At 37.3% G+C, this 72089-nt stretch overlaps 2 protein-coding genes across 2 annotated transcripts; one reads left to right on the plus strand and one right to left on the minus strand.

Moving 5' to 3' along the window:
* Positions 1-2475: 2475 nt before the first annotated feature.
* On the minus strand, positions 2476-3027 carry LOC145064271 (uncharacterized). The gene has a single exon (XM_079011751.1). It carries the CDS (start codon positions 3025-3027, stop codon positions 2476-2478), a length of 552 nt encoding a protein of 183 aa, XP_078867877.1.
* A 25497-nt stretch (positions 3028-28524) lies between these two features.
* On the plus strand, positions 28525-29131 carry LOC145064273 (uncharacterized). Its single transcript, XM_079011752.1, has 2 exons — positions 28525-28834; positions 28899-29131. The coding sequence occupies exons 1-2, from the start codon at positions 28525-28527 to the stop codon at positions 29129-29131; spliced, it is 543 nt and encodes a 180-aa protein (XP_078867878.1).
* Positions 29132-72089: the final 42958 nt, after the last annotated feature.

Genomic DNA, 72089 nt, shown 5'->3' on the forward strand with positions numbered 1-72089 from the left:
ATCAAATATTTCACAAACTTGAATGCTATTTTGGGGCATCTAATTTTGTGATGAAATGTTTCCCGATCTTTTGCATGAATCACATTCTTTGACAAATTTTGTAGCATCTTTAAAGATAGTAGGCCAATAAAAACCCGAATCAAAAACTTTCTTGGACGTATATTGCACTCCATGATGTCCTCCGGTGGGCCAGCTATGACAATGCTTCAAGATTTCCCGACTTTCTTTCCCTGACACACATCTTCTTATCATACCATCAGCACAACTACGAAAGAGGTATGACTCATCCCAAAAGTAATACTTAATTTATGAAAAGAACTTCTTCTTTTGTTGGCGGGTCAATTCTTTTGGGATGTATTCACTAGCTAAATAGTTAGCTATATTTGCAAACCATGGAATCTCTCCTGTTATAAACAATAAATATTGTTCGGGAAATTCATCTCCAATCTTGTTTTCTTCTAACTCTTCCAAGTGCGGGTTTTCCAATCTTGATAGATGATCGGCAGCCACGTTTTCCATCCCCTTCTTATCTCGTATTTCAATGTCAAATTCTTGTAGCAGCAACACCCGACGAATCAACCTTGGCTTAGCATCTTGTTTAGCAAAAAGATACTTAAGGGCAGAATGGTCGGTAAAAACTATGGTTTTTGACAAAACCAAATATGAGCAAAATTTATCAAATGCAAAACCACTGCTAGTAGCTCGTTTTCTGTAGTAGTGTAGTTCTCTTGTGTTGGGTTCAGGGTCTTACTTGCATAGTAGATCGGCTGAAAATGCTTGTCAATTCTTTGTCCCAAAACAGCTCCCACCACAAAGTCACTAGCATCACACATAAAAAGGAAGACTCCAATTTGGAGCTACCATAATAGGTGTGGTAGTCAACTTTTCCTTCAACAAATGAAATGCATCAAGACATTCTTTAGAAAAGTTGAATGGGGCATCTTTCAAAAGAAGTTGAGTCAAGGGCCTTGTGATCTTCGAAAAGTCTTTAATGAAGTGCCTATAAAACCCCGCATGGCCTAAAAAGCTCCTTACCCCCTTGACATTTGTTGGAGGTGGTAATTTGGCTATAGTGTCCACCTTCGCTCTATCCACCTCTATCCCCATCCTCGAGACCTTGTGTCCTAGCACAATTCCTTCTTTCACCATAAAATGAAACTTCTCCCAATTAAGGACAAGGTTGGTCTTCTCACATCTTGCTAACATTAGATCCAAGTTGGACAAACAATCTTCAAAAGAGGACCCAAAAACCGAAAAGTTATCCATGAAAACCTCCATAAACTTCTCGATCATATTGTGGAAAATGGCCATCATACACCTTTGGAAAGTAGCCGATGCATTGCATAACCCAAAAGGCATGCGTCTATATGCAAATGTTCCACTCGGGCATGTAAAAGTAGTCTTCTCTTGATCTTGTGGGTCGATTGGAATTTAAAAATACCCCAAAAAACCATCGAGAAAGCAATAATATAGATGCCCAGACAGCCTCTCAAGCATTTGATCAATAAATGGCAATGGAAAATGATCCTTGCATGTGGCATCATTTAGTTTCCTATAGTCGATGCAAACATGCCACCCGGTAACCGTTCTTGTTGGAATTAATTCGTTATTTTCATTTGCTACCACCTTCATTCCTCCTTTCTTCGGTACCACCTGCACCAGACTCACCCACGGGCTATCGGAAATTGAGTATATAATCCCAGCATCTAATAGTTTCACCGCCTCCTTTTTTCACAACTTCTTGCATGTTCGGGTTTAGTCTTCTTTGGCATTGAACTACAGGTTTAGCCCCATCTTCTAAGTTAATTTTATGAGAGCAATAAGCTGGACTAATTCCCTTGATGTCGGTTATCTTCCATTCCATAACACCTTGCCTCTTCTTTAGTACCCCCACAAGACTTTCTTTCTCATGTTTGGCCAAATCAGCAACTATAATTACAAGTTTTTGTTGACCGTCTTCAAGAAATACATACTCTAAGTGATATGGTAGTGCTTTCAACTCAGTTTTCGTGTTCTGGATATTGCACACGTCGAGTCCAATGAGGGGACTCGTTGAGTCCTGCGCAAATTTCGCGACTGATCGGGATTCCTTGGATGGACTCGTCGAGTAGGGCGAGTCTAATCGGCGAGTAGACTGTTCAATACTTTTGGTCAGCTCATTATAATCAGCTTCCTCAAGCAGTCTCTCTATTTCTAGTAGGTCTCTTTCAGCATCGAATTCTTTATCAAAGGTGATGGTGGACTTGCTTGGTTCTTCATTATTCCATTCCTCCATTAATTCTTCCAACATATCAATCGAAAATGTTGTGTCATCACTATTCCTTGCGTGCTTCATGGCTTGATCAACCGCAAAAGTGACTGATTCATCCCCCACCCATAGAGTAAGTTTGGAATCTCGCATGTCAACTATAACACTTGCGGTGTTAAGGAAAGGTCTTCCAAGAATGATCGGGACTTGAGGATCCGCTTCCGTGTCTAAAACTCCACGGGAAATACGAACTTATCAACCTTCACTAATAGATCTTCGCATATTCCCCTTGGGAATGTAACCGTTTTATTTGCTAGGTGAATTGCCATTCGAATTGGCCTCGGCTCTGGGAGATCTAATTTCTTGAAAAATAAGTATGGCATGAGATTTACACTTACCCCTGAATCAGCCAATGCATAGATGGTAGCTAGATTTCCGAATTGACAAGGTAAGGTTAAGCTTCCTGGATCACCCTTCTTCTTCTGTAGTTTGTTCAAAATGGGAACTGGAGAATTCTCATTTAGAACCACTTTGTTCACTTCTTCCATCTTCTTTCTGTTAGTTAGAAGCTCCTTGAGAAATTTGGCGTATTTTGGCATTTGTGCAACCGCTTCTATGAATGGTGTATTGATTTGAAGAGCCTTTATGTGTTCTAGTAACTTTTGGTATTCCTCTTCATTCTTTTCTTGTCTAGCTCGAGCTGGATATGGTAGTGGAGGCTGATATGACTTAATAGGAGACTTAATTTTCTGATCAGGTGTCAGACTAGTCGAGTCCATATCTTGGACTCGGCGAGTAGTGTCTGGGTTCAGCTAGGTCTGATTTTGGTTCTGCTCTTCTGCCTCCTCCTCTTGTACCAGCTTCAGATCTTCGTTCTGAATAGGGGCCAGAGGAGTAATTATCTTCCCACTCCTAGTTGTTACAATATTTATATGTGCGCCTCATGGATTGTTTTCGGTATTACTAAGAAGTTCTCCTGGTGCTCTTTGATTTATTTGTTGGGCAAGTTTCCCCAACTGCTTCTCAATGTTATGAATATATGCTTGCTGATTCCTTAACATTGTTCTTGTATCTTGTATTGCAGCATCATGGTCATTGTGTCTTTTCTCGGATGCAGCTACAAATTTAGTGAGCATTTCTTCCAAATTTGGTTTCTTTTCTTGTACCGGCTCCTCCTTTTGGTAAAAACCCCTTGCCTTTTGTGTATACTTCTCCTCCTTCACCTTCTTGTACTCATCATAAGGAAGCCATTCTTTCTTAGGTTTTTGCCAATCGTCATCAAATCTTTGACCACTAGAATAGCATACTTGCACTTTCTTATTCCCGTTCTCGTCCAAATCACAATCTCTAGTAAGATGAGGTCCATTGCAATTATCACATCCTACCTGAATAACATGGATTGTTTGATCCATTTTATCCATCCTCCTATCCATGCTTTTCAACATTGCCATAACTGCGACAAATCTTCTGAAGCTGCATAAGCTGATCCCTTTGTCACATCATTCTTTGGGTTGTGGTATTCTCTAGAATGCTTAGAGAATTCCTCAATTAGTTGCTTTATCACCAGGGGTGCCTTCTTTTTGAGCGGTCCTTGCGAGTCAAGTAATTGCCTTGTTGTCACGTTTACTCCATCATAAAAAATGGAGGCTTCTTGCTGACTACTAAGATCATGTCGTGGGCAATTCCGTAGTAAGCATTTGTACCTCACCCACGCCTCATAAAGTGATTCTCCAGCTTGTTGCTCAAAATTAGCTATAGATTTCTTCAACTTGGATATCTTTGATGGCGGGAAAAATTGATCAATAAACTCTTCTTTCATTTTAGCCCATGTGGTGATGGATCCCGGAGGGAGTGATTTTAGCCAATCTTTTGCAGCGCCTTTAAACGTGATCGGTAACATACGAAGCAAAACGGTGTCGCGGGCCACATTAGGAAAGTTAAAGTAATCGGCTATGTCATTGACCTCTTCTATGTGCTTGTACACGTCTTCATGATCTTTTCCATAGAATGAAATTTCTTTAAGTTGGGCGAGTATGTGGCCTTTACGTTCGAAAGTGGCTGTTGCAGGAATCACGGGTTGCACTAGTCCTGGGCCGGTATCGTCACGTATCCTCTTCTTCCATTCTCCCATGGGGACTTCATCAATGTTAGCCATGGGGTTAGCTAATTCGCCTTCAAAGTCGCTTTCTTCCTCAGTTTCAGATTCTCCCCTTTCGGTTTCGTACTCGGTGTCCTCCTTTTTCGGGTCTTCGTCCGCCACTGAAGAGAAGCTGGATTCTCCTACTTTCTTGCCCTTTTTCTTACTAAAGACAACTTTTAGATTCTTCAAAGGTGAGTTCTTTGAAGATGCAGATTCTCCAACAGTTTTGCCTTTATTCTTCCTTAAAGTAGCTTCCAGGTCTTCAAGTGGTCGAATTAAAGGTGTATTGCCTCCTCTGGTTATAAACACTCTGCAATTAAAGCAAGAAAAACGCGTAAAAAGAACAAAAAAACGAAACATGAAGAAACTAAAAACGAAACTGGAAATCAACACTGAACTCGCCGAGTAGGTTCGACTACACTCGGCGAGTACACTGCCTAGAAGCCTAAAAACAATTAAAAACAAATAAGAACAAATAAATACTAAAACTTAACCTAATTACTGAATTACTAAAAAAAATAACTTTGTGCAAGATAAACTCACACAAAGGATCGATAAAACTAGAAATTAGATTTAATTTTTGAACCGTCCCCGACAACGGCACCAAAAACTTGATGTGTGTAAAACCAACTCGTTTTATTCCTACTCTAAAAATATAAATTTAACACACAAAGGCAGTGAACCTGTCTTTTAGTGCTATAGTTGAATAAGTAGGGTGTCGAACTCGAGGAACGAAAATTAACCTAATAACTAATTTTAACCAACAAGTAATAAAAGTAAAAGAGTTTTCTCTAGTTTTACAAGACTAGAAACTTGGACACACTAACTAACACGCAATTAACTAATCAACTAAAACCAAGTAAAAATTCACCAAATTTAATAAAAGGTTTCTGCTTAGCTTCAACTCATTCACTCCTATGGTTAATTTTATGGCAAAGCAATAGATTAATTATTATTGGTTATTGACTAAAGTGATTAGATTCGCATTCGCTATTACCAATCCTTAGAAGATCAATTAATTTAAACAGTGATCAAGTGTTTAAGCTAATTAATTTCCTAGTTTAATTATTCGGATTAAATAAGACTTGTAATTGGTTAATCAAATTACTAATTCAATTAGCTTCTTGTTGTTGGATTATTAACAAGCTCACATATTAATTTACCCATTATCTAATTAGTCCTAGTTTCATGTTCACTAATCCTAGGCACATAACAAAGTGTTCACATAAATCATATGAGGTAAACAATTAAAAGATGTTCATGCAGCCTAATTGCCTTCCTATTAACAGAGAATAGTTGTGGTTAATGCATAAGGATCTTTAACAAGCTTAGTTTAACAAAATCACCAATAAACAATTAATCAAACCATACAATTAATCCATAGGAGTAAAATTGTCTTCCCTAAACAGAAACTAGTAAATTTAGCTCATGATTACAGTAGTCTTAAAGCTAAAAACGAAGGTAATCAACTCAAACATTGTTCAATTCAAAGATAAAGTGGAAAATTAAACCTAAGTTGCCTTGAATCTTCTAAGAATGAGAGATTAGGGTTCTTCTCATGTTCTTCAGGTCTCCAAGGGTCTCCTTAGTCGCAAAGTATCTTCCAAAAAAGCCAGAAAAAATAATGGATTCGGAATTTGACCTCTATTTATAAGATCCTCAAAACAGGGGCAACTCGTCAAGTAGATACCCAACTCACCGAGTTTCGTTGTAAAATATGTGTACGGCAAGGACTCTACGTATTGCTTCGCGAACATTTGTGGAAAATCTTCGAGTAGACGCTTGGACTCGCCGAGTAGCTTCAGGTTTGTACTTCTTTCTTCATTCTCCAGCTTCTAATTGCTTCTCCTTCCCCCTTTTTGTTTCCGAGCATGACTTCTGGACTGAAAATACAATTTAAACATTTTTAAGTACCTTTTGTCCATAATATGCAAATAATTAGCTAATAATTGATAAAAATCTATACTAAATATATGGCTAAATATGCACATATCATGCTTCTTTCTTTGTGCTTTGTGGGACTCTTGATGATGTGAGCTAACTATTAAGTGAATATGTTAAGTCATATGCTGCATTGGTTAAAAAATCTCAGAGTGATTGATTTGGGCCTACTACGCAACTCTCGTTTGAGTCTAACCATTATAGGGATAAGTCTTTTAGTTAAAGGATTATCTAAGCTTTGTGGCATGTTATTGTATTCATGAAGTAGTTAACCGACATTAGTGTGAGTTCTTCATTAGCTTATGGCAGGGTGGGGTCGGGGACCTAGGAGATCCTAGGAAGTGTTTAGTGGGTTTGGGTGCGCTGTTTAGCGGGTATTTGAAGTACCATTTTGTGAAGGTAACATATAAGATTTGGGATGATTCTTAAGGAAAGTATGGATAAGTGTGGAAAGTAGTATTAGGCACATACTAATGAAAGCACAAGATTCGTACTAGAATCAGGGAAATACATGGGAAATCTATGAAGCCTGTGGGATGAGGATTCTTTGGGCATGTTATGATTATTGTTTTGTTGCTTTTCAGAATGGTGATGAGCATTCGTGGATGAGGATCTGGTTCAGGTGCAGGCTCTGGTGCTGAGCCAATTGATGAGGGGATGTATGATTTCTTCATGTCACCCACCAACATAATTATATATTAGCCTCATAGGGATTTTGGGAGGAATGCCAGGGTTCTGAGTTCACGTTGGATTGAGGAGATGGAGGATCTTTTCCACACCAGTCCCTATCACATAGGAGCCAAGGTTTGGTTTGCTTTGGACCTCTTGCATCATGCACCAAGGAGTTGTTGGGAATTGATTGTGCAATCTATTACGCTTATTGAGTTGGATTCTATGTCATGGGATGAGTTTGTGACCCGGTTTGGGGCAGAGTTTGCACCAGCTATCGTGGTGCAGCCGTTGGTGAGGGAGTTTCAGTACCTTTTCCAGTCTACCGAGACTATGGCAGAGATCACTACCAAGTTTCGAGAGAGGGGAATGTTGGTTCCACAATATGTTGCGGACGAGGATATGAAGAAAGTGAGGTGTCTTGTCATGTTGAGGGATTACAATAGAGATTTTGTGAGCTTGTCATGGTGTAAGAACTTGAATGATTTGATTGATAGAGCCCGGTAATGGGAGATTGATTTGGAGCATCTCGGGAATAGGAGGTCAGACCAGTTTCAAACCTTAGTAGGCCAAACGAAGAGGACCAGGGCCCAGGATTCGCAACTAGGAGAACATATTATGCCAAGTGTGGGAGGACTGATGCGGGGAGCTATCATGAGAAGGGAATGGGTTGATTCAGTTGTGGTCAGACTTGTCATTTCAGCAGGGATTGTCCTCGAGACTCGATTTTGATGTGTTTTTACTGCAATCAGGTAGGCCATAAGAAGGCCTACTATCCGAGATTGATGATTAGAGCCGTGAGGGCACTTACTCTAGTTACATTGGGAATCACTGATGAACGTAAGGCATGGCGGAGGATCCTACAGTCAGGAGTCGAGCATTGCAGTTGCAAGCACGGGAGACCAGAGTTCCATCAAATGCTATCACGGGTATGTTCCATATTTGTTTTCTTTGTGCCTTATTATATATATATATATATATATATATATATATATATATATATGTCGTTGGATCATACGTTTGTATGTGCAAGACATTATTTTTAGTTTAGTTTCTCTATGATTGCCTGAATAATATTATCGAGGGTCGTCATATGCCATTTTGCTTACCGAGAGTCGTACACAAATGGTATCCAAATGAGCTGGTATAGTACTTCAATGTGGGAAACATATATCAGCGACAGGGCAAGCCTTGAGTGGAGGAGGACTGAGTGTTCTGCTTGGAGAGCCAACATTTGGTTTTATATTTGGTGGTTCAAAAAGAATTTTGAGGAAGCTACTGAACGTTTTTGAGCATTCTAACACTCCTAAGGTGTATATGGAACCCTAGAAACTTTGGATCTATGTTTTACTAAGATACATGCAAATTTGATTTTCCAAGGTTCTTAACCTAACTAGCATGGTATGGGGAACTTTGAAACATAAAAGCTAGTAGAAGAACATACCTTTTTTTTTGCTTGGATTCCTTGAGAACCTTGTGAGCCTAGCACCTCAAGTGTAATGCCTCAAATGTCTCACACAACACAACAACTCTTGGAATAACCTTGAGAGAAGTTCACTATCACTCAAAATCGACTAGCCCTCTTTTTCTTCACTTAGTAGTGCCGATTTGCTAGTCATGGGGTCCTTTTATAGTTGTGTCACAAGTAGGGTTACAACATGTAAACCCTAATTGACATGGCTTTCCATATTCCATGATCTATGGGTTTGTAACCTCCATGGAGCACCCTATGGGTTTTAGCCCAATTCATATAAACCATGGATCATTAGCCCACTATACAAGAATAGATGATTTACACAATCAAACCCATATATTTAATTAGTCTCCTTTTTGATCACTTAATTAATTCCAAATTAATTCTTGATCAATACTAATTAAATAATATTATTAATACATTAGAACTTATAATATATTAATAATCCTTAAGTGTGCTTTCTCTCATTTAGTTTATCCAAGTGTTGCAATACAATGCAACCCAAGTGGACCAAGCCAACTGGGTCAAGTATATTCCAGAAATAGTTATGAACTTAGACAGCTAATCCAATAGTCTCCCACTTGGATAAGTCTAATAACCATATATGCAAGAATAACTTCAGGAACCGATCAGCAATCATTGCTCTTTCAAGGTCTCGCAGAACTGAGATGATGATGATACGCCATTTAAGATAAGTGATCATATAATCCTCTGTTCTAGATATTAGTCGGAAAAATACATGGAACAATGTCTTACTTATTGTCCATCGGTTTGTTTCCCGATTTTCGGTTTGTTTGACATAGAACTTAATCGAACACATCAATTTAGTTCTGACCGGGACCAGTACGTAGGTCACAACAAAATCATCGAGGGGCCCATATATCACTTCTAATCCAAGAAGGAACAAATAAACTTTGACTCATATGCTTGTTCTACTATGTGTTGAATCATACACAAAGGCACTTTTTATAACATCGAGTTACCAATGCATTTTCGTACAATCAATGTATAACTAACTCATAGTCAACAATTCATATCTCTAGGTTTAAAGACTTATATGATATTACTATCTCACGATCACTCGAGATAAATTCCATGAAGTGATACAAGTGAGCGTGGGTTGAATCTAACACTCAGAACTTATGAGCACTCATGCGTGTTGTAGCAACTCTTGTTATGTCTAATACCTTAGACATCTACAAGCCAACTCATGACAGTATTGATTCATATCTACTTCCAACATATGACTGACTATGGAGAATTTGAATAATATGATATACCACAACATAATTATTCTGGAAGTCAAAAGATGCAAAATGAAATGATAGTAAACGTTTGACAGAAGATGGAAACATTTATACTTATAAAGAAACAACCACTTTTATTTATCATCAAATGTCAATTACACTTTACACATTTCAAAAGCTATCTAATTTCTAAAACTAATATCATCCTTCAGCCCGATGCGCCTTGCATGCTGGAGATGCTTAACCCTACCCAGTCCCTTCATGAGGGGATCTACTGGGTTCTCGTCCGATGATACCCTCTTTTCCACGAGGAGTCCTTCTTCTATTCGATGTTTGATGAAATTAATGGTGTTTCCGTTGATGTGTCTAGATCTTCCGTGATCCCTTGGTTCCTTGGCTATGGGAACTGCACTTTCACTATTACAGAAAATCTCCATAGGATCCTTTATAGCTGGTACAACTCCAAGGTCTCCAATGAAGTTCTTTAGCCATATAGCCTCCTTTGCTGCCTCGCTTGCCACTATATACTCTGATTCACAAGTTAAATCAGCCACTGTCTCCTACTTGGAACTTTTCCATGTAATTGCTCCTCCGTTTAAGGTAAAGACCCAGCCTAACTGAGAGCAGAATTACTATACCCTACTACTCTCAAGTCATCACTCCCACCGAGGGTAAGGACCCAGTCCTAAGTCCTCTGCAAGTACTTGAGAATGTTCTTTACCGCAGTCCAGTGAGCCTTGCCAGGGTTCCCCTGATATTTGCTGACTATTCTCAAAGCAAAGGCCACATCAGGACGAGTACAAGTCATAACATACATGATCGAGCCTACAACGGAAGCATACGATATTCGACTCATCTCATCTATCACAGCCTCTATACTCGGGCTCTGGTTCTTACTCAATATGGCGTTACTCTGGATCGGTAACTCTCCTTTCTTAGAATTCTGCAATGTCAACCTATTCAACACCTTATCCAAGTAGGTACTCTGACTAAGTCTAATTAGTCTCTTACTCCTGTCTCTCAAAATCCTTATCCCTAGGATATAGGCAGCTTCTCCAAGGTCCTTCATAGTGAAACACTTCCCAAGCCAAGACTTCACTTCCTACATAGTTGGGATGTCATTTCCTATGAGTAGTATGTCATCCACATACAATACCAAAAAGCTAACTATACTCCCACTAGCCTTGACATCTACACAAGATTCATCTTCGCTCCTCGAAAAGCCAAACTCTTTGACTTTCTCATTGAAACAAAGATTTCATCTGCGAGATGTTTGTTTCAATCCATAGATGGATTTCTCAAGCTTACACACTCTATTAGGGTTCTCTGCGCTGACAAAACCCTATGGCTGACTCATGTAAACATCCTCAGCCAACTTTCCATTAAGGAAAGTGGTTTTGACATCTATTTGCCATATTTCATAGTCATGAAATGCAACAATGGATAGCATAACCCTAATAGACTTAATCTTCGCTACTGGTGAAAAGGTCTCATCATAATCAACTCCCGGAGTTTGAGAAAAGCCCTTTGCAACTAGTCGCGCCTTATAAGTGTGTACATTACCATCCATTTTGGTCTTCTTCTTGAAAATCCATTTGCACCCGACTGTCTTACGACCTGGTACATTGTCAACCAAGTTCCAAACTTGATTGTCATACATGGACCGTATCTTGCTGTCCACAACCTCTTTCCATTTGGCAACCTCAGGGCCTGCCATGGCTACCGTGTAGCTGTTAGGTTCATCCAAACTTACCATTGTATTATCAATGATAAGTGTATCGCCTTCCGCAGTAATATAGAAACCATAGTAATGCTTAGGTGCATTCCTAACTCTCATGGAATGCCTCAGAGGTACGGACTTGTCAGTCGGATCAACAGTAGTTGCCTCCTCAGGTTGATTGCTAGGGTTTTAGGTTCCTTCACCACTTGACTCTTGAATTTCTTCAAGGTCAATTTACCTCCCACTGTTTCATTAGTTTATGAACTCTCTCTCTCTCTCTCTCTCAAGACTCCTTTCCTTGCTACAAAGACCACATTATCACTAGGTCTGTAGAAGAGGTAACCAAATGATTTCTGTGGGTAGCCGATGAAAATACACCTCTCACTTTGAGGTTCGAGCTTATCGTGAGTCTCGCGCCTCACGAAAGCCTCACAACCCCAAATCTTGATGTGGTCTAAATTGGGAACTTTTCCAATCCACATCTCGTGAGGTGTTTTGGCAACCTTCTTGGTAGGGACTAGATTAAGGATATGGGCGGCAGTCTTTAAGGCATACCCCCAGAATGAGATTGGTAACGAAGCTCGACTCATCATGGAATGAACCATATCCAACAAGGTTCGATTACGCCTCTCAGCCACACCATTAAGTTGTGGTGTCCTGGGAGGTGTCAATTTTAAGACAATCCCACATTCCTAAAGATAGTCAAGGAACTCTGTACTAAGATACTCATCACCTCGATCGGATCGAAGCATCTTAATGTTCCTACCCAACTGATTCTCTACTTCCTGTTTAAACTCCTAGAACTTTTCAAAGGTTTCTGACTTATGCTTGATTAAGTAGACATATCCATATCTACTAAAATCACCAGTAAAAGTCACATAGAAGCGGTTAGCATCCCTTGTGGCGGTTCTGAAGGGTCCACATACATCAGTATGTATGAGATCCAACAAACCCTCACCCCTAACATAAGAACTAGTGAAGGGTGACTTTGTCATTTTCGTAAGCAAACAAGATTCACTACTATCATCCGACTTTAGGTCAACTGACTCTAAGACTCCATCCTTTTGGAGTTGGCCTATGCGTTTCTTGCTTACATGTCCAAGACGACAATGCCATAATGATGCTTTATCCAAGTTAGTGGAAGAATCAATACACAACACATTATTTCCTAGGTTATCAACAACTGACATAGTTTCATACACACCATCACAAGGTAATGCTTTAAAATAAAGAACATTATTAAAGAAAGCATTAATACCACCACATTCATTATCAAACGAAATGGTAAACCCTTGTTTGTACAAACCATGAAAGGAAACAATATTTCTCGCCATTTCAGACAAGTAACAATATTTATTCAAATCTAATGTTAACCCACTACTTAGCAACAAAGAGTAAACTCCAATCTTGGTGACAGGTGAAGCTTTCCTATTCCCCATGATCAAGTTTATCTTCCCATGCTCCGCATTCTCACTTCTTCTTAGTCCCTGCAAATCAGAACGTATGTGAATACCATAACCTGTATCAAGGACCGAAGAATTAGAATGGGGTGAGTTATTAGACAATATAGTGTAAATACCTGCATGGTTGGGTTTGACTTTCCCATGCTTAACATCTTGTAGGTACTTTGGGCAGTTTCACTTCTAGTGCGACTTTTCATGGCAATAGAAGCATTCAACCTCTTTAGGGTTAGCAGAAGAAGTGACAGAACCTCTTTTGGTTCCACTTGAAGAGAAGTCATCAAGGGACTTTCCGTTGGTACCCTTCGAAGGTCTCTTCCTCTTCTTCCCTTTACATTGACCGATTTCCAAGAGAGGGGTCGCGGTAGGAGTAGGAGTGGTAACAACCGATTTACCTTTAAGACCACTTTTGGAGGTCTTCAAAAGTCCTTGAAGTTTGATGAGTGTAACTTCCTCCTTGTTCATGTGGTATGTCATTCAAAATTGATCATAACACAAAGGTAAGGAGGGTAAAATGATGTCAATTGCCAACTCCTCGGGGAAGTTCACATTCAATTTTAGCAAACGGTCCACATACCTTTGCATTTTCTGCATGTGGCCTATGTTGGGGTTCACCATCCTTCATTCGGGTTGTTATTACGGAGGAGATGAATTCATATCGCTCTTGACGAGCACTCTAATGGTAGCGGTCCATCAAGTCTTGGTGCATCTCAAAAGGGTAGAAGTCCTCATAGGACTTTTGGAGCTCGACTGTCATCGTGGCCAACATGATACATGCCACTTTGGTGGCATCTCTCTCATGAGTCCGGAATTCAGCGATCTCCTCAGGAGTAGTAGACAACTCATCAAGTTCCCTAAGCTCCTTGTCGAGGACATATTCCTTGTCCTCGTAACGAGTGACCATCCTGATGTTCCGGATCCAATCTATAAAGTTGGAACCATTGAAGATGACTCTCCCACAAAGGTTCATGAGAGAGAAGGAGCCGGTAGGGTTTGATCCAGAAGCAACATTGTTGGAAGACATTTGAAAAAGAAGAAAGACAAGTTTAGATTAGATATAAAGATAGTCCTTAATAAGACACCCAAATGTAATATTAAGGCTAGGACCCAATACAATATTTTATAACTTAGAAGAGGGATGCCGTAATCCAAGCTATAAAATTTTTGAAGGTAGGTGAATGACGATTCACCAATTTCCGCCATGAAAAACAAAAAAAAATTATTAGGTTTTAATTGGTTTTGAAACTCCTAGATTATCTTGAGATTCATTCACTACAAGAATAACGCGATTTTGCTACGGAAGGAATCCGTTGCGAAAAGCTGAAATTCCGTTGCAAAAGATGAATAGCGACGAAATTTGCAACGACCTATTTCCATCCCTAAAAACGCTGTAGCGAGGAGTTTGCAACGGAAACAATAATTCTGTCGCAATTGTGACAACGGAATGAAATCCGTGGTAGATGGTATTCCGTCGTGTATTCCGTAGTAGGTTTCCATCACAAATTCCGTGGTAGTTCTGCCGTCACAAATTCCGTTGTAGTTAATACCTAGCAAAATTCGTGGTGATGAATCCCTAGCAAAATCCGTGATGATGAATCCCTAGCTAAATCCGTGGTGATGAATCCCTAGCTAAATCCGTTTGATGATCTCCTAGCAAATTCCGTGGTGATGAATCCCTAAAAATTTTAGTGGTGTATATATCATATACCAGATTCAATATGGACCGATTGATAATTGATTTATAAATTATATCAAAATAATTTTATAGTAATATATGAAAAACAAAAAAAAAACAACAAACTCATAACCATTATATCATAAAATAACAAAATAATTATTTATTACATGGAAAAAAGAAAGTTGCTACTCTAAAATACATAATCTTCAATAAACATATATCAACCTACTACTCTTGTTGTTTTGTAAGGACATTAATAAGATCCAATGTCGTTTGAAGTTGTTTTTCAAGGTGCCCGACCCTTGCTTTGTTTTTTCTTCTTGTTGGGCATTCATCATTTCTTTAAGCTCGTCGTTTTGCTGTTTTTGTTTAGCAACAAGCTCCCTCATTTCTTCTATTTCATCATTTTTTTCCGGAATGTAAGATACATCCGTTTTACCATTCCTATTGGGAACCGCCTTTGCAAAAGAGCCTAATCCATAAATTCTTCCTTTTTTTTTTATCATGACCACCACCAACAACATAAAATAGCTTGTCCTCCTCAAATTCAACACCTTCAACTTCCAACTCTTCCCGTTTTTCTGTATAGGCCGCCTACAAAATAAAAATATTATAAGTTAAAAGATATCAAATTTAGGAATGATATTATGGAGTAGCTACAATATAAAAATTAATTTAAACTGAAATGAATATTACATGAATTTGTCTATCTTTTTCATTTGTGAAAGTGACTCCATAATTATTCTTAGTGTGTGCATATAGGAACAATTCACTATGTCCTAATTTCCTCTTCTACATAAATACCATATAAAAAGTCAAATATACAGATAAACATATGCAATCATTGATACGATATACCATTTAAAAAATTACCAAATCAGAAGCTATCTTCAGATGACATGCGGATCCAACGTTATGTGTGGGTTTTGCTACTCCATCAGCCACACCGTTACGCCTATTCTTCTTGTTCTGCTCAGATTTTAGCTTGTATTCTTCTGTATTCCATTTTAATTGCTAGGAGTTCCAGACTTCTTGTGGAATATGAGCTGGTTTAAAGCCGTGTTTGTTTCTTTTTGGGCTCCTCATGTTGAAGAGATATTAACCATAACTTTGTGCCGCATTCCTTGGCCAAGCTTGCCTCACCAGCGAGTCTATTATCTCATCCCAACAACATTTTCTCTACACATTAACAATATAAACATAAGTTGAAGTGTAAATTTTTATCAAACAACAATTTATGACTTATAGTTACCTGAAACTCCTCCCAATATAATTCGTGCATTTCTTTGCTTACTTGTGCCCAAGCGTACCCTTATGGATCTACTTTTTGTTTAAAGGACTGACTAATAGCGTGTGCACAAGGGCTTGGTGGCATTAGCCTGCAAGTAATCATGTGATGTGTTAAGTTATGAATTTTTATGTAGGTGTAACCAAAATTTACTACATAAAAAAAAGTTGTAATTAAGATTTGAATTGGTAACTCATGTATTTTTCCAAACATGAACATTAAAACGTCCATCTGGCCCATAATCTTCAGAGGAATTGTTTTCACCTTCTACACTTTCCACTATAGATCCATTCATGGGTGGTTGTGTTGGTGATGGGGTAGATTCTGGGATAGGTGTTGTTGATGGGGTATATTCTGGGGTAGGTGTTGGGATAGATGTATATGTTGAGGATGTGGTAGTTCCTTTACTTAAGGAGGGTGTGGTAGTTATTGTAGTTGTGAAGGATGGTAGTGTAGATGCAGGTTTTGAGGTTGTGGTAGTAGATATAGGTGTTGATGATGTGGTAGTAGGTGCTGGTGTTAAGGATGGTTTAGATAATGTAGGTTCTGAAGTTTTCGTTATTGATGTTCGTGTTGATGATTGTATTGTTCCAATTTCTAAAGTTTTAAATGTTTTTTCTAAGGAGGGTGTTGATGTTTTAAGTGATGCCGAGGAAGTGGTAGTCATGGGTGATGTTAATGATATAGGTTTAGGGGTTTTGTTGGTAGATGTTATAGGTGCTTTGAATATGGTTGTTGGTATTGGCAAGTCGATTTCTTCATCTTGTAACTGTGTGTTTAGGAATTTTGCAGCAAAAATCTTGTTGCGTTTCATAACTTGTGGTGCAATGAATTTAGTTGGCTTCACACCGGATGCTCCTTTTGGTTTCGAGGTCAACATCTTTCTGACACAAACAATAAAAAATAAATTATATATGAAGGCATTACTTTGCATGCAAACTATTGAATACAATCAAAACCAATTTACATGAAGATGATCAGAGAACAAAAAACGATCGATCATCACGACAACACTAAATTAAATAAATATAAATTTTAGACAAGTGACAACCTATATCGCCAAAGTCAGTGCAAAAACATATAATGAACAAAGATTTTGATCAATAAGACATCGGAGATGATGATTACAGAAAATGTAAACCTTATTTCTAATCGGTAAACTTAATTACCCCAATATGCAACATAAACGTGTGTTGGTTGGAGGGAAACGAATTGTGAAATACTTTGAACCTCCGCTAATAGAAAATTCGAACTGTGCTAATTACCGCTAAATATTTAGTAATTCAAATTTATTTAAAGTAGTTACAGATTGATAAATAGGGTATATACGTATAAATAACGTCAAGAAAGAACATAGAGTAACGATGTGTTCATAGTATAATTTTAACTTAAAATTATATACGAGGACTAAACATTAATAAACTATACATCTTTATGCTTTTCTATTTAAACCAAAATTTATATACAAAAAGACGTACGGGTCATGTCAATATATATGATAGTGGCTTATGGTTTCCATGAATGACATATGGCCATTGGTCGACATGGTAGTGGCTTATTGTGTCCATAGATGACATATGGTTGATTAGTCCACATGATAATGGCTTATGGTGTCCATGGTTGACATATAGATGACATATGGGCCATTGGTCCACATGGTAATGGCTTATGGTGTCCATGGATGAAATACGGGTCATTGGTCAACATGGTAGTTGATTATAATGTCCATGGATGACATATGGACCATTGGTCAACATGGTAGTTGCTTATGGTGTCCATGGATGAAGTACAGGTCATTGGTCAACATGGTAGTCGATTATTGTGTCCATGGAGGACATATGGGTCATTGGTCAACATGGTAGTTGCTTATGGTGTGATGGTATCACCCATGGATGAAATACAGGTCATTGGTCAACATGGTAGTTGCTTATGGTGTACCATATATGACATATGGGCCATTGGTCAATATGGTAGTTGCTTATGGTGTCCATGGATGAAATACGGGTCATTGGTCAACATGGTAGTCGATTATGGTGTCCATGGAGGACATATGGGACATTGGTCAACATGGTAGTTGCTTATGGTGTGATGGTATCACCCATGAATGAAATATGGGTCATTGGTCAACATGGTAGTTGCTTATGGTGTCCATAGATGACATATGGGTCATTGGTCAACATGGTAGTTGCTTATGGTGTGATGGTATTACCCATGGATGAAATACGGGTAATTGGTCAACATGGTAGTTGATTATGGTGTCCATGGATGAAATATGGGCCATTCGCCAATATATGGTGTCCATGGATGAAATACGGGTCATTGGTCAAAATGGTAGTTGATTATGGTGTCCATGGATGACATATAGGTCATTGGTCAACATGGTAGCTGCTTATGGTGTGATGGTATCACCCATGGATGAAATACGGGTCATTGGTCAACATGGTAGTTGCTTATGGTGTCCATGGATGACATATGGGTCATTGGTCAGCATGGTAGTTGCTTATGGTGTGATGGTATCACCCAAGGATGGAATACGGGTCATTGGTCAACATGGTTGTCGCTTATGGTGTCCATGGATGACATATGGGCCATTGGTCAATATGGTAGTTGCTTATGGTGTCCATGGATGAAATACGGGTCGTTGGTCAACATGGTAGTTGCCTATGGTGTCAATGGATGACATATTGGTCATTGGTCAATATGGTAGTTGCTTATTGTTTGATGGTATCACCCATGGATGAAATACGAGTCATTGGTCAACATAGTAGTTGCTTATGGTGTCCATGGATGACATATGGGTCATTGGTCAACATGGTAGTTGCTTATGGTGTGATGGTATCACCCATGGATGAATTATGGGTCACTGGTCAACATGGTAGTTGCTTATGGTATACCATGGATGAAATATAGGTCATTGGTCAACATGGTAGTTGCTTATGGTGTCCATGGTTGGCATATGGATGACATATGGGTCATTGGTCAACATATATCATTTGTGCTGGTTGTGTATTAAAATTTAAAATTTTCAAATACTTAAATATGACTTTTTACAACCTTGATTAAAATAGAAATTGATTTTTCTTTTAAATATGACTTTTTACAAAACTACCCTTACTAATTAAATACAAGTCATTGTATGTATTAGGACAATTTGGTCATTTTATAATGGAACATCTTCTAGGCGCCATAATGTTTTCCGACGAAACACGTTGTTTCAGTTCTTCACTCTTATTTCAGTCACTTGCAAACAACCCCAATCTCAATAAATGCATAGAGATGAGAAACCCAAATATTCTATTTAGGAATGGATTGGTACGTTGTTATATATATATATATATATATATATATATATATATATATAGTATTAATTAATCTGTTACTTGTTTTGCATAACTTTAACTAGAAATTATGTGTTTTTTTTTCCAGATGAAGTTATTTTTCTTAGAATTTGAACATGAAGGGAAAACAATGCTTGAAGAAGCATCTGCATTGGGACATTTGGATTCAACATTTGTCCTGGGAATGATGCTAATGGCTGAAGGGAGACATAGGAAGCAGGAAGCTTTGGACATGTTGAACAATGCTTACCGCAGAGCAAATGGTAAGTGGAATCTTAGAGCAACTTGTTCTAAGGTTCATCTGCACTTAAATAGGAATAGGGAAGGGAGGAATCATGTACACTTCCATGGCTTCCATAGATCTTGTGCATTTCATAAGTCTGTAGTTAGTGTGTCAGACGCTTTTGTGAATGGATACAAATGGGTGTTTATGTGTGAAATTTGTTTATGGGATGCTTGTTTCGTTAGGTTTTCTAGGGAGTTTGGTATAATTTATGAGTAGTTTGTTGATATGTACTTTCATATTATGACAATTAATATGTTGTAGATTCTTTTGGTTTAATATACGGATATATAGTAATTTACTTGATAAGTAATTATTTGATGTTGTTACTTGATTAGTAAATATGTTGTGTTGTTAATAAGGGACTGAAAGAGTTAAAGTTTGGAATGATGTTTAAATAATGTTTGAATAATGTATTTGGGACTTTTAATATTAGTGTTTATATTGTATTGTGATTATAGTTGTATGTAGCAAATGTTTAGTCTTCCTAGTATTAAATATATATATATATATATATATATATATATAATACAATTGTAAAGGCATAAACAAACATGTATTTGATTTTGGACTTGGTAATTTGGTTTAATATCAACTAATGGAGAACCCATGCTTTGCATAGGGTAAAATTGTAAAGGAATAAACATAGGGACTAAAAGTAGAAACAAAGAAAAAGTATTGTGGCTAAAATCAAAGTAAAAAAAGTTACTATAAACATAAGGACAAAAAGTGGCAACAAAAGAAAACTATTGTGTCTAAAATCTAAAGTAAATAAGTTTACTGTTAAAATCTTGTTCCACTTTTAATATGTATATTACTACATGAATATATACTAGTACTTTCGTGAAATGTTAATATAAGTGTATTACATTATGGATGATGATATATATGTTATTTCTGTCTTTTTCATTTCAACAGTCAAAAGTCCAATGTTACCTAGCTATAAAAGACTATAATATTTAATATGTGTTTTGACACAAATACCCTTAGTATTCAAATATTTGGAATGATTTCAGGGGCAATTTGGTCTTTTTACTCTCTAAATTGTTAACGCGCCATCATACCTCTGACGTCACGCCGACGTTCCAGTTCTTCAACCATTCAAAACATCTCAAATTTTCTAGACAATAAATCTGCATACAAACACTAAAACCCCTAAATCGTCGAAGGATAATCGTTCTCAAAAATGATTTTCTCGGATAATAGAGACTCATGTACTCCTCTCGACCAGATCAGCATAAAGGGTACATTGGATTAATTGATGAATATTTTAATGCGTAGGTTACAATTACTTGATGCCTATTTTGGCTAGGCAGTTCCGGATGATGGGAGTACACGGGTGTTGTTGATAGTGCCAAAGAGTTGTTGCGGGCAGTTGATGTTGTTCATATACTTACAACGAATCACATCACATTCCAATGTGAAGACCCACGTCATTCTGTTAAAGGTGCATTGGCAATAGGCCATGAAGAGGATGAGGATCGACAAAGATATTGCACGGTTTGTCGTTGGTATGTAGAGTATGGTAGGTTTTGTATATTTCTTAAAAATATTAATGGTTGATAATAGAATGAACATTGAATATTAGTGTTCTTTTAGTATTGTATATGAAGTTGTATAGTACTACTATAATTTTATTTTGGTTTTTTGTTTACATTGTTCTGCTAAAAGGGCATTTTAGTCGTTTTTGCTTGCTATGTTGATTGAGTAGGATGAAGTATACGTAAAACCCATGTTATTTTTGTGATGAAGTATAGTTAATGTAATTAAAAATAAGTTTGTAATGAATTCATTATTAAGGAAAATAATCTACATAGATTATATATACTTTAACATGCCCGATTAATGTAATTAAAAATAACTTTGTAATGAATTCGTTGTTAATTATTCATTATATACTATGTTTTCAAGAAATTATACACAACTTGATTAACACAACTAGCTTAACCATGCCCTTTTCTAGCATAAGTTTAAGTTCGAGTCTGCTTGCCAGCAATATCTACTTTATAATTCATTTTTACATTTTTTTATTAATTAGTTTATGCCACATATTACCAATTCAAAAACATTTCATTCAAACGATATCTTACAAATTCCATTGATCATAATAATAATTCATCCATAGTATAAGAAGATTAGTTAAGCGTACAACATCCCAACAAATGACATCACAAATTAGCTACGCGTTTTGTTCCATAGCAAAACAAGCAAACGAAATCATATTCCCTAGCAAATACCTACGAATGGTACCTCCGTAGCAATTCAACTATGGAATTGGTTTCCGTCACAAACGGCGTTGCATAGTAACCATGATGATGAATTCCATAGCAGAAATATAACGAAAAGTGATTTGGTAACAAATGTCGTTGGAAAATTGCTACGAATTTTTGTTCCATAGAACTATCAGTAGCATAATACCAACGAATATGGAGTCGGTAGCATTTTCCATAGCAACTCCCACTCTCGCTACCAAAAATAAAATCCATAGACAATGTGGTAGCAACATTGCTATGGAACGACACTCTATAGCACGATCCGTTACAAAATTAACATTGAAAATACGTTCCATAGTAACATTCCCTAGAAAAATCGCGTTTTTCTTAGAGTGATTGAACTTTTCAATGGCATGTTTCAATCTTGAGTGTGCCCTTCAAGTTTTGTGACTGGGATGCCAAGGATCACAAAACAAGGTGTGAAGTAACCATGCAAATTACTTGGTACTCTTAATGTTTATCACCTAAGCGATGTGCCGGTTAACCACACACGCTCCATCGATCTGTAATAAACCTTAAGCCACCCTTTGCCTACCTTGTTAAGTCCAGGTTAGTGTGCCGATTAACCACACACGCTCCACTAACGACTTAATCAAAGTGCAAAGTGTAATTTCATGGGTTAGCACCTTATTCACATTTTCCTAAAGTAACTAAGATTGAGAATTTATAAAAAAACATTTAGTTGCTTTACATTCATCACACTTTTAATGAGGATTAAAGTCATTGTCCTACCCGTTCGGCTAACGATCCTCCATCAGTCAAGGAAGCGGTAGGTGAGAGTGGACACCCATTAAGTTGCCATTTTATAGGCAACAACCTTATACCCCCTTATAGACCGGCTTCGTGAATGAGGCCTACTAACGGTAAAACGACTTGTTCTTATATATATATATATATATATATATATATATATATATATATATATATATATATATATATTAACTTATAATATTATAAAGTATAAGGGTTGAATTTTAACTTTTAAAATTCTAGGGGTTGGAACTAAAGTTTTTAAAGTGACTTTACAAGTTCCAAAAATTGAGGTCAATTTTTGTAACTTTCAAAACTTTTCATCTTTCATAACTTATGAGTTAATGGTTTATTAAAATGAGAGACTTTTCATTTTATGTAACCTATGTGTTTATTAATGGACTTTAAAAGAAAGATTTTTGGTAATCCATAACTTGATGACAAATTATGGATTCCATTAAAACACATCAAGATCAAGAATTAAACTAACAAAATAATTCCTATGATCTACCATACTCATAAGTTCATGAACATTCATATCAACAATTTGAAGAATCATAAAAAACACATATAAGACTTGAAATTTTGATAGTAGCTATTAAAAATGGATTAGCATAACCATTACACCATCTAAAACAAGTTTTATAAGACCAAAACAATTTAGGGTAATGTTTCTAGTCCATTTCCAGTAGCAAAACTTGAAAATCTGCATCCAGAGCCTCCTACTCGTCGAGTGCAAGAACCTACTCGACGAGTAGGATGAATTAACACATGGACTCGTCGAGCCCCCCATGGACTCGGCGAGTTCACTCAGCAGAATGCATAAATCTTGAGTTTTTTCAACAATTTGCATCAAGTATCAAGTAAACAAGCCTAGTCTCTGATACCACTGAAGGGTTTTGAGCATTCTAACACTCCTAAGGTGTACATGTAACCCTAGAAACCTTGGATCTATGTTTTACTAAGATACATGCAAATTTGATTTTCCAAGGTTCTTAACCTAAGTAGCATGGCATGGGGAACTTTGAAACATGTAAGCTAGTAGAAGAACATACCTTTTTGTTGCTTGGATTCCTTGAGAACATTGTGAGCCTAGCACCTCAAGTGTGATGCCTAAAATGTCTTACACAACACCACAACTCTTGGAATAACCTTGAGAGAAGTTCACTATCTCTCAAAATCAGCTAGCCCTCTTGTTCTTCAATTAGTAGTGTAGATTTTGCTTGTCATGGGGTCCTTTTATAGTTGTGTCACAAGTAGGGTTACAACATGTAAACCCTAATTGACATGGATTTCTATATTCCATGATCCACGGGTTTGTAACCTCCATGGACTATCCAAGGAGCACCTTATGGGTTTTAGCCCAATTCATATAAACCATGGATCATTAGCCCACTATACAAGAATAAATGATTTACACAATTAACCTCATATATTTAATTAGTCTCCTTTTTGATCACTTAATTAATTACGAATTAATTCTTGATCAATACTAATTAAATAATATTATTAATATATTAGAACTTATAATATATTAATAATCCGTAAGTGTCCTTTCTCTCATTTAGTCTATCTAAGTGTTGCAATGCCATGCAACCCGAATGGACCATGCCAACCGGGTCAAGTACATCCCAGAAATAGTTATGAACTTAGACACCTAATCCAACAGCTACATCATGATCATGTCAGATTTAAACGCCGGGTTCAATAAGGTTGTCTGTGATTGTGATACAAGGAAGGATTGGACAATACACGAGGGTAATGTTGACAGTTGTCAAATTCATATCTTCTGGGTTATTTATTGCAGGTTCGTATAGGAATCATTCAATAGTAAGCAAGTCATAGGATTGGTTACCTTCATGTTTCGATAGAGGGTTATTTATTCCTTGTCATATGTTAAAGTCACACGAAGATGTTGGAAAAATATCAGCGGAAGGCGCTTGGAGATATCAAATTTTGTTGAGATGTTGGGGTGTGTTTCATTCGGTTTTGGGTTATGTGTATGCTAAGGCATCTGGTCATGAAAGTACGGTTCTTATAAGGTCGGATTGGTGGCAGTCTCGAGTAATGAAATTGGAAATGGCTTAGGATTTTGATCGATTTTAAGGTAGACAACGTGTAAATAATTCTAAGTGGGGAGAAACACTTGGGATTAATGGGAATACCTCCAAGTGCAACCTATCCAGGGTAAAGTGGATAGTAAGTTCTGATCGTGGTTTGAGCTGAGAATTATGCAAGGGATAATGTCAATGGTTAGTTTTAATTCTGGAAGCAAAGGTTGAATATTCAGAGTTATCTTGTTGAGGACTGGAAGAAGTGACTGTGATACATCAGTAGTGGTACATGGTGGATATGTGATTAGGATTAGATTGAGGGTTGTGTTAGAAATTATTTTCTTGTTCTTGTATGATTAAGGACTTGGGTTTGAAGCATGGCCTGAACACCTGATTGTGGTATATCGGTTGAGGTTTTTACTCATGATTAATTATGGTATGGTAGATGGATGGAAAGGCAATGGGTGGGTCCATGGTTGTTGTGGATGTGTTGTAAGACTACGGGGTGGCTGTAGCTTTCACCAGGTTAATAGGCTGTTGTGGAGGTGTTGTGAGATACATGGAAGCCGTAGCATTCACCAAGTTAATAGTATGTTGTAGGAATGTGATATATGCAAATGTAACCATGTATTTTGTGCATATTTCTAACACTTTTAGCTATAAATATGCTTATTTTGGCACACAAGGTACTTATTATGGTTGAAATTTGTTTTGTACTAGCAAAACATGATCGAGATGAAAAGGAATCAAACGAGGAGATGGAAGCGGTAAAATGTGGGATAAGACAAATAAGGATTGAGAACATAAGACCACAATGTGATAAATGGAATATTCTTGACCAATGAGCTGACTTGGTGAATACGGGATTTAGTGGAAGACCACGACGTGGTGCCTATTTACCATGTCGTGGTGATCAACTTTATCGCAACTATATATATCCAAACAATAGGTTGAATGGAAAGACTTCTAGCCAATTTTCTAAGAGGGATTGTGACAAAAACCCTATGGAAGCCTTGGAGAAGATCAGAGATCATTTGTAGCTTAAGAGTTGAAGAAATCTAGAATAAATCTGCATAGATCTATTCAGTTTGCTAAGCATTACTCATGTCTAGTCTTATTTGCATGAAATTTGTGTGTTTTTATATTATTATGAGAGGCTAAAAACCTTATACTTCTGCTTGGTGAAGATGAACCTGTTCCTTATGTGTTGATTTTGATTTATGTGGATTTTACTTGTATTTGATAATCAAAACCCTAACATGTTTTAGTTCTAGTTTTTATTGCTTATTAATCAATTTATGTGTGATAGTTTATCATTCTAATTGCATGAATTTGTCACCTAGTTGTTTACGATCATTAAATAATCAGAGCTATGGTTAATCACATCATAGATTAGGTAATCAAAGCTAGTAACTTAAACTGTGTTAGAGAGCATAATTAATCTTAATTTGTGCTTGGTTACTTATCTTGATCATAGTAAAGTAACTAATAAATTTATCATTCATAGTTCAATTTATGCTTATATTTGATTTGGTGTTTAACTTGTGCTTGATCCTTGCATGGTAATTCATAAATTGGTATATCAAGATATTTGATCATAATAACTAGTTAACGAATTGGTAATCAATATAATCCATCCACTAGAAATCAACCATAGGAGAAGGCGAAATCAAAACTGAAGATAAGTGCTCTTTAAATCTTGAAGTAAATTCATTTTATTTGCTTGCTTAGTTGTTAATTTGGTAGTAATTTGATTTAAGTTCTTTTGATCATGCAAAATCAACAAAAATCCCCAATTTATAGTTTAATTAGAAGTAGTTATATTAATTAATTAAATTTCGTTCCCTATGTTCGACAGTCGACTTACCTAAGGTATTCTATAAAATGACTAGGTACAATGCCTATAGGTGCATGAGTTAGTTAAGTTAGTTAGGTTATAAATTTAAAACTAGTAGGTACTTTTGTGCACATCAAGTTTTTGGTGCCGATGCCGAGGAACGACTTATTTGATTTTTAGTTTAATTGCTTTTAGTTATTCGATCTTTTTTGTGGGATAAAAACCACAAAAAGTTATTTTTCTGCATTTATTTTATTTTTCTGTCTGAGCAGCAACCACGTCGTGGGCATCTTGGCCACGTCGTGGTCACGTTACAATTTGTTTTAGTTATTTTTATTCATTTTATGTGTTTTTGTTTTTGTTTTTGTTTTTTTGTTTTATTTCAGTAATTTATGACCCGGTGATCTAAAACTCCAATAGTTCCACCACTTCAAGATCCATAGTCATCTTTTCACAAGAAGAAAGAGAACAAGGTCGACAAGTCAAGTAGCAGTTTCCAATCTAACAAATACAAACTTTTTGTGAGACTTCAAGCAAGAAGGAAGTAGGATACGAGCCAGAAACATCTACTGTTTCAGGAGACGATGTAAAAAGTGAGGTTGAAAAGATGGCAGATATCACAACCATGAAATTGGGAGAGTACAAGAGAAGGTTGCCTAACGACAACGGTCCGTGTCTAGTGTTGCTCGAGATTCCAGCTGAAAGGGGTTTTGCTGAAAGGGGTTTTGAGCTCAAGGGGCACATTCTATGAATGCTCAAGGAGTACCTTTTTCTGGGAAAGATTATAAAGATGATTGGAAGCACATCGATGAAGTTTTGGACATTGATTATTATTTTAATGCCCCAAATGTTTCAAGACATGCAATATTATTGAGAATGATTCTCGTGACATTTACTAGAGATGAAAAGATATGGTTGAAGTCGTTAGCTCCTGGAACAATAAGGACTTGGGACAACCTTCGTGAAGAGTTTATTGAACAATTTCGTCCACCTTCAAAGATCTCAAAGCTAAAGAAGAAGATAGAAACTTCCAACAAGAAGTCATAGAGTCATTATACAAAGCTTGGGAGAGGTACAAGGGCCTTCTTAGAAATTGTCCTCAAAATGCTTTGAACATGCAACAAGAAGTCTCTATTTTATATGATGGGGTGAATGTTAAAACAAGGAAAATCCTTGATTATCGAGGACCAATGACATAGGAAGAACCGACCACCATTAAATAGTTAATTGAAGAATTCTTAGAACACTCAATAGAATACCATAATATGCGTAAAGATGTTACAAGAAGTAAAGGAGATGGAGAGAACGAGAACATTGCTGCAATCGTGGCTAATCAAGAGAATATGGATAGGCGAATGATGAAATTGGATCGATCTATACACACCATAATAGTTGGATGTGCCAATTGCAATGGGCCACATTTAACAAAGGATTACGATTTGGATGAGCATGGGAATAAGAAAGCACAAGTGTTTTACTCTAGTGGTGATAAATATGCTGAAGATTGGAGCAAGCCGAAAAATTAGTGGTTTCCTTATGATGAGCACAATAAGCAAAAGGATGAGAAGTATAGGCGAACCGATCGGTGCTACTACAAAAAAGATCAACCACCACCCGAGAAGAAGATGGATTTTGAGTCAGTACTTAATAGGTTTATGGAGCCCTCTAAAAAAAGACATGATGCTACTGATTCTAGTGTGAAAAATCATCAAGCTTCCATCAAAAATATTGAGACTCAACTCGTGAAATTGACTACACTTGTTAACGAATGGTTACCACCCAAAATCACAACCTCATGTAATGGTTATTTACACTGAAAAAGAAGTTCACTTTGAGCCATTAGTGATCCATGATACAACTATTACACAGCCTGACCCATATCTAGAAGAATAGAAGCTCGAAGCACAAAAAGCAAAATCTAAGTTGAGTTTTGATCCTTCACGACGTTGTGGTGACCTTGCCACGCCGTGGTTACTCGAGAACAAAATTTTGTCTCCTTTAAATTCATATCAACCTCCTTTGTCATTCCCATCTTGAGCTGTTAAGCATAATTTGGAGCTGGAACAGAAGAAATTCATGGAATAACTACTATCTATCTTGATTAATGCCCCATTCCTCAAATCCATGGATAAGCTTCCTAAGTTTGCTAAGGATGTGATGAATAATGCAATAGAGTTGGAGAAAATATCCACTACTGCGCTCAATGAGATATGTTCAGCTGCAATCATTGATGGATTGCCAATTAAGATGGGAGATTCAGGCCGACTAACTTTTCCTTGTGAATTTGGAAATTCCATTTCAATAAATGCTTTAGCAAATTCGGGGGCTAGCATTAATCTTATGCCTTATTCTTTTTACAAGAAGTTCGATCTACGACCACTACAAAACACAAGGATGACATTTCGAATGGTGGATCACTTAATCACTCATCCATGTGAGATCATTGAAGATTTATTGGTGAAGATTGAAAATTTAATTTTTTACAGTTGGTTTTGTAGTATTAGATATGAAGGAAGATGAAGAACTGTCCATAATCTTAGGAAAACCATTCTTGAGCACCACAAGATCCCTCGTAGACATCCATGACTCAAAGCTCACACTTCGTATGGAAGATGAAGAAATCACTTTTGAAATGAATAAAAAAGTGAGTGATGAAGGGTTAATAGTGAATGCTTTGGGAGAAGAAAATAAGAACGAGCTAGATGAGATAGAGAAACTGCTAGATGAATAACTGAAAGCTTGGGAGAAGTCTGAAGTGGAAAAAGTACAATGTTCAAATCCAAGAGCTTCAATTCCTATGATATTTGAAGTATTAACATTCACTACACCCAAGGTTCAAGTAGAAGAAGCAATTGATGTAGAAGAAGTTGATTCGAGTGATAAAGGAGAGATAAATGATGAAGATATAGGTAAAGAACTAGAAGAGTCAATAATTGCCAAGATGGAGGTAGATAAAGAAGATGAAGAGCCGAATACAAAGATTAAAGGGGAAGATAAAGGATTGAAACGCAAACACGAGGAAAGCGTAGATAAAAAGAAAAAAAGAAAACTTGAATAGGGCATACATCCGAAGGGTACAATCATACAAGAGAAGAAGGAAAAGTAGGAGGATCCTCTTCCGCCCGCAACAAGGTAGAGTGGGAAGGAGTCTGACACACGACTCCTCAAAAATAAGCATTTCTCGGGAGGCAACCCGATGATTTAAGAGTTTGCATTTTATTTTCATTTTTGTTTTTATTTTTAGTCTTATTTTAGTTTAACCGAATGATCATGTGTTTCTCTAGTCTTTTGGTCTTATTTTATAGTGTTGAATGAAAGTGAAGTAGCGAAGAGCTTAATTGATGAAAAAGCTGTGACATTTTTGGAAGATTACTATTGAAGACCATATTTTGAATAACTGTGGGGTTCCCACTAACTGAAGACAAGATTTTTGTAGAAATTTTACAGAAAGAAAAGGTCAGGAATGGTCCTAAGCCCTTAAGAAGAAAGATGTATTATGTTAGTTTTTAAAGACATTCTGAAAAGTCACCACGACGTGGCATCACTAGACCACCATGTGTTATTTGTTATCATCACAGATGAATTCCATCAGACCTATTCCTACGACGTGGCATCACTAGACCACGTCGTGTCATTTGTTAGTATCACGGATGAATTCCATCAGACCTATTCCCACGACATGGCATCACTAGACCACACCATGGAGTTCTTATTTTTTGTGATCATTACGACTTCTTACTCGACACGACGACATGGCGTTGCTTTCCCTTGTTATGGTTGAGGTTCAAAACACTTTTTAAAGATGTTTTTTTGTTTATTTTGATCCGGCACATTTACTTTCATGAGAGAAGAGTTTAGAGGTATTTTTTATAGCCATTTCATGAGATGTCCACCGCCGAAGTTTCAGAATTCGATCTTACTACTACTATCCTAGGGGAGTCTGTTCCAATTCCTCCTTTTTACTTTTATGTTCTTTAATTGTTTAAATATGCAATGGGGAAATTGCATCAATGAAGCGTAGGGTAGGGGTCGAATTTAAGAATTCAAGCATATTGATAAAAATTAAAAAATGACTAGGATTTAAAAAAGTATTATAAAGATTTGAAATAATGATCTAAAATTAAATCTAGTTAAAAAATTGTTGTATTGTTGTGTTGAGACCTAGGTTGCTAGTGTTGTGTGAGATGATTGTATACGAGCCTCGAGGTTTATTTGAACCAACATATGTTTTAGTGTATTTGTGTTTTCCATGTCCTAGTGACATCATGGAACAAAAATACGACCTTGCTTAGTTTGAGGGCTATAATATGTTTAGCACCGTGTACCAGAAATGTATCCATGAGAGCTTATGTGGTCATTACATCTTAGACTAATACCTCTAATCAATAAGGTTTGAAGTTAAGTTCCCTTGCTTAAGCATATGTTTTTTTTTGGATTTTTAGTTTTGAGTGAAAAAAGTGAGAAAAGAAGAAAAAAAGAAAATTAATAGAAAAAGAAAACAAAAGTTGTAAAAGCTTGAGAGGATAAGAGTCTACAAAGCTATGAAGATCAAGAAATGTCATGAAGAGAAGTTCAAAAATCAAAGACTCAAGAATAACGCAATTTGCCAAGTTATTATTATTTGTAATTTTTCTTTTTAGGTTATTTTTGAAGGGTTTTTAGCATTCTAACACTCCTATGGTGTATATGCAACCCTAGAAACCTTGGATCTATGTTTTCTCTAAAATACATGCAAATAAGAATTTCCAAGGTTCTCAACCAAACTAGCATGTTATGGGGTACTTGTAACATAAAACTTTAGCAGAATCAGTGGCGGACCTTAGTGGGGCATTTGGGGACCCGGGCCACTGCTCAATTTCCGGCACGCAGTGTAATTTTTTTTTTTTGGTTTTTTCTATTTGGTGCACCTGCTTGAAGTACGAGGGACACCCCTACTAAAACAGTCTGCGTCTGCCAGTGGGTAGAATAACATACCTTTTCTTGTGGTTGATTGCTTGGAGTTTTGAGAGCCTAGCACCAATAGTGTGGATGCCTCAAGTGGAATCACATATCACCAAAATACCTTGGAAGACTTGAGAGAATAGATTGCACCAAGTAGAAATCATCCCTCTCTTTGTACTCACATATTAGTGCCATTTCATGTGCCAAGGACCCCTTTATATAGTGTGGTGGATTAGGGTTATATCCATGTAAACCCTAATACCCATGACCTATCATTTCCATAAGATCCATGGGTTAAAGCTCCATGGACTATCGATGGACTTTCCATGCAAGCCTAGCCCATTCTAAATAAGCATTGGCATACTCTATATAAATATAAGAGTCCATATTTAATTAGTTACCTTTTTATCACTAAATTAATTCCAAATTAATTCTAGATCAATACTAATTAAATAATATGATTTCATATTAATATATTATAACTTATAATACATTAACAAATCATAACTTATACTATTCTTAAACGATTATCCATATAAATTATTTCGGTGAAGTTCAACCCAAATAGACCATGCCAGGTCGGGTCAAGTACATCCCAAATATAGTTATGGACTTAGACACCTTATCCAACAATCTCCCACTTGGATAAGTCTAATAACTATAGTTGCAAGCATGACTTTAGGAACCGGCCAGCAATTGTAGCTCTTAAAGCTCTGTTGAACTATGTAGCGTCATTTTAGATAAGTGATCATATAATCCTCTGTTCTAGATATCAGCCGGACAAATACATGAAACAAAGTCGTAGTTATTGTCCAGGAATTTGTTTCCCAATTTCTGATTTGTTTGACATAGTACTAAACTGAACACATTAATTTGGTTCTGACCGAGCCCGGTACATAGGTCAAAACAAAATCATCGAGGGGCCCAGATATCGCTTCTAATCCTCCAAGGACTAGAAGGAACAGCTAAACTTCGACTCATATGCTTGTTCTGCTACTTGTTGAATCATACATAAAGGCATGTTTTATAACATCAAGTTACTGACGTGTTTTCGTGCGATCAATGCACAACCAACTCATAGGCAACAACTCATATCTCTAGGTTTGAAGACTTATATGATATTACCATCTCACAATCTCTCGAGATAAATTCCATGAAGTGATACAAGTGAGCATGGGTTTAATCCAATACTCAGAACTTATGAGCACTCATGAATATTGTAGCAACTCTTGCTATGTCCAACACTTTAGACATCTACATGCCAACTTCATGACAGTCTTGATTCATACCTAATTCCAACATATGAATGACTGTGGAGAATTCAAATAAGGTAATTATTCTGGAAGTCAAAACATGCAAAAGTAAAACAATAGCAAACAATTGACACAAGATAGCAACACCTTACTTATTAATAAACAACAAATTTTATTCAATTATCAAATGTCAATTACATTTTACAAGTTTCAGAGCTATCGAATCTATAAAACTAATATTGTCCTTTAGCCCGATGCACCTCGCATACTACAAATGCCTAACCCTAGTCAGGCTCTTTGTGAGGGGATCTGCTAGGTTCTCTTCTGATGATATCCTCTTTGCATGAGGAGTCATTCTTCTATCTTATGTCTTATGAAGTGATATTTTCTGTTAATGTGTCTGGATCTGTCATGATCTCTCGGTTCCTTGGCTAAGGCAACCACACTACTGTTGTCAAAGAAAATCTCCATAGGCTCGTTTATAGCTAGTACAACTCCAAGGTCTCCAATGAAGTTCCTCAGCCATATCACCTCCTTCGCCACTTCACTCACTGCTATATACTCTGACTCACATGTCGAATCAGCTACTGTGTCCTGTTTGGAACTTTTCCAAGTAATTGCTCCTCCATTCATGGTAAAGACCTAGCCCGACTGAGAGCGGAAAATTATCCCTATCAGTCTGAAAGCTAGTGTCACTATACCCCACTACTCTCAAGTCATCACTCACACCAAGGGTAAGGACCCAGTCCTTAGTCCTCCGCGGGTACTTGAGAATGTTCTTCATCATAGTCCAGTGAGTCTTGCCGGGGTTCCCCTGATATCTGCTGACCATGCTCAAAGCAACGGCCACATCAGGACGAGTACAAGTCATAACATACATGATCGAGCCAACAACGGAAGCATATGATAATCGACTCATCTCAGCTATCTCAGCCTCCGTACTCGGGCTCTGAGCCTTGCTCAGTTTGGCATTATGCTGGATCGGTAAGTCACCTTTCTTGGAATTCTACATGTTGAACCTTTTCAACACTTTTTGTCCACACAGGTGCTTTGACTAAGTCCAATTAGTCTTTTACTCCTTTCTCTCGATATCCTTATCCCTAGGATATAGGCAGCTTCTCCAAGGTCCTTCATAGCGAAACACTTCCCAAGCCAGGACTTAACCTCCTACAAAGTTGGGATGTCATTCCCCATGAGTAGTATGTCATCCACATATAATACTAAAAAGCTAACTATACTCCAACTAGCTCTGACATATACACATGACTCATCTTTGCATCTCGAAAAACCAAACTCTTTGACTTTCTCATAAAAAAAACATTCCAGCTACGAGATGCTTCTTTTAATCCATAAGTGGATTTCTCAAGCTTGCACACTCTATCAGGGTACTCCGCACTGACAAAACCCTCTGGTTGACTCATGTAAACATCCTCAGCCAACTTTCTATTAAGGAAAGCGGTTCTGACATCCATTTGCCATATTTCATAGTCATGAAATGCGACAATTGCTAGCATAACCCTAATAGACTTAATTTTCGCCACTGGTGAGAAGGTTTCATCATAATAAACTACCTGAGTTTGAGTGAAACCCTTTGCAACCAGTCGTGCCTTATAAGTTTGCACTTTTCCATCCATGTCGATCTTCTTCTTGAATATCCATTTGCACCCGATTATCTTACGACTCGGTACATTGTCAACCAAGTTCCAATCTTGATTGTCATACATGGACTGAATCTTGCTGTCCATAACCTCTTTCCATTTAGCAGACTCAGGGCCTGCCATGGATTCTCTATGGCTGTTAGGTTATCCAAATTTACTAGTGTACTATCACTGATGAATGTATCACCTTCCGCAGTAATATGGAAACCACAGTAATGCTTAGGTGCATTCCTAACTCTAGTGGAACGCCTCAGAGTAACATACTCGTCAGTGGGTTAAACAGGAGTTTCCTCCTTAGGTTGATTGCTAGGGTTTGAGGTTCCTTCACCACTTGACTCTTGAATCTCTTCAAGGTCAATTTGCCTCCCACCTTTTCCTTGGATTATAAATTCTCTCTCGCGAAAGACCCCTCTCCTTTCCACAAAGACCACATTCTTACTGGGTCTGTAGAAGAGGTAACCGAAGGATTTCTGTGGGTAGCCGATGAAAATACATCGCTCACTTCGAGGTTTGAGCTTGTCCTGAGTCTCACGCCTCACAAAAGCCTCGCAACCCCAAATATTGGTGTTGTCTAAATTGGGAACTTCCCTTGTCCACATCTCCTGAGGTGTTTTGGCAACCTTCCTGGTAGGGACTAGATTAAGGATATGGGCGACAGTCTCTAAGGCATACCCCCATAATGAGATTGGTAACGAAGATCGACTCATCATGGAACGAACCATGTCTAAGAAGGTTCTATTGCTCCTCTCAGCCATACCATTCAATTGTGGTGTCCTAGGAGGTGTCAATTGTGAAACAATTCCACATTCCTTAAGATAGTCAAGGAACTCTATACTAAAATACTCCCCTCCTTGATCGGATCAGAGCATCTTAATGTTCTTGCCCAGCTGATTCTCCACTTCTTGTTTAAACTCTTTGAACTTTTCAAAGGGTTCTGAATTATGCTTGATTAATTATACATAACCATATCTAGTGTAATCAATAGTGAAAGTCACATAGAAGCGGTTAGCATCCCTTGTGGTGGTTCTGAAGGGTTCACACACATTTGTGTGTATGAGGTCCAACAAACCTTCACCCCTAGCACAAGTACCAGTGAAGGGTAACTTTGTCATTTTTTCCAAGAAAACAAGACTCGCAATTATCATCTGACCTTAAGTCAAATGACTCCAAAACTCCAGCCTTCTAGAGTTGGCCTATGTGCTTCTTGTTAACATGTCCAAGAAGACAATGCCACAAGGATGCTTTATCCAAACTAGTGGAAGAATCGATATGTAATACATTACTTCCTAATTTGTCTAACTCTGACACAATTTCATATACACCATCACAAGGTAATGCTTTAAAATAAAGAACATTATTATAAAAAGCATTAATACCACCAACTTCATTATCAAATGAAAAAGTAAATCCTTGTTTGTACAAACCGTGAAAAGAAATAATATTTCTCGCCATTTCAGACGAGTAACAACACTTATTCAAGTCTAACATTAACCCACTTCTTAGCAACAAAGAATAAACTCCAATCTTGGTGACAGGTGAAGCTTTCCTATTACCCATGATGAAGTTTATCTTTCCATGCTCCACATCCTCACTTCTTCTTAGGCCCTGCAAATCAGAACATATATGAATACCACAACCTGTATCAAGGACCCAAGAATTAGTATGCGGTGAGTTATTAGACAATATAGTGTAAATACGTTGCATGGGTAGGTTTGACCTTCCCATCCTTAACATCTTGCATGTACTTGGGGTAGTTTCATTTCCAGTGCCCCTTATCATTACAATAAAAGCATTCAGCTTCCCTTGGGTTGGAAGAAGGAGTGACAGAACCACCTTTGGTTCCACTTAAAGAGGAGCCATCAAGAGATTTTCCCTTGGTACCCTTTGAAGGGGTCTTCATCTTCTTCCCTCTACTTTTTGCGATTGTCAAAACAGGGGCGGTGTTAGGAGTAGGACTAGTAACAACCGATTTACCTTTGAGACCGGTTTCGGTGGTCTTCAAAAGTCCTTGAAGTTTTCTGAGTGTGACCTCCTCCTTGTTCATGTGATAGGTCATCCGTAAATGATCATAACAAATAGGTAAGGAGTGAAATATGATATCAATATCCAACTCCTCAGGGAAGTTCACATTCAACTTCAGCAAACGGTCCATAAACCTTTGCATTTTCTGCATGTGGCCCATGATGTATTCACCATCCTTCAATCGGGTTGTTATCATGGAAGAGATGATTTCTTACCTCTCTTGACGAGCACTTTGATGGTAACGGTTCATCAAGTCCATGTGCATCTCAAAAGGGTAGAAGTCCTCATAGGACTTCTGGAGTTCAACTGTCATTGTGGCCAACGTGATACATGCCACTTTAGTAGCATCTCTCTCATGTGCCCTGAAGTCAGCGATCTCCTCTGGAGTAGCAGTTAACTCATCAATATCTTTCAGCTCCTTGTCAAGGACATATTCCTTGTCCTCGTAACACGTGACCGTCCTGATGTTCCTGATCCAATCATTAAAGTTGGAACCATCATAGATGACTCTCGCACAAAGGTTCATGAGAGAGAAGGAGCCGGTAGGGTTTGAGCCAGAAGCAATATTGTTGGAAGACATCTGAAAAGAAGAAAGACAAGTTTAGATTAGATATAGAGTCCTTAACAAAACTCCCAAATGTAATATTAAGGCTAGGACCTAACACAATACTTTATAACTTGGAAGAGGGATGCCGTAATCCAAGCTATAAAATATTTGAAGGTAGGAGAATGAAGATTCACCAATTTCCACCATAAAAAATGAAATAACTTATTAGGTTTTAATTGGATTGAAACTCCTAGATTCTTTTGAGATTCATTGGACTTTTTCAATGGCATGTTTAAATCACGATTGTTCCCTCTCAAGTTTGTGACTGGGATGCCGACGATCACAAACAAGGTGTGAATAACCATGCAAATTAACTTGGTACCCTTAATATTTATCACCTAATCGATGTGTCGGTTACCCACACACGCTCCACTGATCTATGATAAACATTAAATCACCCTTTGCCACTCTTACTAGTCCATGTTAGTGTGCCGATTACCCACACACGCTCCACCAACTACTTGGAAAGGTACAACATGTAATTTCATGGGATAGCACCAATTTCACATTTTCCTAAAGTAACTAAGATTGGGAATTTATAGGCAACAACCTTATACCCCCTTATAGACCAGCTTCGTGAATTTCAACTTGATCTTATACATATATATATATATATATATATATATATATATATATTATTAACTTATAATAATATAAAGTATAAGGGTTGAATTTCAACTTTAAAAACTCTAGCATTTGGAATTAAAGTGTATGTGAGACTTTACAAATTCCAAGACTTGAGGGCAAGTTTTGAAACAATTCAAGACTCTTCAACTTCATAAATTATGAGTTAATGGTTTTTTAAAATGAAGACTCTTCATTTTATGTAACTTATGTTTTCTTTAATGGACTTTAAAAGAAAGAATTTTGGTAATCCATAAGTTGAGGACAAATTATGGACTCCATTAAAAACATTTAGATCAAGAATTAAACTAACAAACAATTTGCAAATGATTCCTATGATCTACCAAACTCATAAGTGCATGAACATTCATATCAACAATTTCAAGAATCATATAAATACATATAAAACTTGAAATTTTGATAATAACCATTGTAAATGGATTCGCATAATCATTACCACATCAAAAATAGGTTTTATAAGTCCAAAACAGTTTAGGGTAAGGATTCTAGTCCATTTCCAACAGCAAAACTCGAAAAACTACACTCTGGGCCTCCTCCTCGTCGAGTAGGACGAACCTACTCGACAAGTAGGATGAATATATGCATGGACTCGTCGAGTGTGTAACGCCCGCGTGTCCAGGCTAGGCATTTTCGTTGATGTAATAGTCTAGGTTAACCTTTGTAACCCGTTTTGAAATAATAAGAGCGTATTATTTGTGTATTATGTGTTTCGTGCTTAATTGCTTAATTATGTGATTTGATTAATTAAGAATAAAATAAGCATCAAAATTGTCACACCCCCAAACCAGAACGACGGAATCGTTCGAGGGCGGATGACTTCATGTAGTATCGAAACAGTTGAATACATAGTAAAGAAAGTAAACACAACCAACATATATATAATTGAAAAAGTTAGATCGTTTGTAGGTATTACAGGTTCCAAAATATCAATTACAATATGTTGTCAAAATGAAATTAAACTAACGCCGCAACGTCCCTTCTTCAAAAGCAGTAGTTTACCTGTATTACTGAATCCCTGAGAAATACAAGTAGTTTTGAAAGAGTAGGTCAGCATTTAAGCCGGTGAGTTCATAAGTATTTAGTGACAATGTTTGAATAAAATCAAATGAAATTTGTTTGTAGATGTTTCGAAAGACTCCTAGGAAATCTAAAATTTCTTACTAGTATAAAACTAGTCTTCTACAAAGACTCGACTGTTTTGAAGGTTTTCTTTTATAAATCCAATATCCGTTCATAAGTGTGTGGCAGTATAAAAGTTCCAACACTGAAATGCAATCGTGTTTTTCATGCCTAGAGTAGTAAATTTGTGTAAGTATAAAAGCACTAAGGCATTTGATAACCCGGTAAATCAATAAGTTCTTAATACTCCATGTGAGTTTTATAACCATACTAATGACCCAGACTTCCTGTAACAACGTTCTTCAGGCATTGAAATGTTATGACATTTGTCACCCCAGGCCTGCGGGCCTAGCTGTAGCTAACAGCTTTGGTGCGGGATTGTCAATCCCGTATAGATCTATACACAAGTATCACGCTCCCCCTACAAGGGATTATGATATATAATACAGGACTTAAAATTCATACTCGAAAGTACGTGAACTGTCTCACAAAACTTAGTATAAAACAGATTTACGTATAAAAATGTCCATTTGTTCTTGTATGTGAAAGTATCTCTTTGATATAGTGTTTCTAGTATGTAAATGTTCATGATTTTCTCGTAAACTATACCTATTATAGTTATTCAAAATGTGTGTTTCGTTCGTATAGTAAATCCTAGTGTAATGCTCACTTGTTATGTAAAGTATAACATCTAAAGTGACATAAATGATCACATATACTTAAAGTATAAATAAAAGGGTTTGATTCACATATATATGTAAACATGTTTTATTTCCAAAAGACAAGATGTTATCATGAATATATATTGCATACAAAAGTTGTCATGTAGTAGTTATGAATCACATATGATTCACTTGATAGAAAAGAGTATATAGTGAAACTTTATGTTACACACGATAATAACCGTGTGTTTACTTGTATTCCCCCCCCCCCCTAAAAGTGTATAAAAAACATTGATAAACATTTGAAAGTGTAGTTTATAGGGGTATGAACTCACTTGATTGATTGGGGAAAGCGAGATGAAAATTGAGCAAAACTTCGGCTTGTGAAAGTCGATTTTCTCGGGAATCTTGCGAATCTCGGGAGAGTAGAACCTTCCTTTGGAACTTGAGTGTGAAAACCGGGGCTTCGGGAGCTTAACCGCAGAGTTTCTCCACGAGAGATGGAAGAATGGAGCACCTAAACCCGGCACCCCAAGAGTTCAATTTATAGGGGGTATTTTTGAGTGCCACGTCGTGGCAAGCCTGACAGCCTCGAATTTTGGACCCCGAACTTGTAAAATCCATAACTTTCGCGTACGAGCTTCATTTTCGACGTTCTTTATATGCACGCGTAGCTAAAAATATGATCTACAACTCTCATTTAGACTTCATCGGCAAATTTTGAATTTATTTTTAATTATTTATTTTTAACGGGCCGAGAGACGAAAAGTCCGTGTAAAATCCATAACTTCTTCATTCGATGTCCGTTTTCGTTAGACTTTTCGCCGTTGCGCTATTAATGTTGAGACCTTAGATTCTCATTTAGGTTGTTTTGCTCAAAAGTCTCTCGAGCTCTATTTCGAGTTTTTAGCTGTCTACTGCTATATTCGGATTTTGGAAAAATCATAACTTCCTCATACGAAGTCAGATTTGGACGTTCTTTTTGTGTATGCTCACGGTTTAATGTTATCTATAACTTTCATTTAGATATGTGAGGCTAAATGCTATTGTATTGAAACTTCGCGTTTTTTGTTTAATCGGTGTTGCTAGTTTTGTCGGAAATCTTAGAATGGTCATAACTTCTTCGTTATAACTCGGATTTTAGTGTTTTTAGTATCTCTGTAAACCTTGGAACAATATCTAACATAATAGATATTCTTATAACGACTTTTACATATTTCATTTTCGAAGTTAATTTCATTATTTCAAAGGTAGCTACAATACTTGACTTTTTAGGTCATTACATAATGTGGAAATATCGGGTTGTCACATCATCCCCCCGTTAGAGGGAATTTCGTCCCAAAATTTAATGTAACAAAAACACTTGTGGATTAGGGAAAAAGATGTGGGTCTTTGTGTTTCATCTGATCTTCGCATTCCCAGGTGTATTCAGGTCCTCGCTTTGCATTCCAGCGGACCTTCACAATGGGGATGCGACTTTGTTTTGTTCTCTTTATTTCCCTATCCATGATTTCAATTGGTTCTTCTATAAAGTGGAGACTCTCGTTGATTTCGATCTCGTCTAAAGGGACGACGAGGGTCTCATCGGACAAACACTTCTTCAAGTTTGACACATGAAAGGTAGGGTGTACGTTACTGAGTTCCTGCGGTAGATGAAGTTTGTAGGCTACCGGGTCGATCCTTGCGAGGATCTCGAATGGTCCGATATACCTTGGGTTTAGTTTCCCACGTTTTCCGAAACGTATTAACCCTTTACAGGGCGAGACCTTTAATAGTACTCGGTCCCCGACCTGAAATTCCAAGGGCTTCCGTCTTTTGTCCGCATAACTATTTTGTCTGTCTCTTGAAGCCTTTAGTCGTTCCCGAATTTGTACAATATTCTCGGTTGTCTCTCTTATGATTTCTGGGCCAATGAGAGTACTGTCGGGTACTTGTCCCTTGGCTAGTTGTGTGTCACCTACTTCAGTCCAGCACAGTGGTGATCTGCACTTCCGGCCGTAGAGGGCTTCGAATGGAGCAACTTTAATGCTGGAGTGATAACTATTGTTGTACGAAAAATCAATTAGTGGTAAATGGGTATCCCATGCTTTACCAAAATCGATTACACAAGCTCTTAGCATATTTTCAAGGGTTTGTATGGTCCTCTCACTTTGACCGTCGGTTTGTGGATGGTAAGCAGTAGTCATGTCGAGCCTCGTTCCTAGGGATTTTTGTAACGATTGCCAGAATCACGAGGTGAACCTACTATCTCTGTCAGAGATAGTGGATATTGGTACACCATGCAGTCGTACAATCTCTCGGATGTAAGTTCGAGTTAGCTTCTCCATCTTATCAGTTTCCTTTATGGGTAAGAAGTGTGCGGATTTGGTTAACCTATTGACAATTACCCAGATGGTGTCTAGTCCACCTGTTGTTTTGGGTAATTTGGTTATGAAATCCATGGTTATCCGTTCCCACTTCCAGTCGGGTATTTCGGGTTGTTGTAGTAATCCTGATGGTTTCTGGTATTCTACCTTGACTTTGGCGCAAGTCAGACACTTGCCCACATAGGTAGCTATCTCTGCTTTCATGTTCGGCCACCAATATAGTTTCTTGAGGTCCAGATACATTTTTTCCGAACCTGGATGCACGGAGTATCGATTCTTATGTGCCTCGTTCATGACCACGTCTCTGAATCCACTAAACTTCGGTGTCCAGATTCAATCCATGAAGTAACGACTCCGTCCCCCTTGACTTCAAGATTCTTGTCCATTCCTCTTAGAGATTCATCTGCCACATTCTCTGTTTTCAAGGCTTCCCTCTGAGCTTCCTTGATTTGTGTGGACAGATGTGAGTGGATCGTCATGGTTAGGGATTTCACTCGGCGGCCTGAGTATTCTTTTCAACTAAGAGCATCAGCTACTACATTTGCTTTTCGTGGGTGATAGCGAATCTCGCATTCGTAGTCGCTAAGTAGTTCAACCCATCGTCTCTGCCTCATGTTGAGTTCTTTTTGGTTGAGAATGTGCTGGAGGCTTTTATGATTGGTGAAGATCGTGCATTTCATGCCATAAAGATAGTGTCTCCAGATCTTTAGCGCGAAAACGACTGCTCCTAGTTCAAGATCGTGGGAAGTGTAGTTGACTTCGTGCATCTTGAGTTGTCTTGAGGCGTAAGCGATGACCTTACCTCGTTGCATTAGTACGCATCCAAGACCTTGATTAGATGCATCACAGTAGACCACAAAATCTTCTGTTCCTTTTGGAAAGGACAAAATAGGTGCGCTGCATAGAGCTTGTTTCAGTGTTTGGAATGCAGCGTCTTGTCTTTCTTTCCAATTGAAAGTAACACTCTTTTGGGTCAGGGTGGTAAGTGGTTTCGCAATCTTCGAGAAGTTCCGTATGAACCTTCAGTAGTAGCCAGCAAGGCCCAAGAATTTTCGAATTTCTGTTGGGGTTCTTGGAGCTGACCAGTTCTCGATTGCTTTGATTTTGGAAGGGTCCACGTGTATTCCGTCTTTGCTAACCACGTGACCTAGGAAATCTACCTTTCGAATCCAAAATTCGCACTTGGAGAATTTTGCGTATAGCTTCTCTTTTCTTAGCGTTTCCAAGACTTGTCGGAGGTGTTGACTGTGATCCTCTTTAGTCTTTGAATAGATGAGTATATCGTCGATGAATACGATCACAAACTAGTCCAAGAATGAACGACATACTCGGTTCATTAAGTCCATGAACACCGCCGGTGCGTTTGTTAATCCAAAGGGCATCACTACAAACTCGTAGTGACCATAACGAGTTCGAAAAGCTGTTTTGGAAACATCTCCTTCCAAGACTCGTAGTTGGTAGTACCCGAATCTTAAGTCGATCTTTGAGAAATAACTCGCTCCTTGGAGTTGGTCGAACAATTCGTCAATGCGTGGTAAAGGATATCAGTTCTTGATAGTGAGCTTGTTGAGTTCCCGGTAATCGATGCACATGCGGAAAGATCCATCCTTCTTCTTTACGAATAAGACTGGTGCTCCCCAAGGTGAGAAGCTTGGTCTAATGAACCCTTTGTTGAGTAGTTCGTTTAGTTGGCTGGATAGTTCCTGCATCTCTGCCGGTGCTAGACGGTATGGCGACTTGGCTACTGGTGTAGCTCCGGGAATTAAGTCGATTCTGAACTCGACTTGATGTTCTGGTGGAACTCCGGGAAGATCTTCAGGGAAGATATCGGGAAAATCGTTGACTTCTGGAATGTCTCTGATGCCTTTCGTTTGTTTTTCCTTATCTACCACGTGGGCTAAGAAGGCATGGTACTCTTTACGTAGATATTTTTGGGCTTTGACGCAAGAGATGGTTTGTAAATTGGTACTGGGTTTGTCACCATAAATGACAAGAGTTTTGCCGTTTGGCAGATTTAGGCGAACGGCCCTTTCGTGACAAAGTATATCGGCATGGTGTAGGCTTAACCAATCCATACCGATGATGACATCAAAGCTCTCTATAGTGATCGACATTAGATCGATTTGGAATGAGTGTTCGTTTAGAGTTAGTGTGCAGCCTATGTACATATTGTTCGTGCTTTCTGTTCTACCGTTTGCCATTTCTACTGTAAATATCTTATTGAGTGTTTTAGGGTTTTGTTTTAGTACGTGCTTGAATTTATGACTCACGAAACTCCTCTCCGCACCACAATCAAAGAGTATGCATGCATAAACTTTATTGAGTAGAAACGTACCCGTAACCACCGTGGGATCAGCTATTGCTCCGTTATGCCCTATTGCCAGCACTCGTCCCGTGCCACTAGCATTCCTTGTCTTAGGACAGTCCCTCTTGTAGTGTCCAACCTCACCACAACCATAACACGTCTGACCCATACCGACCCCAGGGACTTGGGTGATTGGTCGTGCCGGTTCCCTACAGAAACGGGCAGTGTGCCCCTTCTGGTTGCAGTTGTTGCAGTGCATCTCCTGACAATTTCCATTGTGGTGGAAATTGCACTTGTTGCGCTTCGGGAAGTTCCCAGCATATCTCTTTACTAGTGTGGGGGTAACAGGAGCAGTAGTGGGGGCAGTAGCGGCATGGACTGCCACAATCTGTTGTTTCTTGGAAGGTTCTTGTGAAGGTTGACTCTTCCTTTTGCTCCAGAACCTCTTCTTCTTGTTGTTGTTGGTATTATCGTTGTTGTTGTTGCTTACTCTGGGTTGCTCCGGTGCGGTGGTTGCGATGTTTTGGCAGACCCCATGGTCCATGAGAGCCTGTGCTAACTGTTTGGTGCTATCGAAGGTGATTGGTTTGGAAGCTAGAACACTTCCTCGAATTTGGGGTGACAGTCCCCAGATCTATCTTTTGATTTTCTTGCTCTCTAGAGCAAGCATCCCTGGGCAAAGGATTGCCAAATCACTATACCTATTGGTATAGGTCGTGATGTCCGAGCCTACCATAGTAAGGCCACAAAGTTCCTGTTCTAGCTTTTGTAATTCGCCCCTTGGATAGTACTCTTGCAGTAATATTTGTTTTAGATTCTCCCAGCCCATAGAGTTAGCCACTACTAGTGTTAGTGAATTGACGTGGCCATTCCACCATGTCAGAGCTCTCTCAGAGAAGGTACAGGCAGCGAACTTCACTTTGCTCCCTTCTAGACAAGAACAAATCTCGAAAACTGCTTCAGTTTTCTCTATCCACTGTGATAGAGCCATTATCCCTCCAGTCCCATTAAAAGTAATGGGTCTGCTATTCATGAAATCCTTATATGTACAATCCACCGAACGACCTTGACGTTGGCCATTCGTAGAGCTATTTACTCCCCCACCAGAACCATTGTTACTCATTTGGTCCATTGCCGCTGTTACTGCAGCTGTTACAACAGCTATCAAAGCGGCATTTTCCATCGGGGGAGGTGGTGGTGGAGGTGGTGCGTTGTTGACACGGCATGTAGATCTACAGGGCGACAATGTGCTGATAAGGAAAAAATAAAAGATCATAAGTTTTGGTGGTTGAGAGTTGATTGACAATGAGTTAACTATCTTTAATAGTTCAAAATTTTGGTTTGACCAACGCAGAGCTTTGAGTTTGTATTACCAATGGAGTTAAACAATAAATAAACAAACTCATGAACTCGACTGAAATGCACACATTTAACACACGAAAGAGATATGCCATATATATTAAACATATGGTTGCGTTACATCCGAAGTTAGAAAATTTTGAACTTTCTAAAGGTCTCCGATTATAGGAAGTTAAAGAAAGTAAGACTTTTAGCCGATGGTCCTATTCTATATCAAAATTTTGGGATCAACAAGCACTACTTGCGACGTAGGTTGCGCTTGGAGCTTGACTCCGCGTCTGATTGCTTTGCCTCCATAAGGTACCTATCTAAGGCGGCTTGCTGTTCCCTCAGCTCAGAGAGGGCTGCAATCATTCATGCTTGGAACGCGTCGGCGCGGAGTTGGGTTTCACCCTGCAACCTATCCAGCCGACAGATGTCGGAAGTATGCACCTGTACTTCCACATTGACTTCCCGAATCCAGCTAGCTTGAACCCCGGATTGATAGGACTGGTTGGCTAGCTTGCCCACCATGATTGGGAGTGCTCGATCGGCTGAACCTCCGCCGCGGGCATCGTAGAATCCCGAAACATGCCGTAGGGAGGACGTATCCCTTGTTGTTGGCTCCAATGGTGGAGGTGACTTCCCTAAATGGGAGTCGGTCCCTGAAAGTTTCTCACGAAGACAAGAGGTTGTGCGGGTGGTGGGTTGATTACCTCTAGTTCTGAGTCTGTCCCAGAGTCATCCCCTTCATCCAAATCGATTGGTTCTTCATCCTTTTCGGGATATTCTTCGACTCATCCCCCGTTACCTTGGTTGAGATAGTAGGGGTCTCCGTGTGGAATGAATTCAACCATGTGTCTATACGAGAATAGGGTTATAGGAATTGGAAAAAAATTGAAACATGTAAAACTAAGCATGTCGATTAAACTATTGCACATACCAAATACTCCTATAGTATTTAAATTGGTATGTTTGATACTAATGTTTATTTTGGTAAGTTTTGACTTGTTGCTCATTACGACCATTCCTCGACACACGTTAGTCAAACCTGGGATAAATATAGTTGATCAGGCTATATTCGTCCCAAATCCGATTACATATGTCGAGGCCTAATTGTAGTGTCCAACTTGTCTTAATACTTCTTGTATAGTCCTAACCATGAAAATATATTGTTGTATGCATGTAATTGTATTTTTACAACCCAAAACACTCTAAATAAGATGAAACAAGGTTTTAGGTGTAAAAACGTTTTATCAGAGACTTCGAGTCCCTTTGCGTTTATAGTTTGTATATCTTATGTGGTTTGATATACTTAGTTCACTATAAACAATGCTCTGATACCAATCTGTCACACCCCAAACCAGAACAGCGGAATCGTTCGAGGGCGGATGACTTCATGTAGTATCGAAACAGTTGAATACATAGTAAAGAAAGTAAACACAACCAACATATATATAATTGAAAAAGTTACATCGTTTGTAGGTATTACAGGTTCCAAAATATCAATTACAATATGTTGTCAAAATGAAATTAAACTAACGCCGCAACGTCCCTTCTTCAAAAGCAGTAGTTTACCTGTATTACTGAATCCATGAGAAATACAAGTAGTTTTGAAAGAGTAGGTCAGCATTTAAGCTGGTGAGTTCATAAGTATTTAGTGACAATGTTTGAATAAAATCAAATGAAATTTGTTTGTAGATGTTTCGAAAGACTCCTAGGAAATCTAAAATTTCTTACTAGTATAAAACTAGTCTTCTACAAAGACTCGACTGTTTTGAAGGTTTTCTTTTATAAATCCAATATCCGTTCATAAGTGTGTGGTAGTTTAAAAGTTCCAACACTGAAATGCAATCGTGTTTTTCATGCCTAGAGTAGTAAATTTGTGTAAGTATAAAAGCACTAAGGCATTTGATAACCCGGTAAATCAATAAGTTCTTAATACTCCATGTGAGTTTTATAACCATACTAATGACCCAGACTGCCTGTAACAACGTTCTTCAGGCATTGAAATGTTATGACATTTGTCACCCCAGGCCTGCGGGCCTAGCTATAGCTAACAGCTTTGGTGTGGGATTGTCAATCCCATATAGATCTATACACAAGTATCACGCTCCCCCTACAAGGGATTATGATATATAATACAGGACTTAAAATTCATACTCGAAAGTACGTGAACTGTCTCACAAAACTTAGTATAAAACAGATTTACGTATAAAAATGTCCATTTGTTCTTGTATGTGAAAGTATCTCTTTGATATAGTGTTTCTAGTATGTAAATGTTCATGATTTTCTCGTAAACTATACCTATTATAGTTATTCAAAATGTGTGTTTCGTTCGTATAGTAAATCCTGGTGTAATGCTCACTTGTTATGTAAAGTATAACATCTAAAGTGACATAAATGATCACATATACTTAAAGTATAAATAAAAGGGTTTGATTAACATATATATGTAAACATGTTTTATTTCCAAAAGACAAGATGTTATCATGAATATATATTGCATACAAAAGTTCTCATGTAGTAGTTATGAATCACATATGATTCACTTCATAGAAAATAGTATATAGTGAAACTTTATGTTACACACGATAATAACCGTGTGTTACTTGTATTACCCGACTTAAAAGTGTATAACAAGCATTGATATTTGAAAGTGTAGTTTATAGGGGTATGAACTCACTTGATTGATTGGGGAAAGCGAGATGAAAATTGAGCAGAACTTCGGCTTGTGAAAGTCGATTTTCTCGGGATTCTCGGTAATCTCGGGAATCTCGGGAGAGTAGAACCTTCCTTCGGAACTTGAGTGTGAAAACCGGGGCTTCGGGAGCTTAATCGAAGAGTTTCAGCATGAGAGATGGAAGAATGGAGCACCTAAACCCGGCACCCCAAGAGTTCTATTTATAGGGGGTATTTTTGAGTGCCACGTTGTGGCAAGCCTGACAGCCTCGAATTTTGGACCCCGAACTTGTAAAATCCATAACTTTCGCGTACGAGCTCCGTTTTCGACGTTCTTTATATGCACGCGTAGCTAAAAATATGATCTACAACTCTCGTTTAGACTTCATCGGCAAATTTTGATTTTATTTTTAATTATTTATTTTTAACGGGCCGGGACACGAAAAGTCCGTGTAAAATCCATAACTTCTTCATCCGATGTCCGTTTTCCTCAAAATTTTCGCCGTTGTGCTACTAATGTTGAGACCTTCAATTCTCATTTAGGTTGTTTTGGTCAAAAGTCTCTCGAGCTCTATTTCGAGTTATTAGCTGTCTACTGCTATATTCACATCTTAGAAAAATCATAACTTCCTCATACGAAGTCAGATTTGGACGTTCTTTTTTTGTACGCTCACGGTTTAATGTTATCTATAACTTTCATTTCGATACGTAAGGTTAAATGCTATTGTATTGAAACTTCGCGTTTTTCGTTTAATCGGTGTTGTCGGTTTTGTCGGAAATCTTAGAATGGTCATAACTTCTTGGTTATAACTCGGATTTTAGTGTTCTAAGTATTCCTGTAAACCTTGAAACAATATCTAACATAATAGATATTCTTATAACGACTTTTACATATTTCATTTTCGAAGTTAATTTCATTATTTCAAAGGTAACTACAATACTTGACTTTTTAGGTCATTGCATAAAGTCGAAATATCGGGTTGTCACAAACATTTAAGTGTAAAATAAACTCAATATCTTTGCATAAGGTTGTAGTGGCCGAAACGAGGTTTCCGAATATATATAGAACGCCCAAATCTGACTTCGTATGAGGAAGTTATGATTTTCTGAAGTTTCGACTTGGCAGTATGCAGCCCGAATACTCAATTTGAGATCGAGCGGTTTTTAGCCGAAACAATCTAAATGAGAATCAAAGATCTCGTTGTTAGTAGCGAAACGATGAAAAGTTAGGCGAGAACGGACACCGGACGAAGAAATTATGAATTTATAACGAAGTTTTCCTGTCCGGGCCTACTAAAAATAGATAATAAAAATAAAGTCAAAATTAGCCGACGGAGTCTAAACGAAAGTTGTAGAGCGTAGTCTCACCTACGCGTGGATATAAAGAACGTCGAAAACGGAGTTCCTACGATGAAGATACGAATTTTCAAAGTTTATTAAATAATTAATATTTAAATTTAATTATTATGCCCGATATTATCCGAAGAGGAGTCACCGGACTTATCCGGGTTACGCCCAGCGTACAGCGAAGCATGACAAAGCCTCGCACTCGAGTGCTCCGATGATGCATGCAGTGACGTTTCGGCATTACACCCAACGTACCGAAGCAGTACGCCCAGCGTAATGCGAGGGTTCAGCCCTATAAAAGGGGCATATGAGGGCAGCTTCTTTCTTTTACAAACTTCTTTCTTCCTCTCTAGTTTTGCCTCGATTTGCGTGCCATTTATACCCCGAAGCCCCGATATCATTCCCGATCCCCGAAGCAAGATCCGAAGCCCCAAGGATCCCGAAGAGCGTTATTCCCGAGCCGAAGCTCTGCCCGTGAGGAGTCCGATTTTTGTGAAGATCTTCCAGATCTATCGAAGTATACTACTTCTGCAAGTCGTAGTGCTATCTGTTCATCTTCTGATCAAGTGAGTGTGTAGTCACTTTCTTCCAACACATTATTATGAAGTATTTTATATAAAATATGTGCTATGTGTATATATTTTGTTGTTATATGTGTGAATGTATATTCACTTTCTTCTATCTCATAGATCTGGTTTATTCTCTATGAAATACGTGTTATGTGTGTGTGCCTCATCTGTTATGTGGAATATGTATTGATTGAGCATGCTATAATGGTTTTAAACTATGTATAAAAATAAATATTTTTATCTACTAATATGTTGGGTAGAACATGGGTAGATAGTTGATGTGTGATAAACAGATGAGAGGCCTCGATGTTGTTTTGATTTAGTCATCTAGCGGAGTTTAGATGACGACCACAGACTTTTCTAGACAGTCTTGTGGAACACTAGCAGGCTCGCCACCTGTAGGTGTTAATGACCTTGGGTGTTCATTCGCTGTACTCCATCCCCCCATGGTTGCCTTATTTGACATATATTGCCGGGAAACCCCCGAAAGCATGTGTTGTCGCCCCGATGAAATATTCTTAGACTAGGTCCCTTGTGTTAGTTATTTTAGGGACATAAAGTGAGGATAACGGGAATGGGTAATTGGGTTATTGTTGGTTGATGAATATTAATTTAATTATTTATTGTGGGTTGAAAACCCTATATGCTCACCAGGCTCCCAAGCCTGACCCACTCAGTTTATTTGTATTACAAGAAGTGGCGCAAGAGCATAAGATGGATATATCATCAAGTTGTTTTGTTTACAAGTCTATATATGTATATATTTGTTGAATGACTTGTAATGTTATCGTTTATGCTTTATGGTTTGTATCGGAACATGACATCCCGAGTTTTGATTATATAATGAAAATACATTTCTTTATGAAATGCTTTGGTAAATATTATTTTATCATACTTTGTTTTTGGGAATAAATTCCGCAACTCTTTTAAATCAAAAGGATTTACTATGAAATTATTTTAAAAACATAAATGAAACCGGTCTTTTCTGGCCGAGATTTGGGGATGTCACAGTTGGTATCAGAGCATTAGTTTAAGCGAACTAGGAATTTGTAGGATTTCTAGACTTAAACTTAAAATGCTAAGTGAAATTTTGAGATGTGTGTCTGTGATATTTTAGACACGAGCACTAGTTTATTTTAGGAAAGTTGCCTAAAATGCTTTTATGTGTTAAATGTTATATGTTGCCATATATAATATTATTTGTTCGGATCTATGGTCTGTTGCCGACCGGATCTGGAAACCTTATGTGTGTAGAATTCTAAGTGTACGTCTACGATATTAGAACTAGCATGTAAACGTTTTCGGAGTGATAAGGATGATTTGAATATCTATCGTGAATTTGGATCTAATTTCACCTTATTCGGTGTATAGATCAAAAATGGTGAGAACAAGAAGTGGAGTTGGAAATGCTGATGAAAACAGGAATCAACCACCGGTGATTGAGCAAATACATGTCGTAGCAGCAGCACCTGAGCCGATAACAATGGATGGTGTACAAATGATGATTCAAACAATGTTGGATCGTCAAATGGAGGAGACTAGGCGGTTGCTTCAACAGAATCGTGAAGAACTATCAATTCAAGTGGAAGAGCCCGAATTGAATGAAGGGAACTCGGAAGGTGGAAACTTCAGTGGGTCTGTTGGTCAAGCCAACCCACCGATAGTTAGGCAAAACAACCATGATGGAAGGAATGATGGAATGGGATGCAAGTACAAGGACTTTCTAACTTGCAAACCATCGACCTTCAATGGAAAGGAGGATCTGATTGGAGTTATGGATTGGATCTCAGAAATGGAGTTAGCCTTCATGACTTGTGGCTGCAGAGGCAAGTTGTAGACCATCTACGCAGTGCGTCAGTTCCGAGGTGGAGCCATTCGATGGTGGAACACTCTAGGGAAGACTTTAATCCCTAATGAGCCACTGCAGTTGTCATGGGCAGAGTTCTTGGCGCAGTTCAAGCGCAAGTTCAGCTTGGCTCAAAATCTGTTAGAGTTGGAGAATAAGTTTCTGACATTGACGAAAGGCAGCATGTCAGTCGATGAATACACTAATAACTTTACAGACAAGATGGAGTTTACTTTGCGCATCGTTCCAGATGACCTGACAAAGGTTGAACGGTATGCGAAGGGACTCTCATGGGAGTACGCAGTGCCAGTTCGTCAGGCACCTACTCTGGAGGCAGCTATTTGGGCTGCCAAGTCTGTTGAAGACATGATCAAAGGAAGGATCGCCGACAAGGTTGAAGTTGGTGAAAAGAGAAAAATTGAAGGAACTTCAAGTTCCAATAAGAAAAGTAAATTTTCGAAGTCTGATTCGAAAAAGTTTGGAGGAAAAGGAGGTGAAGCGAAATGGTGTGATAAGAAAAAGCACTTTGGGAAATGTAGTGAGGATGTAACCTACTACAAGTGCAGAAAAATTGGGCATTTTGCCAATGAGTGTATGAACAACAAAAGGATGTTTTGGTTGTAATGAAGAGGGGCACATTTTGAAAGACTGTCCGAAGAAGAAGGAGGTAGTGAAGCCCAACATTCCACCAAAGCCGAAGGCGAGAGCCTTCCAAATGACACTTGAGGCTGTGAAAGATGAAGCTGATGTCGCTTCAGGTACCTTTATTGTTAACGAACTACCTGCTCAAATTTTGTTTGATTCTGGAGCCAACTACTCCTTTATTTCGCATGAGTTTGGTAGAAAACTAGTTTTGCCTGTTGATAGAGTAGATAATGCTTTATTAGTCGAAGTTGCTAGTGGCAAGTTTGTACCTGTTAGCCATCGTATGAAAAACATCTTAATCGACCTTAATGGGAATAAGTTTCACAAGGAATTATTGCCTATCGAACTAAATCGTTTCGACATTGTTCTGGGAATGGATTGGCTTAGCGCCAATGATGCCGAAATTTTATGCAAGAAGAAGATAGTTACAGTAAACCCGCCTGGGAAAGATTCGTTTATGGTGTATGGGGACAAACGCAAAGTAAATGCTGGAATCATTTCTCTAATGAAATCCAGAAAGTGTTTGACCAAGGGATCTGTACATCATATTTAGCATTTGTGATTGATGCTAAGAAAGAAAAGAAGGTGATGCGGAGTATTCCAGTGGTGTGTGATTATCCGGAAGTATTTCCTGAAGATCTTCCTGGATTACCACCTGATAGACAAGTGGAGTTCAGAATAGACTTGTTACCAGGGACCACGCCAATAGCAAAAGCACCTTATCGATTAGCACCGATGGAGATGAAGGACCTGATGATGCAACTTCAGGAGTTATTAGACAAAGGTTTCATTAGACCTAGTTCATCACCCTGGGGAGCTCCGGTGTTATTCGTGAAGAAGAAAGATGGAAGTATGAGAATGTGCATCGATTACAGAGAGCTGAACAAGGCAAAAATAAAGAATAGATATCCGTTGCCGAGGATTGATGACCTGTTCGATCAACTTCAAGGCTCAAGTTATTTTTCAAAGATCGACCTAAGGTCAGGATATCATCAGCTAAAAGTAAGAGAGAAAGATATCGAGAAGACTGCATTCAGAACACGATATGGACACTATGAGTTCTTGGTTATGTCGTTTGGACTAACCAATGCTCCAACAGCATTCATGGATTTAATGAATAGGGTTTGTAATCCGTTCCTTGATAAATCTGTGATTATATTCATAGACGACATTCTGATTTACTCGAAAAGCCAAGAGGAGCATCACAGACACTTGCGAGAAGTGTTAGAAGTCTTGAAGAAGGAGAAGCTATATGCAAATTTCTCCAAATGTGATTTTTGGATTCGTGAAGTCCGATTCTTGGGTCACGTGGTCAACCAAGAAGGGATAATGGTTGATCCAGCAAAGATTGAGGCTGTAATGAAGTGGGAACAACCGAAAAGTCCCACGGAGATCCGAAGCTTTTTAGGATTAGTTGGATATTACTGGAGGCTTATCCAAGGCTTTTCTTCGATCGCTAGTCCATTAATAGCTTTGACCCACAAAGGAGCTACTTATGCTTGGAGTGATAAGCTTAAAGAAGCATTCGAGAAGCTAAAGAAGAGGCTATGTGAGGCATCGATTCTATCTCTACCCGATGGAGTTGAAGACTTCGTTGTTTATAGCGATGCGTCTGGGGTTGGATTGGGTTGTGTTTTGACCCAAAGAGAAAAGGTGATAGCATATGCGTCTCGACAGCTGAGGGAGCATGAAAAGAATTACCCGACTCATGATTTGGAGTTGGCAGTGGTAGTTTTCGCTCTAAAAATATGGAGGCATTACCTCTATGGCAAAAAGTGCAAACTTTTCACTGATCATAAGAGTCTCCAATATCTCTTTAGTCAGAAAGAATTGAATATGAGGCAACGATGTTGGCTAGAATTACTTAAGGACTACGACTGTGAGATACTTTACCACCCCGGTAAAGCTAATGTTGTTGCTGATGCTCTTAGTCGGAAGGTCAATCTTGAAGGAAAAAGGCCAAGAGCGTTGAGAATAGAAGTTGTCTCGACAATTGTGGGAAGTATAAAGAAAGCTCAAGAGGAAGCTTCTGAGAAGAATGACCGAAAGGAGGAACGTTCGGGCAAAACGTTAGTGTTTGATACAAACGGTCATGGACTGAAGGTATTCCAAGGTCGGATTTGGGTACCTAAGTCCGGAGGGATAAGAGATCTTCTGATGGAAGAAGCTCACAAAACCATGTACTCAATTCATCCTGGCAGCACTAAAATGTATAGGGACCTGAAACCCTACTATTGGTGGCCAACGATGAAGCTTGATGTTGCAAAGTATGTGGCCGAGTGTGTGACTTGTGCAAGAGTCAAGACACAACATCAGAAACCATATGGGAGTTTAGAGCCTTTACCTATGCCTATGGGTAAATGGGAAGACATTGCTATGGATTTTGTCACTAAACTGCCCAGAACGAAAAGTGGTCACGAGATGATTTGGGTGGTCGTTGATCGATTCACTAAGAGTGCGCATTTCATAGCAGCCAAGGAGAAATGGTCTATGGATAAGCTTGTGAATTCTTATATGAAATAAATTGTGAGGCTTCACGGTGTTCCGTTAACGATTGTATCGGATCGTGATAGCCGTTTCACCTCAAGGTTTTGGAAAAGTCTACAAGAGGAAATGGGTACCAAGTTGTGTTTAAGTACAGCTTACCATCCGCAGACTGATGGTCAGAGTGAAAGAACAATACAAACACTTGAAGATATGCTGAGAGCATGTACCCTAGAATTCCTAGGTAACTGGGATGAACATTTAACTTTGGTAGAATTTTCCTACAATAATAGTTTCCACTCGAGCATAAAGATGGCACCTTATCAAGCTTTGTACGGACAGAAGTGTCGTACGCTGTCGTGTTGGCTTGAGGCTGGGGAAAAGCAGTTTATGGGTCGCGAGATGGTCCATCAAACCGCTGAAAAGTTGAAAATAATTAGAGAAAGAATGTTAGCAGCTCAGGATCGTCAAAAGAGCTATGCTGACAAGAAGCGAAGACCGATGACTTTTGAAGTTGGAGATTCGGTTTTGCTTAAAGTCTCGCCGTGGAAGGGACTTATAAGGTTTGGTAAGAGGGGAAAGTTGAGTCCAAGGTTTATTGGACCGTTTAAAGTTCTTCAGAGGATTGGGAACCAAGATTACAAGCTCGAATTACCCGAAGAACTGAATGGAATTCACAACACTTTTCATGTGTGTTATTTGAGGAAGTTCACGGGAGAAGTTCCCGATATAATTCCAATTTCTGAATTGAGAATTGATGAAAACAAGAGGTTAATTGAAGAACCAGAGGCAATTGTTGACCGAAAGACTAAGAAGATTCGACGCAAGATGGTCGAATTAGTGCTTGTCCGTTGGAAACATTCGAATGGGCCAAATCTCACTTGGGAAACGGAAAGTGACACGTTGAGTCGCTATCCGCATTTGTTTGTTGATGTATGATTCCGGGGACGGAATCATCCTAAGGGGGAGAGAATTGTAACGCGCACGTTTCCAGGCTAGGCATTTTCGTTGATGTAATAGTCTAGGTTAACCTTTGTAACTCATTTTGAAATAATAAGAGCGTATTATTTGTGTATTATGTGTTTCGTGCTTAATTGCTTAATTATGTGATTTGATTAATTAAGAATAAAATAAGCGTCAAAATTTAAGTGCAAAATAAACTCAATATCTTTGCATAAGGTTGTAGTGGCCGAAACGAGGTTTCCGAATATATATATATAGAACACCCAAATCTGACTTCGTATGAGGAAGTTATGATTTTCTGAAGTTTCGACTTGGCAGTATGCAGCCCGAATACTCAATTTGAGATCAAGCAGTTTTTAGCCGAAACAATCTAAATGAAAATCAAAGATCTCGTTGTTAGTAGCGAAACGATGAAAAGTTAGGCGAGAACGGACACCGGACGAAGAAGTTATGAATTTATAACGAAGTTTTCCTGTCCGGGCCTACTAAAAATAGATAATAAAAATAAAGTCAAAATTAGCCGACGGAGTCTAAACGAAAGTTGTAGAGCATAGTCTCACCTACGCGTGGATATAAAGAACGTCGAAAACGGAGTTCCAATGATGAAGATATGAATTTTCAAAGTTTATTAAATATTAAATATTTAAATTTAATTATTATGCCCGATATTATCCGAAGAGGAGTCACCGGACTTATCCGGGTTAAGCCCAGCGTAATGTTGTACGCCCAGCGTACAGTGAAGCATGACGAAGCCTTGCACTCGAGTGCTCCGATGACGCATGCATTGACGTTTCGGCATTACGCCCAGCGTACCGAAGCAGTACGCCCAGCGTAATGCGAGGGTTCAGCCCTATAAAAGGGGCATGCGAGGGCAGCTTCTTTCTTTTACAAACTTCTTTCTTCCTCTCTAGTTTTTGCCTCTATTTGCATGTGATTTATACCCCGAAACCCCGGTATCATTCCCGAGCCCCGAATCAAGATCCGAAGCCCCGAGGATCCCGAAGAGCGTTATTCCCGAGCCGAAGCTCTGCTCGCGAGGAGTCCAATTTTTGTGAAGATCTTCTAGATCTATCGAAGTATACTACTTCTGCAAGTCGTAGTGCTGTCTGATCATCTTCTGATCAAGTGCGTGTGTAGTCACTTTCTTCCAACACATTATTACGAAGTATTTTATATAAAATACGTGCTATGTGTATATATTTTGTTGTTATATGTGTGAATTTATATTCACTTTCTTCTATCTCATAGATCTGGTTTATTCTCTATGAAATACGTATTATGTGTGTGTGCCTCATCTGTTATGTGGAATATGTATTGATTTTAGCATGCTATACTTGTTTTAAACTATGTATAAAAATAAATATTTTTATCTACTAATATGTTGGGTAGAACATGGGTAGATAGTTGATGTGTGATAAACAAATGAGACTCCTCGATGTTGTTTTGATTTAGTCATCTAGCGGAGTTTAGATGACGACCACAGACTTTTCTAGACAGTCTTGTGGAACACTAGCAGGCTCGCCACCTGTAGGTGTTAATGAACTTGGGTGTTCATTCGCTGTACTCCATCCCCCCATGGTTGCCTTATTTGACATATATTGCCGGGAAACCCCCGAAAGCATGTGTTGTCGCTCCGATGAAATATTCTTAGACTAGGTCCCTTGTGTTAGTTATTTTAGGGACATAAAGTGAGAATAACGGGAATGGGTAATTGGGTTATTGTTGGTTGTTGAATATTAATTTAATTATTTATTGTGGGTTGAAAACCCTATATGCTCACCAGGCTCCCAAGCCTGACCCACTCAGTTTATTTGTATTACAGGAAGTGGCGCAAGGGCATAAGATGGATATATCATCAAGTTGTTTTGTTCACAAGTCTGTATATGTATATATTTGTTGAATGACTTGTAATGTTATCGTTTATGCTTTATGGTTTTTATCGGAACATGACATCCCGAGTTTTGATTATATAATGAAAATACATTTCTTTATGAAATGCTTTGGTAAATATTATTTTATCATACTTTGTTTTTGGGAACAAATTTCGCAACTCTTTTAAATCAAAAGGATTTACTATGAAATTATTTTAAAATCATAAATGAAACCGGTCTTTTCTGGCCGAGATTTTGGGGATGTCATAGAGTGCCCCCCCATGGACTCGGCGAGTTTACTCTGCAAAATGCAGATTTTTTTATTTTCTTTTACAATTTGCATCAAGTATCAACAAAACAAGCCTAGTCTGTGATACCACTGAAGGGTTTTGAGCATTCTAACACTCCTATTGTGTACATGCAACCCTAGAAACCTTGGATCTATTTTTTCTCTAAAATACATGCAAATAAGAATTTTCCAGGGTTGTCACGGGGTACTTGTAATATAAAACTTTAGTAGAATAACATACCTTTTCTTGTGGTTGATTGCTTGGATTCTTGAGAGCCTAGCACCAATAGTGTGGATGATTCAAGTGGAATCACAAATCACCAAAACGCCTTGGAAGACTTGAGAGAATAGATTGCACCATGTAGAAATCGGCCCACTCTTTGTACTCACACACTAGTTCCATTTCATGTGCCAAGGACCCCTTTATATAGTGTGGTGGATTAGGGTTACATCAATGTAAACCCTAATACCCATGACCTTTCATTTCCATAAGATCCATGGATTAAAGCTCCATGGACTATCCATGGACTTTACATGCAAGCCTAGCCCTTTCTAAATAACCATTGGCGCACTCTATATAAATATAAGAGTCCATATTTAATTAGTTACCATTTGATCACTAAATTAATTCCAAATTAATTCTAGATCAATACTAATTAAATAATATGATTTCATATTAATATATTATAACTTATAATATATTAACAAATCATAACTTATAATATATTAAAAAATCATAATTTATACTATTCTCAAAAGATTATCCATATAAATTGTTTCGGTGAAGTGTAACCCAAATGGACCATGTCGGGTCGGGTGAAGTGCATCCCAAATATAGTTATGGACTTAGACACCTTATCCAACAATTTTTTAATATGTATTCTTAGAGGCTTAACAAAAAATTACCTTGAGGTTCAGAAATATTTATGGGGATATATTTGTAGGGATGCATAAAATGAATTTTGTTCAAAAGTAGTGGGTAAGTGTTTATGAAAATTGTGAGTATTTAAGATTGGGGAGGTTTTTAGGATTTAGACACAAATACATGCAATGCGGTCTTGATGTAATGGAGAGGCTTAAAATGGATTGTCTTGTGTGATGTTGGTAGCTAGGGTTTTAATGTGATGGTATGCCAAGTGTGGGGTATTTTGATATGTGCTTATTTAACCATGAATTTTGTGCATATTTCTAATATTGTTAGCTATAATTTTGCTTATTTTGGGGCATAAGGTACTTATTATGGTTGAAATCTATTTTGTAGGAGCAAAAACATGATCGATATGAAAATAAAGCAAACCAGAAGTTGGAAGCAGGATAATGTGGGCTAATACATAGAAGGTTTAAGAATAGAAGACCACGACGTGGTAAATGGAAGATTCACGACCAATGAGTTGACTTGGAGAATACAGGATTTAGTGGAAGACCACTTGGAGAATTAAGGATTCAAGTTTGGAAGGTTTTAATTCGAAGGATATTAGATGGAATTGTAGGGTTTTTCGTTACCTTTCCGAGCATATAAAGTTCGTCGAAATCGGAGTTGGGACGCAGAAGTTATGGCCTTCAGAAGTTACATCAGGAAAGGTGGTTTGGACTATACGTTGGGTATACTTTGCTTAATTGATCACACTGTTTCTCCCTCATGCATTGGGTGTACGTGAGGCAGGGTCGAACCCTAATTTTTGGGTCTTGGACCCTATTTAAAGACCTTAACTTATTGGAAACCCTTCTTATCTTCAGCCTCCGTCCTCTAAAGTAGTTTCCTCAAAACCCTAGCCCTATTTGTGAGATTCTTGATCCCTTTAAGTTATTTGGAGTGTTCTTGGTTTATCTTGAGAAGAATGAGCTCATTGGAGAAGTGTTGGTTGTCTTTGCTCTTATAGATCCAGACCTTGTTCATCTTGATCTTTCTTCTGGAGGTATAAAGCTTGAATCTTGATGGTTCTTTTATGTAGATCTAGTTTCAGGATATGTTATGAGCATGATTTGGTCCCATGGATTGGATCTTCTGATTAGAAGTTACTCCAGAACCTTTGAGCCTCATTTCTAGTAATTTCTAAGGTCATTAAGTCATAAAAATTGAATCTTGATGGTTGTGGTACAACCATGGATGATATATTGTCCATTAAGTGATAATAAGAAGCTAGGGTTTGGTTTTGGCGTCATTAATCCATGCAAAATCTTAAACTTACCGACTTTACCAGTTAAGACCTTCCCAAGACTTAGATATGAGTATTGGATGTTGTATCTTAAAGGATTAAGTGCTTAAAATGAGTTTTAAGATCCATGTGATTATGCCCTGTGTGAATTGGAGTACACAACATGTACGACTTCATGGTCCCATTTTTCCTTTCCAGTGATTGTCGAGTACGCGGTGCGTAATTGGGTGGTATGCATGACAGACTCACCAGAGGGCCATTTCGACCATTTTTGGGCCTTGGGTCCTATTGGTTTTGCGCCATAGTTAGATGGGTCAAGTATGGGAAGTGAAAAATAGTCTTTTACCCATTAGCATGATAGAATATGATTGGACCCTTGATTATGGGTTATTACTCTAATTATTGATTAAGGGTAATTTTTGGAAATGTTCAGTGTAAGAAGCCCTGTAGCAGCAACACTTGTGTGAATTGGTTATCTTCGGATTGAGGTGAGTCTCTTCACTGTACTCGTGGGTCAAAGGCACCAATGCCAACCCACTGGATTATGTTTATAGGATGATGGTTGTCTTTATGACACTTGCTAATATGCATGAATGCGCTTGTTGTCTTTGTGACTCATGGTTATATGTTTGTATGCTTATGTATGTGGGATGAAACGTACCCGTGGGTTGATACGAACCAGACACAACTACAAGCTACTATATATAGAGTCATTATGGACTCGAGGTTGATACAAACTTGGGGGTTGATACGGACCCGACATAGCTACAAGCTGTTACATAGAGTCATTATGAACTTGAGGTTTATAAGGACCTGACAAAGCCATGTGTTGTTTTATTTGTATACATGTTGTATGTGGTATTTTGGGGAACTCACTAAGCTTTGTGCTTACGGTTTAAGTTTATGTTTAAGGTACTTTTGGTTTAAAAGGGAAGGGCCCGACTTGATCGCAACGCACCCACTTGAATTTCCATATTTTTATGATTTGGGATTGTACTCTAATAACTATTTTCACATTGACATAGTTTTGGATGATTTGATATGAATGCTTGATGGATTTTGGTTGGCTTAAAATTGAAAATTTTTCATTATGATTTTTTGGATGTTACAAATATATTAGTAAATAATTTCCAATTAGTTTATTATTCATATAATAAACTAACAAATTATCCTCATTGTCTCTCCAAATGTCATTCTATTCCATTACTAGTTATGAGGGCAACCCAAAAAGGACTTTGTTTTTAATTACAAGTTATGCCAATTTAGTTATGAGCTTAGACACCTTAATACAACAAGTCTAAGTGTCCAAAATTTTGTGCATGACCTATTAAATCATTTTATATGATATAAAAACTAGTTATACTCTCTTTTATTATTATTTTTACTTAACAATAATTATTCGCTAATTAAATAAAACAGTTGATAATATTTATTAATAATAAACATTCAAAATGTGCCAACTTGATAAATGTGTGACCCTATATGATCATATGTTATTAGAAATATCATTCAATAATGATTCTTTAGAATATAGATCCAACAATCTCCCACTTACACAAGATTCATTAAACATTGACAAAGACAATAGCAAGCATTTAGCAACGGGCTACTACCCCTTACAGCACACGAATGGTGCCATCTTATGAAAAACCAATTCTAGGAGCTCAAAGCTACAACTGTTACTAAAGGTTATGTATTAGTTATTACTTTTAGCAACCAGCAGGTTGAATATAATATATGGATCTCGATCAATCGCATGTGGTGTTCAACATTTAGTAAGGCCTTAGATAACTCTCAACAAATAAGATGAACAAATCCCATCTTGACAACATAAGCCCATCATATAGTTCATGTCATACCCAACGATGGCCCTTATAACTGCCTTTTATGGAAGAATGTTAAACTTTGTCAAAGCACAACAATTCTTGCAGTCATTTCCTAAATATGTATCCTAGGTCTAAGAATACAAGGATACTACGTCGATCAAAATATCACTCATGACTACGATCCATAAGTGATTTTGATATGGGTCATGTGAATATTTATTCTCCAATAAAGTACCTATGAAGTTGGTAGCAAATCTTGCTATTTTAAACTCTATGAAATCAACCAATCCATTCATATTAGTCTTACTTTATTGGTGCTCCCACAACTATGAACGACTATGGACATTTAGAATAACCATGTTATTCAAGGATCAAACATGCTAATACATAACACAACAATTAAATGAAAAGACTATATCCAATATATCAACTCATTACAATATATGTTTTTTATACTATTCCAATATCCAAATACTAAATTTCTATCCTTTTCAATCACTTAGAACAACAAGGTCCTATAGCACCAACTTAGCTTTAATGCTTTAGCTAACAAAGGAACTTAGTTAAGTAGATTTGAAAAACTTGATATATATATATATATATATATATATATATATATATATATATATATATATAAACTTTGTGAATACCAACATTTTCAGTTATATATATATATATATATATATATATATATATATATATATATATAACTTGTATACAGGGAAAACTTTTGAGAATGTTTTAGATGCTTAAATATGACATGGATACCAATACTTACATCATGGGATTATCAATAGTCATAATGAACAAATCATTTTAGTGTCTTCATATGTGATTCCCCGAACAACAATGTATTCCATCTCTGATGTGTAACAGTAATTAAAACTACATGGTAAGTTGTACTCATGTCGAGTTACGTTCCCAAAGACTTTTGTAACGACTGTCAAATATGTGAGGCGAATCGACTATCCCTATTCGAGATAATGGATAGTGGCACATGGTGCAGTCTCACAATATCCTTGAGATACGTTCTTGTCAGCTTTTCCTTCTTATCCGTCGCCTTGTTTGATAGGAAGTGTCCAGATTTGGTTAGCTTGTCTACGATCACCCAAATGGTATCGTGTCCACTTGTAGTCTTGGGCAACTTTGTGATGAAGTCCATGGTAATCCACGACTGTTAATTTTTGGTCAAACAATTGACAAGTTATAATACAAAGTACCTCTCTGGTTGCCAATTACCGAATATAAACCCGAAATAAGGTTAGTATCGTAACAATTCAATAATTTTAGTATAAATAATATTCATAACTCAATGTAGTGGAATTCGTAAACCTTATACTACATGGAAAATTCATATCGAAGGTTACAAACACAAATTTTTGGTGAATTCATCGCCAAAGCGACAAAGTATATATACCCGGCTAAACACCAAATTTTTAACGAAACAAACTTGGAAATTCAACCTAATTCTCATATAACGTATTATTATTTTGATAATAATGTTCATTATAATTATTTGAATTTTTATAATTCAAATTGAATATTTATACATCCTTTATACCATATTTATTTTATAAAACACCATCATTTTATAAAAATATCACTCTTTTATAAAGGTTTGACTTTTTTATTATAAAAGTTATTATTAAATATAATGTTCCCCCCATCCTAAACAAACAACCTTTATGTCATTACACAAACCCTAGAATAGTACACCTTTAATTAAATCCATGTCCCCCCCATACCACCCCCATTACCCACTCTCACCCCTCTTCCCCCTCTCTATCTTTTAGTCTCGGCCAAAGAGGCCTTCTTCACCATCATTTTCTTCATTTTCATCTTCTTCTCCATGAAAAAGCTCTCATATTCCATTGCTAAATTCTTCCAAGTTGGTTCTTGAGTTTTTGGTAAGTATTTCCTTCATCTTCTCGTGATTCTACACACATATATGCTAGTTTCAATCCATTTAAACTCAGGAAAGAGTTTCTCTATAATGTATCCACCATCAAGATTAAGACACTTAGAATGCTAGTTCCCATCTTGTATTTGAAGTACTTCTTAAGCCTTAAGTGCTTAAAACAATTAACCTAAATGAGAAGCATTTATGCACCACTTAAAATTGCAACCAGTCTTCAAAAAAGATCAAAAGGATGAAGAGAAGGGAGGCTACGGTTATGGTCTTCAAAAGGAAGAATCATGGAAAAAATAGAAACTTTTGCAAGCCCTTACATTCATTTATATACTCCCATGAAAGTCAAAAGCTATACCATATAATAATATAATGTATACACTAGAATTTAGAAGTATGGGGAACAAAGGAGGGAGGTTGATTCACCATACGTTCTATGATCCATTGTGACACCGTCAATGAAATTGATATGAGGACGATACGAGATTAATATGCCATTGGTAGTCAATGAATCTCAAAGATCTAGGATTTTCATGGAAAATGAAATTGGAAAAGTGTATTGTCCACTTAAATCACTTTATGGTGTGTTTACGGCGGTCCTTTACACATCCTTGATCCAAATATTCATACTAGCCTTCTCAAATAATTTTATTTAGGGTAATTATTTTCTAAGGATTAATAAAACAAACTATAATTGAAATTGATATTAAGTGATGTCTATAATCGTATCCACTAAAATCTATTACTTCAAAACCTTTAAAAGTATTAGCTATTAGGATGATCAATCTTGTCCAAAATCGTAGTTTGGGAATTGTTCTCAATGATGAAAAGAAAGATCATGTCATTGATAAAGCTCTTCCTGAGGTTCCTCCAACCATTGCATGGTAATCTATCAGAAAGAGCAGTTATTGTAACGACCCATATTTTCTACATCTAATTAACTTGGGATTATCAGAGTTTTCTACTAAAAATGCAGAATTATATAAAATTAAAACATTTTTACATCCCAGGTTTAATCATGGGTTTACAATAAAATTGTATATATAAATTAAACCACAAGGAATATACAAAGAAATAAAACTACTCCTAATCTAGATCCTGAAAGATCTTGTATGCCCAAGAGTCATTATAGAATGATATTGCTGATAACATATGATCCTATAGGTTCACACTTTATAGCAAGTTACTACCATTGATTATTTATAAGTATAATTTGATTATTAATAAATATCAACACTTGTATTTGATTTTAAAAATATTATTTTTATGAAAATAATATTTACCAATATATCAGGAATTATTATTTCTAGCAAATAATAATAAAGAGAACAAAACTAGTAATATATCATATGGTATGATTATTTAAGTTGTATAAAAACTTTTGGGCACTTTAGGTAACCAATTTAGCTTCACCTTAACTAACAAGTAATGGAAAATTAAAGGGCTTTTGAAGTTTGTACCCCTTGACCATAATGGCCAAATTCTAAGAGGTGTAAGGTTGGGATTTACTTTTTAATTGTTTAATAGTTAAAACCATGGATGTAAGAAATGCTTTCAACTTTATGCTTTTATTTCTTGACTTTAGGCATGCTTGGATGCATAAAAGAGAGGCATGGGACATGATTTTGAGTTATTTCTTCTTGCAAAAGTATCTCTCATTTTCTCTCTCAAAAATTGCCAAAATTTTGAGCTCTCTCTCTTTCTTCTTCTTTCCTCCATCTAGTGCTAGAAATAAAGGTCATAAAGTAGCTTTTGTAACACCCTGAATCCTGGATGAGAAATTTAAGAGTTGTAATGCACTTTAGAGGACCTACTCGACGAGTTGGTTGGCTCCGACTCGTCGTGTAGGGGTTGAGCTGGCCACTCGAGTTATGAAGCCTACTCGTTGAGTCGAAGGGTTGGACTCGATGAGTTGATTATGTATTAAGAAAATCCTAATTTTAGTGCTTGCACCCTATTTAAAGGCCCTTAAGCCATCATTTCCTCCTCCCTGACCATTTAGACACACTAAGAGAAACCCTTGATGAGCTGTAGTCGTTTTGAGAGAGAGATAGAGAGAAAGGCTAAAGATCTTGTGTTCAAGTGCATTTTTAGAAGAGGGTTGAAGAGAAAGAATGTTTGGAACAAGAAGAAGCTTTGGATCCAGTGTTCTTTCAGTGCTAGCTTTCAATTGGTGGTAAAAAGTGTTGGATTAATGTCTAAGTCCATAACTATATTTGGTAAGACTTGACCCGACCCGGCATGGTCCATTTGGGTTGCATACCATCATGCACTTGAATGAGAGAAATAAGACACTTATGGTTATTAATATATTATAAGTTCTAGTATATTAATAATAAGAATAATAAGATTATTTAATTAGTATTGATCAAGAATTAATCTAGGATTAATTAAGTGATCAAAAGAAGACTAATTAAATATATGGGTTGATAGTGTAAATCATCCATACTTGTATAGTGGGCTAATGCTCCATGGATAATCAAGTTGGGCTAAAACCCATAGGATGGTCCATGGATGCTCCATGGTGTATTTGTACCCATGGATCCAAGGAAATGGAAAGCCATGACAATTAAGAGTTTACCCTAATTGTGTAACTATATAAGCATCTTATTATTGAGGAAAAATTGGCCACTAGTGTGTGTGAAGAAAGGGCTAGCCGATTTTGAAGAGTGTAGAATTCTCTCAAATCATTCTAAGTGTTTTGATGATTGTGATTCCATTTGAGGTGTCACACTTGGGGCACTAAGCACTCAAGCTTCATGAAGACTTTCTACATCAAGAGGTATGTATTCTATCTTGTTACATTCATTGTTTTGTATGCTAGATTAGGATAATACCTTGGAAGTTCTTATTTGCATGTATAATAGAGAAAACATAGATCCAAGGTATTTAGGGTTGCATGTACACTTAGGAAGTGTTAGAATGCTCAAAACCCAACAGTGGTATCAGAGCCACGGGTTGTTTTCTGTTATATTGATGCAAATATTTTATTTTCAAAGTTGAAAAAAAAAAAGAAAAAAAAAACATGAAGTTTGTCTAATTTTAAAATAATTACTTGTTCTTGTGAAAAACTAATTATTTGTAAAATTTGAATAATTTGCTTTATGAGTTGAATTAGGTCAAATTTAATAAAAGATAAAATAATATGATTATTTTATTAGTTTTAAAAGTTTGATCTAAAAAGTTTTATTTTTTTTGAAACCTCCATAAGTTATGGATTTGAAAAGGTTTTAAAAAAAATTGATTTAAAGTTTTTTTTTTTGGAGTTACAAAATTTGGTGTTAATGTTTTAAAGGATTCCATAACTTAAGAATAAGTTATGGATCACCAAAAGTTTTTTGTTATCTTGTTTTATGAGTGAATTTAGATTAATCATGAAAATTATGTGATAGTTGGTTTTAATCCAAATTAATCTAAAAGAAGTTCATAAAATGTGTTTATGTAACTTAAAAGTCACATTTATGAATCTTAAAACTCATAAAGTTGGCAATGGTTACAAAATGAAGAGTCTTGTGTCATTGAATAATTTTTTTTTTATGACTCCATAACTTGTCCTCAAGTTATGGAAGTTCAAGAGTCACTTCATTAAAGAAAAATATGTAACCATAATTAAATCCATAAGTTATAAAATAAAGAAAAGTTAATTCTTTTATTAGTTTAAAGTCTTCCATAACTTGTCCTCAAGTTATGGAACTTGAAGAGTTTTTGGATTAAAACTACTTTAAACACATAAGTTATGGAATTAATTAGTTTTGAATAGTTTCAAAACTTGCCCTCAAGTTTTGGAATTTGTAAAGTTTTCTCTAATGAATACTTTAATTCCAAGTTAGCCCTTAGAATTTTAAAAGTTAAAATTCAACCCTTATACTTTATAATATTATAAGTTAATAATATATATATGTATAAGAGTAAAGTCAGTCTTACCGCTAGTACGCCTCATTCACGAAGCCGGTCTATAAGGTGGGTATAAGGTTGTTGCCTATAAAATGGCAACTTAATGGGTGTCCACTCTCACCCACCGCTTGCTTGACTGGTGGAGGGTCGTTAGCCGAACGGGTTTGACAGGACTAGAATTCTCCCTTCATTAAAAGTATTAATGATAATACTAAGTAACTAAACTCTTAATAATACCCAATCTTAGTTACTTAGGAAAAATGTGAATAAGGTGCTAATCCATGAAATTACACTTTACACTTTGTCTAAGTCGTTAGTGGAGCGTGTGTGGTTAACCGGCACACTAACTTGGACTTAACAAGGTAGGTAAAGCGTGACTTAATATTTATCATAGTATCGATGGAGCGTGTGTGGTTAACCGGCACATCGATTGAGGGGTAATTTATTAAGGGTACCAAGTGATTTGCATGGTTACTTCACACCTTGTTTTGTGATCCTCGGCATCCCAGTCACAAAACCTGAAGGGCACACTCGAGATTGAAACATGCCTTTGAAAAGTTCAATGAATCTCAAAGATCTAGGAGTTTCAAAACCAATTAAAACCTAATAATACATTTCGTTTATCTTGGTGGAAATTGGTGAATCGTCATTCACCTACCTTCAAATATTTTATAGCTTGGATTACGGCATACCTCTTCTAAGTTATAAAATAGTTTGTTGGGTCCTAGCCTTAATATTTCATATTGGGTGTCATATTAAGGACTTAAGATCAACTATCTTGAATATCTCCCAAAAGATGTCTGGTTTAGACACTTATGATCTTCCCAAATCTCTTGAAACAAGGTTTCCTAATGAAGATGATGTCCCATGGATATCATACTTCTTTCTCCTCCTCCAATTATTCTCCCTAACCCACAAGTTCTTGAAAAGTTTAAGGTCACTCAAGCCCAATTGGCAAGGCAAGGTCTAGGTGTGAACACATCTTGGAGATGTAGTCACATATTGACAAGCCGGGAGAGTTGGGTGTCAAAGTCTTGAGAAAGTTGGTGGTTCAATCACTTTCTAAGTCACATAGTGAGTTCCTTTGGGACACCTATGAAACAGACTATGACAAGACCCTTAATGATCTTATCTATTTGTTAAGATCAACTTCCTTAATACTTGATGGACATTGACAATAGTGACACAGGAAATCCAGTAAAGCATTCTCTTCCCAATGGAAAGGGATCGGCCATAGTCAATTCGGTTGACCAAATGGTAAAGAGAAAAGCTAATTCTGTGATAGTCCTGTGTGTCTTTATCAAAGGGTCCATATGTTTATATTGCCAAAGAAAGGGGCATTGGTTGCGAAGCTGCCAAAATTTACCTAAGGATGTTAAAGTCAATAAGTTTGACTCTACTTCAGGTAAAGTCCACTATCTAACTCTGTTAAGTTTCTATTCTGAGATTCTTGATACATGATGTGACTGGGTCACATGGTGATGTTTTAAGAATGAAAGAAAAGTGGAGAAACTTAAAGAAAGAATATGCTGAATCTGATCGCATAGATGGATTTCTATCGCATAGTTTGAAAAATCGGATTCTTGAGCTACTTCTTAGGAGTTATGAGATATTGCTTAAGGAATAGATAACAACAAGTTTTCATATGGATTGTAAGGATAAGTTTTTTCCGCAAAGTTTTAAAATAAAAGAAAAAAATTTTGATTTTATTTATTTTAAAATATCCTTACAATGGCATTTGAGGAAAAATTGTTGCTTATATGATTCCATTAAGAGCAAGAGTGGAAATATGAAGTTGATTCTTTCATTTGTGGTAATGTCTATATTTACCAAATAAGGAAAGATTCTCATCACCCAAGTTTCATTTGGACCGGAACTTGGAATCATGCAAGTTGTATAGCATGATGAATGAGAACTTTCAAGTTTTGGAAAATTAAGACTAATTACTTGTTCACATGGATGTGTGAGTCAAGTAAAGGACTTAGGGATCGAGTACACATTCTTGTGCACTGATTAAGTCCACCACAAAAGATCGATAAGAAGAATCAAATAAGGCAGAAGGATAAAAGTTTCTCAAATCTGAAAAGATGGGAGAGTACTTTAGTATCAGTTTTGTGATCATCTTAATGATTAAAAAACCATATCAAAATTAGTTCTCTAAGGAAATCTTAGTGCATTCTTATGACTAAGAAGAGGAACTTGAATTGTTGAAATGGTTAAATCAAGAAGATGAGTCATACTTCGTTCCAATACAAGTCTTAGAGTCATACTCCAAGATTGTAACTTGAGTGACATGTCTCAAAAGAAGGTTTAAAACACTTGTCAAATGTAAGAGTAAAAGTTTTCTACTCTTGTACATTTGAAATTGGTAAGTTGTGATGTTTTGGATAAAACAAAGACCAACTTAGGCCAATTGTGTGAAGTGTTTGTCTTGATTAGAATCCTCACTATCTCTTGGATATTTGACAAGGGAGTCTTATAGGTCAAGAGGACAGTGGGAGTCTTAAAGGTCTTGAAAGTCTCAAGAACTAATCAAGAATAAAACCTAAAGTTCTTCTCTAGCACACAATTTGAGGTTTATAATCTATTGTGTTGACATATTCTGTGCCCATTCCAGTTAAAGTTGGTTTTGCATATGAGTTCTTAGAGTTCTCAATTTGTTGCACAACAACTTGGAAGCAATGGCAGGCCCTTGAGCTGCCAGGTGGCAAGAAGTTAAGATTGAGTTCGGTCCATATGAGTTTGGATTTGTCATTATCTTTGTCTTGTGATTATGGTTTTGACAATTCACATGGATAAGAACACATACACCATATAAATCTAAGTGTCATAAGGTTTCTCTCCGATTCATGAAAATGATGGTGAGGAAACACTTTCACTAAGTAGATTCTATCTAGATAGCAATTGTGATATTTGCATTCTCAAAGTCGTTAGTGGAGCGCGTGTGGTTAACCGGCACACTAACCTGGACTTGTGAGAAGTGGCAAAAAGGTCTAACCATTATGATTACGGCATACCTCTTCATAATTGTTTAGATACACAAGTGTGCTATCTAAGGGAAGGTGTATGATTTTGATAAAGACTTATCAAAACAATCTAGTATCAGAAATCTGAACTTTGGTAAGAAAGTCAGCTGATTTCTGAGTACATGTCAAAGCTAGTGGGAGCATAAGTGTTATGCTAATAATCATCATGTTAGTGGGAGCATGATAATTATGATAAGTATTGCAAGTTAGCAATGTTAATTATAGAAAACAAAAGGTTTCAATTGGGAAAAGTTGTTTTGCTATAATTAAGGGAGAGGAAATTATACTTCATCTCAAATCTATAAGCTTAGATCGTGAGGTTTTAATCATTTAGTCAAGGATATATATGAATTTCATGTTGGAATGGCTCAACATAAGGAAATTCTGTATATGGGTCCATTATTTGCGTTCTAAAATTCGGTTATGATTACGGCATCCCTTTTCATAATCTGAATTATGAGAACTTGGCAAATTGAAATGGACATATTATAGCAAAAGACTGGTTTAGTCTTTATGTAAGACATCATGAATCGTGTCCCATATGCTTCGGATATAGGATCGATTACATGTGCTATAATCATCCGTTCTAAAATTTTCCAAATGCCTGGGGCATTAAGAAGGGAAAAGGTTTAGAACTGGATATGACTAAAAGGATTAAACAATTGTCGAGGACAATCTAAGGTTTACCAAAGATTGGTTGCTCAAGGACAGTTGGAAGTATAGTGATAATTCTGGAAGGACCATATTGACATAATCTGTAAGGAGGCAACTCTTGTTCAGAAGTGATAGTCAAAATGGAATCTGGAAATGTTTCAAAGTTAGAATTTTCACTCTGTGTAAGATTAAGGAAACTTAATGCAAGAAGGATGGTTCCAAGGAGTTGATCTCCTTTGGAATGATCTGTAATGTTTGTTGTCAAGTCTTTATGACTTTGTGCATAATCATTACAAGAGGATCAATGCATATAAGTTTAGAATCTGACAGATTCCAGTAAATGGCATGAATTTGGAATTCTTGCATTTGCAGTAAGGATTTGGGAGTGTGAAAAGAGAATCATTGAAGTTATGTTCAATGGATCTAGTTCACAAAGTAAAGATCATAGACAAACATAGTATGCATACTTAGTGTGTGGCATGACTAGTGTTTTGAAAAAAACATAGTGTACATGCTTGGAGCATGGGACAACTATTGTTTTAAATTCAAGAATAAAGTTGATAGCTGAAACAGTATACAATGAATAATGTGTAATCATATGGTGATAAATAA

The sequence above is a fragment of the Lactuca serriola genome, chromosome 7, assembly GCF_051521515.1.
Source record: "Lactuca serriola cultivar US96UC23 chromosome 7, Lser_US96UC23_V15, whole genome shotgun sequence".
In the NCBI taxonomy this organism is placed as follows: Eukaryota; Viridiplantae; Streptophyta; class Magnoliopsida; order Asterales; family Asteraceae; genus Lactuca; species Lactuca serriola.

Excerpts from the sequence above, each read along its gene's own strand:
- LOC145064271 (XM_079011751.1), bottom strand. The coding sequence starts at position 3,027 with ATGGACTCGACTAGTCTGACACCTGATCAGAAAATTAAGTCTCCTATT.
- LOC145064273 (XM_079011752.1), top strand. The coding sequence starts at position 28,525 with ATGGATAAGCTTCCTAAGTTTGCTAAGGATGTGATGAATAATGCAATA. Across the intron at positions 28,835-28,898 it reads TCACTTAATCACTCATCCAT|TATTAGATATGAAGGAAGAT; the intron begins GTGAGATCATTG and ends TTGGTTTTGTAG.